The sequence below is a fragment of the Prionailurus bengalensis genome, chromosome B4 (assembly GCF_016509475.1).
Source record: "Prionailurus bengalensis isolate Pbe53 chromosome B4, Fcat_Pben_1.1_paternal_pri, whole genome shotgun sequence".
NCBI lineage: Eukaryota > Metazoa > Chordata > Mammalia > Carnivora > Felidae > Prionailurus > Prionailurus bengalensis.
Window position 1 is genome coordinate 26,372,477 of NC_057358.1, and position 71,919 is coordinate 26,444,395.

Genomic DNA, 71,919 nt, shown 5'->3' on the forward strand with positions numbered 1-71,919 from the left:
GGGAGGGGCAGAGAGAGAGGGAGACACAGAATCGGAAGCAGGCTTCAGGCTCTGAGCCATCAGCCCAGAGCCCGACGCGGGGCTGGAGCTCACGGACCTCGAGATCGTGACCTGGCTGAAGTCGGACGCTTAACCGACTGCGCCACCCAGGTGCCCCTCACCCCATGACATTTTAATACCACGGACATACAGGCACATCTTGTTTTCTTGTGTTTCGCAGCTACCGCAGCTGTTACACGTCGGAGGTTTGTGGCAGCCCTGTGTCGAGCTTCTACAGCATTTGCTCGCTTCGTGCCTCTGTGTCGCATTTTGGGAATTCTCACAATAGTGCGAACTTTTTCATTGCTACGATATTTGTTGTGACGATCTGTGATCAGTGATCACGGCTCGCTGAAAGTTCAGATGATGGCTAGCATTTTTTAGCAATGAAGTGATTTGTAATTAACCCGTACGCGTTGTTTTGTAGACGCAATGCTGTTGCACTCTTAACAGACGACACGATAGTGTAAACACAACTTTTATGTGCTCTGGGAAGCAAAAAATTTATTTGACTTGCTTTATTGAGATAAATATTCCCTTTATTGTGGTTGGTCTGGAACCAAACCCACAATCTCTCTGAGGTATGACTGTACTATATACATGTTTACTTACCGTCTCCGTTTCTGTGCTTGCCTGCCTGCCTGCCTTCTTTCCTTCCTTCCTATTTTCTTTTTCTCTTTTTCTCTTTTTCTCTTTTCCTTTCTTTCTTTTTTCTTTCTTTCTTTCTTTCTTTCTTTCTTTCTTTCTTTCTTTCTTTCTTTCAGATTTTGTTTTTTTAGTAATCTCTACACCCAACGTGGGACTCAAACTTACAACCCCAAGATCAAGAGTCGCATGCTCTATGGATGGCTGGCTGGAGCCAGCCAGGCACCCCTGTATCTGTGCTTTATACATTGAAAGAGTAAGATTTTCAGGGTGCCTGAGGGGCTCAGTCGGTTGGACGACTAACTTCGGCTCAGGTCACGACCTCACGGTTGGTGGGTTTAAGACCAGCGTCAGGCTCTGTGCTAACAGCTCAGAACCTGGAGCTTGCTTTGGATTCTGTGTCTTCCTTTCTCTAGGCCCCTCCCCCTCCCCCGCTTACATTTTGTCTCAAAAGTAAATAAACATTAAAAAAAATTTTTTTTTTAAAGAATTAGATTTTCATCATCCTCCCAAGAATGACTTTTCACCCCCTTAGGAGGATGTCTTCCCTGTTGGGAATGCATACTTTCACTATTTGCATATAATTCTACCTCAGGACCTTTGTACTTACTACCATCTGGCACCTTTATATGTTCCTTGGCTGTTTTTTGTTGTCTGTCTGCCTTCATGAGAATGTAAGTCCCAGGAGATATTTGTGCTCCTTGAGGCATCCCAGATGCCTGGCTCCCGGCACACAGCCCGTGACCATTCATATCTGTTGAGGGCCCACGCGCCAAGCTCACTTGTGCACACCTGCCTCGGTTTTTGTGTGACTTCGTCTGCCGCCATGTCATCTTTTCTCCCTTTTATCAACCAGGTCCTGTCCTTGCTTTAAAACTCGAATCAACGGGCGCCTGGGTGTTTCAGTAAGTTGAGTGAGCGTCCGACTTCAGCTCAGGTCATGATCTTACTGTTTGTGAGTTCGAGCCCCGTGTCGGGCTCTGTGCTGACAGCTTGGAGCCTGGAGCCTGCATCGGATTCTGTGTCTCCCTCTCTCTGTGCCCCTCCCCCGCTTGCACTCTCTCTCTCTCAAAATAAATAAACATTAAAAAAAATAAACAATCAAATAAATAAATGAAACTCAAATCAAGCAGCAACTCCTTCTTGGCTGCTTTTCTGGCTTGATGTCCTCAAGAGTATTATAAAGTTCTTTATACCCCACACTCCTGGCAGGAGATATAGAATTAGAATTAATTACTGAACTTTTTTCTCTTTGGTCTCATCTGCCTCAAAACGATTCGGGCACCTCCTTGGGCACTCACTATGAACAGTACCTTTTAGCCTCCAGAGGCGCTTGGTTATTCCTAAAATCACGTATGTTTGTGTGCCATCGGAGGACTGTGTGTGTGGACGTGGGGGGTGCTTCTGAGTTGGGCGTGTGGACACGAAGGAAGGAGAGAAAACCATTTAGTCTTTAGGCTGATTAACACTGTCTAAGTACGCTTTGGGTACATTCAATTGGCCTTGTGCTACTGGAAATAAAGAATATATTTTTTTGTTGTTGCTGGTTTTCATTGCATTAGATCATGTGGTTTTAAGCCAGGGGCCTCAGGAAGTGCATAGTAAATTCGAGCCCTCGATCAAATAAAACGAGTGCGCTTAAACTACGTTATGGTTGTGCCACAAATGCTAAAAGTTCAAGTTGACATTCCAGCCCGAGCTCCTAATGTTATTAGTGAGGAGCCTGGGGCGGGAAGGGGGGGGCGGGCGGGGGAGGGGGGGCGGGGAGCAGAGAGGGTATCGACTTCAACACACACACACACACGCGGTGACGTTTGTGGCTCCACAAGAAATTGAACTTGGTGATAACCTCACTCCTTTGTGTTTATCCATTTTCTCGTGTGTTCAGAGGTCAGGTCTGGGTAGGACAGTGAGTGTCCGTATGTTTTGCCAAGTAGATCTTTTGTTGGGTGGGCATCTGAGAGGAGGGACAGGCTTTAGGGAAGATCACTATCCAGCCCTCCAGCCCCCACCCCCCCCCCCCAGCTCGGCTCTCCAGTGCTGACGGACTGAGGGTGGGGAGGGGCTGTCCTGTAGTGGGAGTGGGGCCTGCAGCCCACTACCCCTGCTCCCACCCCCCCACCCCCCGCCACAGGCTGGCAGCGTTTGGCCTTGCCTGTGTTCTGTTTGTCAGCAACCCGGGGAACGTGAGCAGTGAGCGTGCAGCATCTCAATTCAAAGAGCAAGCACCATCAGGGACGCCTGGCTGGCTCAGTTCATGCAGGTGACTCTTGATCTTGGAGCCATGAGTGTGAGCCCCCCGTTGGGCCTGGAGGTTACTTGTATTTTTTAAAGTTTGTTCATTTTTTTAGAGAGAGCGAGAGAAAGCCGAGAAGGGGCAGAGAGAGGATCCAAAGCAGGCACCACGCTGTCAGTACAGAGCCTGACATGTGCCCTACTCACCAACCCCGAGATCATGACTCGAGCCGAAATCAAGAGTCAGACGCTCAACTGACTGAACCGCCCGGGTGCCCTGTGGAGATTACTTACAAAAAAAAAAAGGCAAATAGGGGCACCTGGGTGGCTCAGCCGGTTAAGCACCCAGCTTCGGCTCAGGTGATGATCTCACGGTTCGTGAGTTCAAGCCTGTCTGTGCTGACAGCTCAGAACCTGGAGCATGCTTCCGATTTTCTGTTTCCCTCTCTCTGCCCCTCCCCCACTCGTACTCTGTCTCTCCCTTTCAAAATAAACGTCAAAAACATTACAAAAAGAGTAAATAATATTAAAATGTTGCCTATGGAACATACCAAGCCCCAGCACACAAGCCCCAGACGGAACCACATCTGGAGAGCCAGACTTTTCGGGCAGCCGTGGCAGCCTTTGGGCGTAATTACGAGAAGAAGTCTGTGTTCAGGGTCTTCTCCGGTATCCTTCCTTCGATCTCATTCTCCCGTCCACGGTCTGTCCTCAGGTTTCAGTCCCTTAGCCTTCTGGGAATTAATCTTCACAGCTCACCAGAGTCTCCGGTGATGTTGTAGTTTTAATCCTTGCAACATTCCTAGGAGGTGGGAATTATCGTGACCTCCATTTCATCGGTGAGAAAGCGGGAGCGGAGGAGACGCTGAGTCAGGTGACATATTTTGGCATCAAAATCATAGGTCATGTAACTCCCTAGATCATATAACCCAGGCAACGTGTAGATTCTGGCCAAGAACCTCAAATCCTAAGATTTTCCCTTATCAGGTAACCAAAGTAGTAAGGATAGCCAAATGCATTGAGGGCTCACTCTGGATAGTCGTTTATGCCATGTGCCTTAATATAATGTCTCATTTTTTCCTCCCAATAACCTCGTGAAATGGTTATTTAATTGCCATCTTTATTTATTTTTATTTATTTTGAGAGAGAGAGAGAGAGAGTGAGCACAAGCAGGAGAGGAGCAGAGAGAGAATCCCAAGCAGGCTCCTCACTGGCCGCGCAGAGCCCGATGCAGGGCTCGAACTCACAAATTGCGAGATCATGACCTGCGCCGAAACCGAGAGTCGAATGCTTAGCCCCCTGAGCCACCCAGATGCCCCTTTATTCCCATCTATAAAATGAGAAAGTGGAGGCTTAGGAAGATTTAAAAGACTTCAACCAAGTGTCTTCTGAACAAATCGATCCATTAAATCTACTGTAATTTAAAAAGAAGTAGCAGGGTGAAAGGGCTCCTGGGTGGCTCGATCGGTTGAGCATCGGACTTCGGCTCAGGTCACGATCTTGTGGTTTGTGGGTTCGAGCCCCGCCTCGGGCTCGGTGCGGACAGCTCGGAGCCTGGAGCCTGTTTCGGATTCTGCGTCTCCTTCTCTCTCTGCCCCTCCCCCACTCATACTGTGTCTCTCTGTCTCTCAAAAATGAATAAACGTTAAAAAAACTTAAAGAGAAGTAGTGGGGAGAAGGAAGTGGGGGGAAAGGATAAAGGGGAGGGGGGGGCGGGAGAGGGAGGACGGTGAAAGAGACAGAGGAGGAGGGGTCTACAAGAGCCACAGACCCAGTCCTGGCTTGGCCAGCGTACCAGTGGGTGTTTGAGTCCAGAGCGTGCCCACGGCCACCCGCCGCCTCCCCAGGCCACGGCCTCCATCGGCCCCCGAGGGAAAAAGTGTTAGGTGGGTGTGGGGTCAGGAGGTTTGTGGGCAGAAAAGCATTACTGAGCCGTTATCTCAGAAGCCAGTAGTTTGTATCGAGGACCAATGTAATAGTGGAGGAAGGGGCATGACTCCCACCTAGTTTAGCTGGAAAGGTAGTCGCTTGCGTGGGGCAAGTCCAAGCCAGGAAGATCCCAAGGGAGAGACCAGCTGACCACTCTGGGTGGCTCTCAGTTTGCTAAAAACCCTTCTGCCAACTTAGGAAAGTTGGCAAAGCTCTCTTAAGTTTTTTTTTTTTTTTTTAAGGTTTATTTATTTCTGAGACAGAGAGAGACAGAGCATGAGCGGAGGAGGGGCAGAGAGAGAGGGAGACACAGAATCCGAAGCAGGCTCCAGGCTCTGAGCTGTCAGCGCAGAGCCCGACGCGGGGCTCAAGCTCACGGACCGCGAGATCATGACCTGAGCCGAAGTCGGTCACCTAACCGACTGAGCCACCCAGGCGCCCCAAGACTCTCAAGTTTTTATTAAAAACTTTGTAATGCATGTTTTGCCCCTCCCCCTATTGCCAGCACTGCTCACCTCCAAGTGCAGACAAATCCGGCCTTTGTCCTTGCTCTGCACAGCCATTGCCGCTCTCCCAGGCCCATCTCCTTCCAGCCGGTGCTGGGAGACTAATCATCCAACTTTCGTGAAGGCCAGCAGGCCAACAATATTTTTCCATGCCTCTGTCCTTAGACACCTGTCTCAAGGGATCCGGTTTTGGTGGACCAGGTTTTGGGTGTTAGGGCAGAAAGCCCAACTCGGTGCCCTGCGGCTTAGGAGCTCCCCACTGGGCAGCACCTACTCCCCATGTCCCCCCCCCCCCCCACCTCCCAGTATCACTGACGAGGGGTGCAGGCCCCTGCTCTGGGCTGAGGCTCTCGGGGTAGATGAGCAAGGTTTTTACTCTCTCTTGCAAAAGCTCTGTTCCAAGAGTCACTGTTCGACAAAACGATAAGCACAGTTGAATCGGTGTAAGAGTCCGTGTGTCCTCCAGGGGAAGCATTTAACAGGATATGCGGGGGTTTTCGTTCCTTTACCCTAAGAAGGAGGTCGGACTTCCCTAGAGCTGCACTGGGGTGTTCGGCAGGAAAGACTCTTCTCAGGCAGCGCTCCCAGGACGGGTGATGGAGAATGAGCCTGATGAACCACTTCAGTCACGTTGTTCGGGAAGCTCATCATTGTTGACGGTGAAGGGGTGCGGCCTCGTTCTGTCCGCTTGCAGCCATCACTGTATACTACCAGACTGCCAACTCTCTCCAAGGACTTGCTGTGAACTGCATTAACTGACGACAGAAAGGAATCCAGCAAGTGATCAGACATTCTAAAATCAAAACCGAGAGCTAAGTGCTGAAAGCGGCCTTGTGTCCGTCTTATCCGGGAGTCCTCGTCTAGGACGCTGGGTTGTGCAGAAAAATTATCTGGTACAACTAATGGCGGTGACTGAAATACGATGCAAATTCATTCACCGTTTCCCTAGACTGTTGGAAAGCCACACTGAGCGAGAGTCGGGGCCTTCGGCTCAGGTTTCTGCTGCGTTATGGCAACGGAGCAGGAGAAAACAGCTTTCTGAATCATCTGGCTTTGCGTGTGTTAAAGCGATACCTAATTAGCACTTCAAGGAAATGATTATTTGGGTAGAAACAGTGCCCCAATTACCCAAAAGAGTACACTCATGGGCAGCTTGGTGAAGCATGAAGAACAGAGAAGACTCGAAAGCTTTCGATGAACCGTCCTGAGTCCCCCTTCCGCTGCTCTTGGGCTGTGTGATACTGATCAAACACGTGACCACTTGGAACTGCGGGTTCAGCCTCTGAAACTGAGGATGGTAACATCTTCCTTATCCGGACCATGGGATTGCCAGGAGGAACAAAAGAAGTAAAGCCAAAGCTCTCCGCAGATTGTAGAGCACTATATTAGTATCGGTTACTGTTACATCCTTCTCCGTGAGGTTAACTCTAGGAAACAGGTTGTAGGCTATTTAGGGACCTGTCAACAGGGGTCGGTTTGGGTGTCTGTCTGAAAGAGCCTCCCTCTTGGCTGGCAGGGCAGGTCAAGCTCTCTGAGCCGTACGTCAGTCTGTCATTTGGAGCCTCGGTACTTTGGTGCTTCCGTTACAGTGCTCAGCCAGAGGTTCCCGAAGTGTGGTCTCCTATCAGCAGCCACCTAGGAACTTAGTAGCAATGCAAATTCTCAGGCCCAACCTCAGAGTTTCTGAATCGGGAACTCTGGGGGAGGAACCCACGAATCTGTTTTAACAAGCCTTCCAGATGATTCTTCTGCTTGCTCAAGTTTGAGAACCATTGAACTAGGTCTTGGAGCCTCTGCAGAAACCAAGAACAAGGGCCCCTTTAACAGCCTGTTACTCACTCATCCTTCACAATGTGAGCGGGCAGGACAAAGGAGGCTTAGAATTCCAGACCCAGGAGGGACATGAGAAGCCATTTGTCCGGTTGGCTCATTCCATAGCTGAGGATTCTGCAGCCCCGAGGGGTCAAGCGAGATCTGACCCCAAACCAGGCCGAGAGGTGATGTCAAGACGACTCAGTCCGGTGCTCTTCTCCTCCATCCCATTTCCCTCTTGCGTCCAGATCACAAATGCCATGCAGTTGCTACTCAAAGAAGGGGGTCCAGCACAGAGAAGCAAAGTCAGGTGGAGAAGCTCGGCTTGGTTAGACCCACTTACCTCCAGCCCAGAGGGCAGGACTCCAGGGGAAGTCATGGCTGCCTTCCTTGCTCCTGGTCTGGAAGATGAAGTTATCTGCAGGTTCTTCGTAATTGGTGGCTCTCCCGCCCATTGTCCTCAAAACACAAATGAGGTATGGACTTCGGAGGCCCTGAGGTGTCTCTTCCAATGGAAGCCACTTCCCTGATTGGTGTGAAAATTCTGGCTGGTAGGAAGGCTGGGATTCCTAGATGTTTCTGCTTATGCACTTAACAAGCACTGAGGGTGAGGGTCAGGGATCCCATAGAAGATTTCTGCAGAGGAAGGCCAAGTTCTGAGCAGAAGGGGCCTGCAGATACAATCAAGCCATCGGGGAAAGCAATCACTGACAGCTGCCTAGGCAGGTTGGTTCCTGCAGCAAAAACTGACGCCCAAGAATGACCCCAAAGCTCATTCCCAGAAATCCTCTCTTCAGGCTCACAGGACCTGAGAGAGGTTTGGGAGCGGCAGTGATTCAACCCACTTATAAACAGCCTTTGTTCTCAGCAGTCAAATGCCTCCCTTTCTCTCTCTCTTTCTCTCCTCCTTTTCTCAGTCTCCTTCAAATTACTCCATTTGGCAAGAGGTGATTTTACCTGATAATACGGCCGAAATGTTTCTATGGAATCTCAGCTCAGAACGCTAACAGATTTCCTTCTGTATCTTTGTTCAAGAAGAAACTGACCCCGATTTACCAGTGAATGCAATGGCCCCTCACACCTTCCCACCTTTTGGATGGGCCAGAAGGTCGTGCCCTGAGCCCTGAGTCTCAGTGCAGCTGGTGTGACCTTGGAGAGCCACGTAGCCTTCTCTTGGTTTCTTCCGCTGTAAAATCAGAGACGGAAGTGATCATTTTCATGATTTAACATAAACAGTGGCTGGCGTGGCCTCATGCAGCTCTTAGTACCCAGAGGAACTGTTTTGGTTAATTTCAGCAGTGGAGACTGGCAACTCGTGTAGAGTTGGAGACTGAATTATCCTGTTAGACCCTTGGCTTTGATCTTGACCCAAATGAGAGTCAGATTTTCATGCCCCATGGCGGGAAGAGTCGGGTAGCTCCAGACTTCGATACAATCCTGCCATGCTTGGTTCTGGGGGAAACGTCCATCACCCATCTTTTGGTGGAATGCAGATCAGGAGGGGGGGGGGGATTTTCGTTGAACTCATCTGCGTGGAGGCTTTCTGTCTGTTTGCTTTTTAAAGCTGGAGCTGGCCAAAAAAAGTCTGTGGATTTGTAGAAACAATGCACACATTTAGACTTTAGAGATTAGGAGTCATGCTCTGTGGTGGTTCTGTTCAGTTAACACAGTTGCACTGGAAAATGTTAGAAACCAAGGAATGAACCAAAGTCTTTGAGAGTATGGACTCCTCTGCGGGGAGAGTCCTGGCTTGCCGGTAGGTGACACAGGCAAGGGTGTTTTGTTTAGAACAATGGTCACTGTTGTTGTCCACGGCTTACCTGGAGTTGCAACCACCACCTTCTCCTGGCCTCACACACAGAGAGAGGCCTGTTCATTGTTGTCCAAAGCCCTAAGAAGGTTCTGGAAATAGGGCTCACAGCCCTCTTACTGAGGTCACCACATGACACTGAGACACGGTTATTAAAATACTGACTCGGAATCTTCCCCTCGGTGACCTCGCTACTTGCCCCGACAGCAAATCACAGCTCCTGTCTTCCCAGCTGGGCGCTCCTTCCCTCTCACCACAAGGGGGCGAGAAAGACATGCCACCGGCCAGCTCCCTATCGGCCCGAGGGGATGTCCACCCGACAGGGGAACCGACTCCGGGCTGCAAAGACCAGTGCAATACAGTCTCCGAAAAATAAAAGTGACCACAGATGTGCATAATCTAGTGCTGGCTTGGGAAAAAGGGTTACCCTGGTGGGAAGTTTTTGTGTTTTTTTTTAACCCATTTTTTTTCTCCAGAAAAGAACACATTAGTTTAGGTCACTTTAAGGGTACATGGGTAAGAATTCAAATGTGTGATAAAAGAGAGGGTCTGGTGATGGGGAACAGAGGCCCAGTTCCCAGAGCTGTTACTCTTGCTTCAGGACCATGTGATGTGCAGGACATCTGGGAAGGATACTGGGGAGGACAATGCTTTCAAGAGAAGCGAGCCACTAGGCTAAGTTATGGTGAATCTATTCCTGGTTTCGGAGTCCAGTTCCAAGCACTCCTCGAGGGGTACTTACCAAGGAACTTAAAATACTGTGCTAGCAGAAGCTGAGAAAATAAATCTACAATTACATCATGAAGAAAAACAGGAGACCTACGTGGGTTCTTTCTTCTTCCTCTTTTTTTTTTTTTTTTTTTTTTTTGGTCTGGAATGAGGATATGATATGAAATCACGAGGAAGGTTGCAAAGGCCTGGCGAGCACAATTTGTCTTTATTCCCGTTGAAAGTCAAATCTGTCCAGCAGTCAACTGAAAGAAGATGGGCAGAAGGCATTGTTTAGACACTTGTCAGGAAAGGGATATAGAATGCCTTTTGGTGACACAGGCAGTACAGGGTGGGGAGAATCTGAATCAGTTGAAAGTGGTTTTTGAGATTTTCTCCTTGGTCTTGCACGGATCCCAGCCTTGAATTAAGACCATCTATATTTACGTAGCTGTCTTCACGTGGGCCATCTGCCCTTTGGAGGCTATCATTTCCTGCCTGTGAACCAGTCTTGTTAATGTTAGTTAAGGGCTGGGTCTCAGGACTGTGACTAGCTCATACTAGGCTCATTTTGTACATTAGAAAGAGGCACCCCCTCAAGCAGGCACAGCCAGCTTCAGGGTACACAGCCAAGTCTGAGAGTCACAGCTGAGCCTCAGCCCTCCCTCCCCCCAATGCCCCCCCCCCCCCCAACAGGGGGACAGCCTCAGTCTTGAACAGCTCTGGGCAGCCCGAGTTCACTCTTAGTTCCTTACTCCTTTTTTTTTTTTTTTAATTTTTTTTTCAACGTTTATTTATTTTTGGGACAGAGAGAGACAGAGCATGAACGGGGGAGGGGCAGAGAGAGAGGGAGACACAGAATCGGAAACAGGCTCCAGGCTCTGAGCCATCAGCCCAGAGCCTGACGCGGGGCTCGGACTCACCGACCGTGAGATCATGACCCGAGCCGAAGTCGGACGCTTAACCGACTGCGCCACCCAGGCGCCCCAGTTCCTTACTCCTTAGATGAGTTCCAGCGCCCCGCATTTTGCCTACTTTTGGAAAATGACACAGCGTCGTCGTCTTTAATATTCGAGCTGTAGCTGTAATTAGAGCATCTCAGTGTTGCAAGGGACGTCAAAGTGTCACCTGCTCCAACAATTACTTCGCACCCCCATCCCGGGACTTCATCTCCGCACTTGGGGAACCACACGGTCTCTTCAGGATGCCTCATCTGCCTCCGGGTGGCATTATTGCTAGGAAGTTCTTCCTTATTTGAACTCTCCCTGGCGACTTCTGGCGGGTGTAGCTGGCACCCCCTGGTCCTTGTTATGCCCTCTGCGATTATACAAGCAGGTCTCTCTCTTTTCAATCCCTGAAAGTCTTCCCTTCACATTTATCGTTCGATGTGGTATTAAGTGCTATTACTTACCTGGTTGCTCTCCTTCATCAAAGGCCTTTTAAGGTGCTACACTGTGCCTTGAGCTCAGGCGTTTCGAAATGGTCGGATCAGTGCAGCCTCCAGTACAACAGTCATCCCTTGGAGCTGGACTTTTAAACACGTGTGGGCACCAAGTTGCCCTGCCGGAACCTGGTGTGATTATTCACATCTGTTTTGAAGAAACAACGCTTCTAAAGGACCGATGGGTCACCTGGCTGCCTTGTGAAGGCCTCCTCAAAGCATTTCTTGAAAAGCAGTAATTTTTATTTGACTTGCTGGAGGAGGTAATGGCACTTGCTGTGTTCCACCCTGATTTCATTTTTGAAGCTGTCTTTCACCGAACCTCGAAATGGTCTGCGAGACCATTCTCCTGGTCGGTGTCCGATCAGTGACAAAACAGCTCTAGCGAGATGTTAACGATGTTTGGCCCCAACCACACCCTATGTTCATGTGCTTTGTTTCCCACGTGGCTTATCTTCAAGACCCCACTTAAGTTCCGGGGTGATGCTGGTAGTAATGGTGGGATCAAAGCGAGATGATGAGGACAGAGTTGTTTCCGGCCCTACCGACCCTAGCCTGGGGGGAATCTGCCCACACCAGAAGGGTTTGCACCCCTCCCACACACACACACACACAGCCCCCCTTTTACTATTGGGACAAGTCCGTGTCGCTGGACTAGTCACAAGTGAGAGAGGCGGCGGGGCGAGGCCGAGGACCCGGCGGGTGAGTCAGGCAGGGGAGCGCGGCCGGGCGGCGCGCACCTGAACTTGAGCGCGGCCCCGGGCGGGGCAGAGGCAGAGCCACGAGGGCGGGCGGGCGGGGAAGGGCCCGGAGAGGCCCGCGGGCGTGGACTCGGCGCGGGAGGAGCCGAGCGCCGGTGCGGGTGCGTCCGGGTCGGGGCTGGGTGATGTAAAACAGAGCGGAGCTGCTTGGCGCCTCGGCCCCATTACCTCCAATTATAATAATTGGTGCCTCTCTGCCGCGTTTGCTTTCCCCCCAGGGAGCTCGGCTGCGTCTCCCGGTTTCTCCGCCTCGCTCTCCGGCTCCCGGCCCCGTCCGTCTGGCTTGGTCCGCCACCCCCAGCCTCGCCCTCCCCTCTATCCATCTGCCCCTCCTGGACAGTGTCCCCGCGGGGCCGGGGGTGGGGGTGCTCCCTGGAGCCGACACTGAGTCCCGTTGATTGGCCCGAAATGGAGCTGCTGCTGCTGTGCTCTTGCTTCTTTCTGCCGAAGCTTCAGAGGGCCTCGTAGGCCCAGGTACCTCTGCTTCCATCCCAAGAAACTGGGAACCAGGGCAAATGGGCGGAGCCTGGAGTTAACCGCCCCCGCCCCAACCTCCTGGATCTGTCAATGTGGAAGATTCCCCCTTGGCCACCGCCCATCCCCATCACCCTCTGCCTTTTATCTCCTGACTCTTGCCGGACTTGGGCTGAGTGTTGGAAACAAGATTTTAGACCTGACGGGGCTTTTGTTTGTACATTGCCTCTGACAAAATAAATAAATACATACATAAATAAGTAAATAAATAAAATAAAAACACGGATTCTTTTCTCTGCATGACCTACATCAATCAGGGGCCGGAACTCACCTATGTCCAGGAAAACTGTGCTGGTCTCCACGGGATGATTTCAAGGATTAGGACAAAAGGAATGTCAGCCGTACCCCTCCACCCCCCCCCCCCCCCCCATTTCCTCCCCTCTTTCTACAAAACTTTGTTAAAATTAGATAGTCACCTAAAAGAAGGATGGCAGGATTGGAAGCATTTGGAGGGCAGGAGCCTCTTCACAACCTTGCTGATGACCCATAAAAAAAGAGTATGGCTCATGGGACAGTTCATGGCAAATACATCCATAACCAATCGGGATTTTACTGGGAAATGCTTCTCTCTGACAGTGAGGAAGCAACACCAGAGTTTTTTGAAAAACGCAATTGACTTGGAGACGGATAATCTTTCAAAGGAGTCCAATTACAGGGTAGAAGATACTTTTGTGTTTGCCCGATGACGAGGGGCATGAATTAGGGCTCCTCCTTTAGTGAGCAGCTACGTTTCTCGTATAACGACAACTTAGCCGACCAATTTGTCTCTGCTGATTCTTAGACTAGCAGCCGTCGTGAGAGCTAACCTGTGTTGGCCAAGATCCATGCTGTGTTTACAGAGATATCACCACCCTGCCAAGACTGGACTGGCAGTGCCCTCATTTCTACTTCAGATTTCCAGCTCCGGGGAGAAGAGAATCCTGAAACCAGCTGAAAAGTCCCGACGCTACCGCAAACGTGTTCGAATGAGTGAAAAATAGATTTGGATAAACTCGTTGTTTCCAAGGAAAATCACTGAACGTTCCTGTAGGGTTTCATGGCTAACATAATGGGATCTCAAGTTACTCCCTCAGCAATCTTGAGACAGCCAGGCCACCTAGCACTCTGGTCCTCGTTTTCTAGGACAGGAAACAGGGGCACAGAGGGAGCAGTTGAGTTGCTGGTGATAACACCCTGAACGGTGGAGCATGGGTACCAATTCAGGTCTCCGTCTCCCAGGGGATTGTTGTTTCCTCGTCCACAACTTTCTATCATTTCCATTCAGAATTCACTCGTTGACATTAATTCAGTAAAAAATGAAATTTATTCTGGATGACACTGTGAAAGGCATCAAAGGGAATAGAAAGCAGAGTAGAGGTATTTTCTGGTCTTTATTTATAATCTCTTCGAGGAGCCAGAATGAAAAGAGAAGTATAGTAACTATTGTAACCATGCTGCTTCTTTAGAAAACTCTTATTATATTCCTGTGATTTTATAAGGAAAAGCTAAGCGGTATGATGTGGAGCGGGGAGAGGGGGAGGACTGTAAGGAAGCAAATGACTATTCTGGCTGTTTAGTTGAGAGTTGATACGTTTTGTTCACCTATTACATATAGACTGCAACACCATTTGCTCATAGACATGTCGGCACCTTGGCCTTGAATATCCAAACTACACATATGGGATAAGCCAGGTGATTATTCACCCCAACGACCCATCTTTCTCAGGAAACTGATTGAAAAGCTCTTTCAGTTGCCACAGTCAACTAAAAAGACGGGATATTCAAGATTGTTGTATATTAAACATAACCCAAGAGTTAAAGATGTCCTTCTGTCCTTGTTTGGAAAGGTGCTGAGTCTTAGGCTCTATAGATGGGCTGCCTTCATTTGGTAACATGGTTATTTTATCTATCTATCTATCATCTATCTATCTATCTATCATTTTTAAGCAGGCTTCATGTCCAGCATGGAGCCCAGTGCAGGGCTTGAACTCATGATGGTGAGATCAAGAACTGAGCGGAGATCAAGAGTTGGCCGCTTAACCCACCAAGCCACCCAGGTGCCCCATGAAGTTTATTTTTGATGACAGCAAAACACTCAAGTGGCAAATTCACACTAAATCATTTAAAGGAACTCACTCAAACTTTTTTATAGCAAGTTAAACTTTATATGTGTGTATCATATCTACAATATAAGCAGGTATATGTTATGCTTTATGTTGCCAGTCTGTCCACCCACCCTTCCTGCTCTTCCTGGCCCACAACCTTGATGAGGGGCAGCAGACACATTTTATATCAGCCAGGAGCGCTACCCTAGCTGAACAGACTGCAAAGTGCACATTTTGGTCTCTCCGTAAGCTGAATAGCAGCCTGTGTAACTTGCATGTCAGATTCACTTAGGAGCTGGAAATCCAGAAGCCAGAGGGTAGAGGTCGTGTGCCACAGGGACAGAAGGAGCATTGCATCTGTGTAAGGGATGCTTATGACTGGGGCGGGGGAAACCACGCAAGCAGAGGTTACGAGAGAGTAAAAACTAGAGCTAACGAAAGGATGCTGGCTCGCCATTAGAGAGGTGGGAAGAGACAACCCTGAGAAAATGAGACCCAAATCTTCTCATTTCCCATTCCATGGACACTGGCTTCCCAGCAAGATAAGTAATGCTTATCAATTACCAATTAGCTGTATCCCTACAATAAGCCTATTGTATCTGCACAAGAAACCCCTCCTGAATCAACTAATCTTAAGTAGGTCTCTCTTTCTTTTCATTAAACAAGTCTGACTGAACAGTGTACTCTAAATGTGCATATTTCAAATGATGTCTTTGAGATGCCTGGCTAAATATATAGGTAGGCGACTTGAAACTAGGAATGGGACAGTGGAGAGTTATTTGCATTTAAACAAATTCACAGCAGAATCGGAACTTGTTTGTTAGGTGGCCAGGTGGAACAAAGGAAGATTATTGGATATGGGGGTGAATGCATTATAAGTTCTTCCCTGAATATCAGGGAGGACAAGAATTCTGTTCAAGCAAAAGTCTAAATGGTTGGCTGTCTAATGAAAATATCAAAGCTGAATTCAGGTTTGAATGTGAATGTTTAAAAAAATTGTTTTTAATGTTTATTTAGTTTTGAGAGAGAGAGAGAGAGAGAGAGAGAGAGAGAGAGAGAGAATGCGAGCAGGGGAGGGGCAGAGAGAGAGGGAGACGCAGAATTTGAAGCAGGCTCCAGGCTCTGAGATCAGCATAGAGCCTGATGCAGGGCTTGAACTCACCAACGGCAAGATCATGACCTGAGCCGAAGTCAGACACTTAACCGACTGAGCCACCCAGGTGCCCCTGAATGTGAACATTAAAAAAAAAAAAAATCCAGGGGCGCCTGGGTGGCGCAGTTGGTTAAGCGTCCGACTTCAGCCAGGTCACGATCTCGCGGTCCGTGAGTTCGAGCCCCGCGTCAGGCTCTGGGCTGATGGCTCAGAGCCTGGAGCCTGTTTCCGATTCTGTGTCTCCCTCTCTCTCTGCCCCTCCCCCGTTCATGCTCTGTCTCTCTCTGTCCCAAAAATAAATAAACGTTGAAAAAAAAATTTTAAAAAAAAAATCCAAAAGAACGTAAGCAAAGTACTGTCAGTTAAGGAGATAGAACTCAACAATACTGTTCACTGCATTACTGAACAGCATTCAGGGTCAAGAATGTTCCTCCAATTAAGTAGCAATTTGTTTAAGGTAATTTCTGTTTAAAAAAATTTTTTTTAACATTTATTCATTTTTGAGAGACAGAGAGAGACAGAGCACAAACAGGGGTGGGGCAGAGAGAGAGGGAGACAGAATCCAAAGCAGGCTCCAGGCCCTGAGCTATCAGGGTAGAGCCTGATACAGGGCTCAAACTCATGAACCCTGAGATCATGAACTGAGCTGAAGTCAGATGCTTAACCAACTGAGCCACCCAGGTGCCCTGGTAATTTCTCTGTTTTAAAGGACTGACTTACCATTTTAGTTATAAGAACCAAAGTGGGGGAAAAACCTGGTTATTTGACATCAGGTAGCCAAAACTGGCAGGCTATTGAATAATTTCTAAAAGTTTTACTGGCTTAATTACATTAACATAAATGAATAGAACAAAGGCTATGGCTTATGGTCAAGGATCATACAGAATGTATTTGATGCTATTGGATTATAAATGATACTCATGGTTAACTTCATAAGGTAATGTTCTTTAACCAGGGATATTTCTTACTGTATTCTAAACATTGTTGCTTTCACAATTCTTAAGAAAACTGGGGCACCTGGGGGACTCAGTCGGTTGAGGATCTGACTCTTGATTTTGGCTCAGGTCATGATCCCGGGGTCGTGGGATCAAGCTTTGCCTAGGGCTCTGCACTGCTTATGATTCTCTCGCTCTTGGGGTGCCTGGGTGGCTCAGTGGGTTAAGCATCTGACTTCAGCTCAGGTCATGATCTTGCAGTTGGTGGGTTTGAGCCCAGTGTCAGACGCTGTGTTTGAGCCTGCTTCAGATTCTGTGTCTCCCTCTCTCTCTGTCCTTCCACTGCTCACACTGTCTCTCTCTCTCTCTCTCAAAGATAAACATTAAAAAATAAATAAAAAAAAAAAGATTGTCTTTCCCTTTGCCCCTCTCCCCTGCTCACACAGTCTCTCTAAAATATAAATAAATAAATAAATAAATAAATAAATAAATAAATAAATAAAAAAAATTCTTAAGAAAACCTTAACTCCACAGACACTACAAGGTTTATTTGTAAGACCCCATAGTGTTTTTGCTAGCTTGCAGGAAGATGGGCATTTCAGAATGTGGCCTTAAGTCTTTTTTTTTTTTTTTTTTAATATTTTTTTTTCAACGTTTTTATTTTAGGAACAGAGAGAGACAGAGCATGAACGGGGGAGGGGCAGAGAGAGAGGGAGACACAGAATTGGAAACAGGCTCCAGGATCCGAGCCATCAGCCCAGAGCCTGACGCGGGGCTCGAACTCACGGACCGCAAGATCGTGACCTGGCTGAAGTCGGACGCTTAACCGACTGCGCCACCCAGGCGCCCCTAGTCTTTTTTCTATCACACTACTTCCTGGACTCTGCAGTCAGTTCATTTCGGAAAAAAGGGGGAAAAAAAGCAAAAAAACGAAAACAAAAACACTTCACTAGACCGCCATTCCTGTAGGCTGGGCTAATCACTCACCTTTGACTCCATTCCAATGAAAGTAAACTTGAGTTCTGAACTCCTAACTTCTACTGAGAACAAATGACTTTTTTAAAAAGCTGCTACTGGGAATTCGAAGTGTTATCTAACCTCTGTGGATTGTTAGTTGGTAGAAGAAATGTTAGAGTCTATCCCTAGACTGTAAGAGTTGTTTGTATGCTAGCCAGGGACATGAACACAACGGTTTCTCTCCGAACAAAATGTACCAAGAGTTATTTTTCATCTGCATTGTGAAGAGAGAGTCATTACTGAAAATGGGGATCACATATAACCTTGGAAAACAATGGCGTTATTTGAGTAAGCAGAGACTAGTATTTATAGCTGTGTTAACAAAACGGGTTGAACATACACCACCCCTTTTTTTTCTTTTTACTCTTTATAGAAAAAATGAAATTTAGAAAGTTATTCTGTGGTGTAGAACTACCATACAAATGTGCCATAGCGGCACGTTGTGATTATATACTTATATATAATATATATAATGTACCTAATACATATCCATATGTCTGTGGATAAAACGTATCGAGAACACTCTTTGAAGGTAATAATAGTAAGCTATTATGACTTTTAATATTGTTGTTAGGTCTAGAATCAGCTTTCTGTTCTTAGGCATGCATAGCTGATTCCAGCTTATATTTTCGTAATTCCCTTCAAAAGACTGAAAAGAATTTTGGTCACTGAGTTCATTTCTTAATTTAAATTTCCAAAAGACATTAGCTTTGACTATTTTCTCTTCTCCTTACCGACCTATGTGTAGGAAAGTAATAACTGAATTATTCATAAGACGCAAGTAAAATTCTATAAAGAAGCAATTGGCTTGAGTCTTCAACTGAATTAAAATTGTTACCTATTCTCTCAACTATGAATATGGCCTTATAATTGACATATTATCCATAAAATAATTTTTACTTTCCACGTTGATTCAAACACTCTTGTTCACTTCGTTGAAAAGCCCATGTCTGCTCCAAAACCATTAGATAAAGCGCAGACTTGTTTTTCTTAAAACTAATTTCTGGCCATTTAAAAAGCCTGCCCATGAAACTAATAATAAAAACAAAAGAGCTGAAATCATTGTCTGAAGAATGGATCATACATTCTTACTCTGTGTTTGAAACAAAAAAAGTAGATATCCTGGCATGATGAAAGTCACAATGAATTCAATAAAATACAAGTACCATAGTTCACACCCTTTGGGTTGAAAGTAAAAGAACCTTAAGTAAAAAGGGGAACTTACAGGGGCACCTGGGTGGCTCAGTCAGTTAGGCATCTGACTTCAGCTCCGGTGATGATCTCACTGCTTGTGGGTTTAAGCCCCTTGTCGAGCTCTGTGCTGATAGTTTAGAGCCTGGAGCCTGCTTCGGATTCTGTGTCTCCCTCTCTCTCTGCCCCTCCCCCACCTCACTCTGTCTCTCTCTCTCCCTCAAAAATAAATAATATTTTTTAAAAAGGGGGGGAAGGGGACTTACCAAAGTGCCTGAGTTAACCTTAATATGGAACCTAAGGACCCGAAGTGACACCGTGTGACTGTGAATCCATTTGGACTTACATCTTTGTCATTTTTCTCTTTCTTTGCACACAGGTGGATTCGGAATTTGTATGTCTCCTGTGAATTGGCCTCTACAGATTGACCAGCATCTCTGGCCAAAGATGGAGGAGAGAAAACTTAATTGGCCCAACTGGGATCATGTGACTACCTATGGCTAGAGGGACAGAGGCCCCTGGTCTGGCTGCCAATGCCCACTACAGAGAAATCGGATATTCTTTGAAAGGCACTCAGAATGTGTTCACTACAATAGAACTTTCATCAACACATCCCCCAGACTGCCTTCCATTAAACGAGTATTTATTTGCATTACAGGTAAATCTAGTTATTTCCTGGTGCATCTCTGCCCACTCCTTGCTTCACATTTTATGCTCCAACAACAAAGAATTGCTCGCAGTCCCAACTCCCTATCCCCTACTTACCACCTATATCCCCCAATGCAATCAATAAATTTCATGCCTAAGTTCCCATGGTCCTCTATGCTTGTAATGGTCTCCTTGCAACTCTCTTTGTTCTTTAGGAGTCATGCCTGATGTCACTGCTTACAACAGACCTCGTGGACTTCTTTACCTTCCTGTCTAGTTATCTCTTCTTTCTTTATGCAGCATAACATTGTGCACATAAATCTCTATCATCGCCCCACTCCATTGTTAGTGATTTACTGTTTAGGTTCTGACATCTTTATAACCCCAAACACTGTGCCTGGCCTATAGTGGGCGCTTCAAGATAGTTGGATGAATATACTCTAAAAGCTTCCTTTTAGCTAATGATGGACTCTTCTAGAGTTAAAAAAGAGTGTGTCCTTACATGAAAGTACTGTCTCTTGAACCCCTTAGAACTGTTAACTTGTCAAAGAAGCAGATGTCAGGAAGTTCTAATCAGACTCCTCCTCAGGAGCAAGGGTCAACCCACCATTTGAGAAATGCCTGCAGGTTACCTGGTGCTCCAGCCAGGGTAATTTCCCCTAAAACTTCTCCCATCTTTTTAGATGCAATTTTGATCTAGTGAAGTAATGGACAGTGCATCAACTTATGAAATTATTTTATTTTTTCTGCATATAAACATTTTTTAATGGCAATTTCATTAACTGTATCCTGTATCCTCTGTGAACTTTCAATAAGTTTAATTTACAAGGTTCACCTTGATTTTCGGTCCTCCAGACATGTACATTTTTTTCTTAGTCTTAAAGGTCATTTCTGTACAATAGTCCTAAAGGGTTTGACTTTACACTTCCCACCTTAGAATTAAATGCTTTTTTCCTTCTCCCCCTCCCCCCCCTGCCTTGACATTTTTATCAGGTAGGGAAATGTTGGCTGATCCTAAAAGGAAATTTCGCAAATGGTTGACTTGTTAATCTCAGGTTATGGGAGGAAGGGATACAAGAGCATTCCCTCGGATCAAGAGTTTTAAGTTGAATTTCACCTCCTAAAAACCAAACCAAAACAAAACAAACCAACAAAAACAAACCAAACAAACAAAAAAACAGCACAACCTCCAGGAACGCCTTTGGGTACGTTGGAGCCGACAGCCCTGCAAGTCCTAATAAATGAATTAGTATCTCAGAAAGGAGATCACTGCGGGACTGATATTGATCAGAGTCAGCCGGTGTGTTTGCCTGCGATTGTTTGGGGGGTGGTTAATTGAGTGTCAGTCTCGGCCAGTGTCGTCTCGCTGGCGCCGGGTGCTTTTGGATTTGCTAATTTTCGTTAAGTGTCTCTAGCCGGCTACTCGTCCCCTGTCTACCCAGGAGAACTTAGCGGCTCCCACTGATCAACAGTCTGTCTGTCTGGGCTTTATTGATCACAGGGCAGGCGGCTCGAGGCGGATGCGCTGAGAGGGAGGGCGGCTGGGGGAAGGCAGAAAGCAGACCCTAGCGCCCGCCGCCCCCCTTCCGGGCTCCCGACGGAACCCCCTCCTTGGCCACACGCAAGCCAGGAGGGTTGGGCAGGGGCGCCTTGGCCGTCGGCGCACGCCGGGGGACCGCCACTTGTCCTTGGGGTTCCTAAAGCGCGCAGCGTGGCCCGGGAGGGCTTTCGCAGGCGGCCGCGCGGTCTCTCGCGCGTTTCGAGGGCAACAAAAAAGAAGCCGGACCAAGGCTGAGTTGTGAGGGTCTCGGTGTCGAGTGCCAGAGACAGACCCGGAGGCCGGGATCGACCCCGCGCCTCCAGAAGGTCACGGACGCGCAGGCATCCGCGAGAGGGAGCGCGGGAGACGGCAGCCTCCCAGCCCGCGGCCCCAGACGCCGGCGCCGCCAGGAGCCGCGGGGCAGGTCCCTCCTGGCCCCCCTCTGGGCCCGCCTCCTGGCCGCAGGGATGATTGACTGGAGCCTGGCGGCCAATCGGACGGCGCTGGCGCTGCCGGGGCGGGGCCGGGGGCGGGGCCGGGGGCGGGGCGGTGTCTGCCCGGCTCCCGGCGCGGGGCGCTATTTACGGCGCGGATCCGGGCCGGCTGAGGCGGGCGCAGGCTGGAGCTCGCGGCTGGCTGTCTCTGCGTGCGCTCGGGGAGCTTCTCCCCTCGCGGAGTGCCCCGCCAACGCGGATCGAGGCCGGTAGCTCACGCGGGACTGCAGCGCCGAGCGGAGCGGAGGAGCCGCTGGCTGCGGGGTCGGGTCGCGAAAGTCGTCTGGGCTCCTCCGCGCCCCCTCCAGCCGCGCTCCATGCTCCGGCCGCGGCCGGGCCCCTCGCCCTGTCGCTGACGGCGCCCGCCGCCCCGGGCAGCACCCATGCACTGCGCGCTCCGGGAGTCGTAGGCTGCAGTTGCGCCGCGGCTCCGGGAGCCGGCGGGGGCGCCGCGGCCGTGGGGGGCGTCAATGGATCGCCATTCCAGCTACATCTTCATCTGGCTGCAGCTCGAACTCTGCGCCATGGCCGTGCTGCTCACCAAAGGTGGGTGCCCGCCGGCCGGCCCGGGGCGCGGGCTCCCCTGGGAGGGGCGCGCGGGGGTCCCGGGCGGCCGCCGCCGCGGGCCTTTGAAGGCGGCTGCCAAGGCTTTGTTAGCGGCGGGCGAGGTTTCCTCCCGCGCTGGAGCCCGCAGGTCGCGACAAGTTGCCTGTTCTTAGAAGTCGCGGCGGTGGCTTCGCGGCCGCCCCCTCGGGTGTCCCGGGCGCGGCGCGTGGAGGTGGAGTCAGACCTCAGGGCAAGTGCTTGTCACAATGTTTTTGGAAGTCCGTCCGTAGCGAACTTCTGAACGTCTGCAGCCGGGGAACGGGGCGGTGGAGTGCGCTGGGCCGCCGCCTCCCTGCGCACCCCGCGGGCGGGGGTGGCCGGGCGGCACCGCGCTGGAGTGTGGGGGTGTCCCCGCACGTCTCCACGTGCGGCCCTGTCCGCCACTGTGGCTTTGTGTGTGTGTCTTTGTGAGCCAGCGAGTGTGCGTGACTCCCCGTGCGAGAGTAGGTGCTCGAAGTGTGTGTCTCTGTGCAGGAGTGTGTGCCGTGTGGCTTCGCGGTGGCTGGGACGAGTAGGCTCTGTCAGCGGTCCCACTTACCGCTCACCTCGTATTTTACACACTACCAAAAAAAGAAAGAAAGAAAAAGGAAAAGAAAAGAAAGAAAAAGAGGCACAGGTCAGGGTCTTTATTTCCCCCTGCAGGCTTTCGCCTTTCAGGTCGAAATAACCAGAACTCCTAGATTTCAACGTTACCCTCCCCTCACCGCCCCCCCCCCCCCCCAACTCCATGAACTCTACCTACTGTTGTGTGAACAGATAATTTTTTTTTTAACTGGGAAGCGTTATTTCGCTTTTGCACCACCCCCTTTCTCTAATTGCCATGTAGCAGGCATGAGGTTAAAGGATAAGCTAGCCCAGCAAGGATGATGTGCTACAGTATTTATTTATTTTGGAAGGAAGGGTGTAATTAACCCTAAATAACAGCCCTGGTAGCCTGCAGAGGGGAGCCTCCTGGCCCTATCAAAGGCCGGCAGAACAGGGAGGGACTGAGGCTGACATGAAGTCACAGATACCGAAACTATGTGCCTGATAATGATATAATTAGGGGATCAGAGATTTCTGACTGCTGCGGACTTCAAAAGCTTTAAAAGAAGCCAGCAGTCTCTCCTGTAGCCATCTTGACTAAAGCAGACATTTTTGTGTAATCACTACATACAGTAACAAGAAAGGGGGGGGGGAAACAGAAGAGCATTGTTCACTGTTTTCAAATACCAGTCCCCTTTTTGGGCCTTTCGCATGCCACAGGAAGAAACTTTATGAAACGACAGAAATATAGTTTTAATACAGTAATACAAAAGTCCATTCAACTTGTTCAAATGTGGCTCCAATTAAAAAAAAAAAGTTGTTAGAACTTTCGTAGTTACCTGTCAAAATTTTATTAGACTGTTTTAGGTCATGGCAAATATAGCATTTTAAATAGGCTCTCATAAACATTTAACTTTTTTTTTTTCTTTTTCTGTGCTAGGAGTGAGGTGACTAGGATCAGAATGGACTTTTCATCTGTTTTATTTCTACTTTAAATCTATACATGGAATTTGTTAGACGAGGGATATGTAGTCCTCCCCACCTAGGAGTGGTGACCTTTATGCAAAACATCAGGATTAGAAAGAGGAGACAAAAACCCAGCCAAAGCAAGGTTCCAGCCCCAAGGTCTTCCCCGGGTAAGGGACTTGGGCCCAGACCCGGGACAGGGAGCGCAGATTTAGGATAGGAGAAAGACCTCCAGCTTTGGACGGTTAAAAACTCCCCATTGCCAAAGATCTGTGTTTAGCTGGCAGGTTTTGTTTTTTTGTTGTTTTGTTTTTTTTTAAGAACCGAAGCATTAGCAGCCTCTGGTGAAAACTGAGCACACCATACGGTGGCCTGGAATCTGGACAGATAATTAAATGAGACACCTTACTCAGGCATTCACATTCAGGGAGAGGAGGAGGAAGAAAGGAGAGGGTAGGAAGAGGTCTATAAAGCCACAGTCCCTGGTGTTTAATTTCAGAGCACAGGTTTCAGTAACTAGACAGAACTTCAGATTGGGAAGCCGGGAAGGGGTAGTGTGCCTAAGTTCCGTTCTAGAGCTTTAGTTGTGGCATACGACAGTGACCTGAGTCCACTGTCAGATATGGTAGTAGGGATAGCTCGGAGACCCAGATTATTTCAACTAGAAATTGATGCTAAAAGCCTCAGGGCGCGCATGCAGCAAAATGTTACTAGTGACTTGCAACTCCCCAAATAAGTTTTATAAAGGAAACTTTTAATCACTTCCTGGAGAAAAATTTGAGGTTTCCTTAAGGATTTTTCATTCAACCAGGGGAGGATTTTCAGTTTCAACGTTTCCCCTTTTAGATCCCATGTTGAATTACATGTAAAACTGGGGAGTTAAGGGGCGGAGAAGTTAGCTTTGCCTTTTTTTTTTTTTTTAATACCCGCCACCCCTCCTCCCGCTCTCCCCCCCCTCCGCCCCCAGTTTTATGACTTTCCATTTGGGCTGAAAGAAATTGACTTTGGCAAGCAAACCACTAATTGTAAACTGCCTAGTTCCTGTTTTACAATATACTGACTAAAAGCTCCTCTGCATGAAAAGATCTTTATAGGCAAAGTTTGCCTTTTCTAGAGAGGTTGCAAATAGCTGCCCAGTTTCATAGTTTTAAAACCTCCTGACCGGAGCAATTTCTAGATTGTTGTGTTTCTAGTTAATAACTTTATAAGGTGTTAGCTAAAGCTCTTAAATCTTGGCACAGCCCTTTAAGGTAGTAAACAATTCAGTAGTTCCGATCAAATATTTATACTGACAAAATCAAAAAGCCTAGCATTTTTATGTTGTATGGTCACGTAGGATTAAGATGAATAAACAGTGTAATTTACCTTACGGTAGAAATTATCGTGATGATTGTTTGCCTTCAAAACCAACAGTAGTATTTTTAATTCCTTGCTAACGCATCAGACGTGGCTGAACTCTGATACTCTGCGATTGGGATTAATACATTTCTAAAATTACATTGAACTGGATTGAAACTTAAGCACCTAGGGCTTTTCCAGTCTACCGGGGACTGCCATTGTAGGCGCTCAGCTGAATATTCTAAAAGTTAGTGCCTTTGATCTTGGCGATTTAGCAGTTGCTTAGGGGGATGCATTATCTGCCCCCTGGAGGAGTGTGACGTAATTTCTCGTTGTTTTCAGGTGAAATCAGATGCTATTGTGATGCTGCCCACTGCGTGGCCACTGGCTATATGTGTAAATCTGAGCTGAGCGCCTGCTTCTCGAGACTTCTCAATCCCCAGAACACAAATTCCCCGCTCACCCATGGCTGCCTGGACTCTCTTGCGAGCACAGCGGACGTCTGCCAAGCCAAACAGGCACGGAACCACTCTGGCACCACCATGCCCACGCTGGGATGCTGTCATGAAGATATGTGCAATTACAGAGGGCTGCAGGATGTCCTGGCTCCTCCCAAGGGGGAGGCCTCAGGTAGGTGGAAGCCCTTTCTAACCAGAACGCTTGCCTGATCTACTGGCTTGTGGCAGCCGCGACTTGGTGTGCCTGCTGTTGATTTTGCTGTGAATGTAATTAGAGACACCGGAGGGAGAGGCATGGCTGGGTGCAAAGATGCATCTCTGTTGAGTCGCTTTTATGTCTGCCTGAGCATTAGATGTCTGTCTACATGATAGGCTTTGCCTGGTTTTGCTACACGTTCAAGACCTCAGAAGACCATTGCTCTTCAGTAACGACAGTCTCTAAACACCTGTTTTTTGTAAGCCTCTGGGCATCGTGTTTGCAACATTCATTTTCTGAAAGTTGCCGAGGTCACTGTAAGCTTCTTTTAGATGGGGTGCGTCGTGCCAGACGGATAGATGATCGTAAGTGTCCAGTCCACAGGAGGGGTTAACACAGTCTCCTCGTTCCTTGTACTCCCTCAGGACCAGGAAAACCGGTATCGGCACGACGGGAGCAGGAACCTCATCACCAAAGTGCAGGAGCTGACCTCTTCCAAAGAGTTGTGGTTCCGGGCAGCGGTGATCGCTGTTCCCATCGCCGGCGGCCTGATTTTAGTGTTGCTTATCATGTTAGCCTTGAGGATGCTTCGAAGCGAGAACAAGAGACTGCAGGACCAGCGGCAGCAGATGCTGTCGCGTTTGCATTACAGCTTTCACGGACACCATTCCAAAAAGGGGCAGGTGGCAAAGTTGGACTTGGAATGCATGGTGCCCGTGAGCGGGCACGAGAATTGCTGCCTGACCTGTGACAAACTGAGGCAGGCGGACCTCAGCAATGACAAGGTCCTCTCGCTCGTTCACTGGGGCATGTACAGCGGGCACGGGAAGCTGGAGTTCGTATGACAGGGCCTCATCCGCACCCAAGTTCTCGGACGCTTTGAAGGCCTTGAGTTCTGCTGGACAGGAGCACTTTATCTGAAGAAAAACAAACTCACGTCATCATCTGGGAGAGACCAAACGACCTCTGCGGACAGAATCTTGGATATTTCTTCTGAAGGATTATTTGCACAGACTTGAAGGCAGTCAGATGTATTCTTTGCTTTAAAATTAGAAAAAGCAAAGAGAGGACTGTGCACTCACTGTTACCAGGGTTATTTGCATCTGCGCGAGCTGGAATCGAGCACCTAAATAAACTGACATGTGCTCTGTGTCAGCTCCGACGTCCTGATTTATTGTAAAGATTTAAAAAATATATCTATATTTTTTGTCTGAAATTTAGCCGCGTCTTGTCATAAATTAAAAACAAACTAAGTGGGAAGTGTAAGAAACGACACGTTCATTCCACAAACGAAGATCTGTTGTTGATTCTACTGTTGTTGATTCTGATAAGGTCTCCACTCTAGGATTGGGCTTGACTTTTGTTTTTTGTTTTGAAACAAGACCAAGATCTTGTTCATTCTTACTTGTGTATTTGTACTTTTCTCACAGCGTGGAAAATTTCCAAATGTCTACTGCCCATCGTTCAGTGTCTCACCCCCCCCCCCCCCCCCCGTTTTTTGTTAGGACAGTTCTGGTTTTTAGCTTTCATCTGTGAGAAATCTTAGACTTATTTATACCAGGTCAGATATGATGGATCAGTATCTGGAGTTGCCTTAGCAAAGGTAATATTTCTCAGCTTACTCCAGATGCTCTGGAATGCTTCTTTTTAAAATGTGTCTACCTCCAACCGCAAAAGGAAAGCCAGACCAAACCCACTAAAGGAAACTTCTTCTCTAGTTCAAGTTAGTCATTGGCTCCTTTTGCTGTTGATTAATTTATCGGTTAACTTTGTGTCAAATCACGTTAAATATTGTGGACCCCAAATTAGCCAAACTTGATTGTATCATGCTCCTAGTTTGCAAACCTTCCTTCAACACAGTGTTATGCTAACTTGTTTTTTTTTTTTTTTTTTTTTTAACCTCTCAATGTTTAGAAAGGGTTTCAGCAGTGAAGTATCAATTGAGATTTAAAGAACACACAGTACCACTGGGACCCCCTGCCCCTGACATTGACTTCAGCCACTGATAGACTGTGTTTCCATTCCTGTAGGACTTTTCTGTCTGGCAACACTTCTCAGGCTGAATTTAAACCCATGCTCCATTTGCATATTTTTCCCCCAAATAGGTCTTGGTTATCTTACACGTGAGAAGAATTTGCCACGTAGGATTTTTTTTTTCCTCGATTCTTTTGTATATTTGAAACTTCTGCTAAAAATTAACCTATAGTCTGCATATTTGAGTATGGGGTTGTCTTTGATACATGTTAAGGGATTCTTTGTGTGTGTGAGTATTTGGGGGAATATTTTATGATCAGCATAATTTGGATCCCTGAAGACAGATGCAGTAGCCACGTTCATGGAAGAATCTGAGTTGCAATGACTAGTCTAAAAACAATAACCTAGATTATTTAATAATTGGTAGACCACAGCCCCATACAAAGTAGGCTATGGAATAAATACACATTTTAATAAATGACAGCATTCGTATTGTGCTTTTTGAGAATTACGGTTCTTGCATGCGTGGTTTACAGTTTATAAAATGGGTTAAGTTTTAGGAGTGGCACTTCTTGAGGGAGCCGCAGAATTGTGGGGCCTAACTATGCACACCTGTCTAGGGAAGAGACTTCACTGAAGTTGCCGGTCGTTGGGGTTTCTACCCTCACCTGCACTTGTAGCTCCAGATCAAATTACAGGAGCTTCGCAGCTTGAAAATGAAGACTTCCCGCTCCTTTGCCATTCTCCTTTCATGCACAGCATCCTACGAGCTCGGTGATTCTTCCGGGTAGGCAGTGTTTGTATTAGCTCTGTGTAGTTAGTTTTCCCCTGCTGGCCCTGCTGTTATTCTCTATTCACCTCATTTCTTCCAAGTACCAGTTAACCAGGAACTCGGCAATTCCTTAAATAAGGCAACGAAGGATTTCAAGTCCTGTGTTGGGGGTGCCTGGCTGGCTTAGTTGGTAGGGCATACGATTCCGGATCTCGGGGTTGCGGGCATCGGGTGTAGAGATTACTTAGAAAGAAATCTTTAAAAAAAAAGAATAAAAAATAGTCTTGTATTTTGAAACGCTTGGAAACCAGGAAACTCCATCCTCCAGGAAGGGCCTGGGTCTCGGCTGGTGCTGTGATCACATTTTGTGGAAGGTGAACGTCGAATGTCTCCACTTCCGTGTTCTGTGTTCGCTGACCTGCCTCTTGTTCCTTCTGTAAACTCACGAGGCGGTTGACACCTCCCCGTTCAGTGGGGTGGTGGCCCTGTGCCCCCCCCCCGCCCCCCACCCCCCGCCCTCGTGGGCAGACTGGATGTCCCGGGTGCTAAGGTGCTAGCCGCATAAGAGACTGGCCCTGTGTCTCTTCCTCATTACAAGCCCTTTCCCCTTCATGGTTAGTATTCATAAATACTAAATGAGATATTTATTCACTTGTATTTGCACATGCCCTCGCCGCCAGTCTTAAAAGTCAGATCTGGGCAGAACTTGGCCTTTCGACGAAAATATTACAGGCTTCTCAACTTTGATTTTTACCAAGAACTAAATATAGGTGCCCCTTTTGCTTTCCTCTGAGAGGGTGGAAGTTGCCAGGCGCGGAGATAAAGGGCCCTTCATGAAATAACTACCTACCTGATTCGGTGATGTAAGAAAGGTGATGACTGGTGTGTTGGTTTTTCCCTCATAGAGATGTTTACTGTTACTCTGAGGTGACAGTACAAGGCCGGGCTGACCAGGAACAGCCCTTGTTTAATATTGACACAGAACTCCCCCCAAAAGTAATATTTTTTCCAAGTGGAAATTTGCCCAAACCGGAGACAAATGGGACCAAATTTGCCACGATGTTTATATACCTACACCCCTTACGTTCTACCCCTTTGGAAAAAATGGATCCGTACAAGGTTCTGTCTTTTATGTTCTTCCCCCCCTCCCCCTTATTTTGAATGGTTCAGAGGCTTCCTAGAAATTGACTGGGGTGTCTCTAATTTCTGCTGAACTGATTTTATTAAAAACACTGCACCATAGGGGGTTTGACCTTCTAAAATACCAAACATGTCTGCTTTAGAAAATCACAAAGCTCTCCTCTGAAGAGCTCGTAAATCTGGTTTCAATATGGGTTGATTATAGGCTAAAAGCTTGAAAGCAGTGACATCTAGTATCATGAGTCTGGAACTAGCCTTTTTGGGGCCAGGACAGATTTTTTTCCTTATAACCTCTAATTGGTCCTCTTCTCTGTCTCGGCCCGAATAACGTTAAGCCTCTGAAAGTTACACGGAACGATGAGGCCCAACTCATACAGGACAGTAGTGGTCAAGTGCACTTTGGAGTCTCACAGCCTGGGTTCCAGTGCTGCCATTGCCTCTACCAGCTGTGTGAACTTGGGCAAATTACTTAAGCTCTCTGAGTACTCAGTTTTGTTACCCATAAAATGGGGGCGATAATCTCTATAAGATTATTGTATGGAGGTATAGTAATTTCTATTAATACACATGAGGGTCTTGGGTGAACCAGAGTGGCCCAACAGAATATTCCTCAACATTTAAGAGCTATTGCCTTTCCAGTGGCTATTTACCTGACTGTAGTATTTTGGATCGTGCATACTCGAGATGAACTGCAGAATGCATATAGCATTTTTAGTATTTGTTTTTAATTTATTGCTTTTAGCCTCATCTACTAATGAGATATATAATTGTTTCCTTTTGGGTTAATCTGGTGGCTACTGATAACATTTTGGTTTTATGTACCTATTTGGGGTTGTTTTGGTTTGTTGTTTTTGGTAGTTGACAGAATGAAGTGCTGGAATTTCAGCTGCTCCTGGTGGTTAATCCAGTGAGAAAGTCAAGGGAGTCAGTCACGTGGACAACAGATACTGTTCCAGAATCACTTGACCAGATTGTGTCTGATTGATACACGCTAAACAAGTACCGCCATCAATTATAATTTGCCTCATAAAGGCTCCAAACAAAATACAAATAGTTCCACAACAGGTTTTTAGAACTGTGTGAACGTCTATTTTGGGGGGGTGGGGTGGGGAAGGGTGTCCTAGTTAGTGAAAAATGCAGTTCATTTCCCTAGATGAAATTAATTTAGTCAGTGACTCTGTGGGTCACAAGTGTAATGGAAAAAAGGACTGTTTTAGACACCAACTCACTCTTCTTCCCTCTCTTCATTCTGTCAATGTTGTCCTCACTCGGCTGATTTAAGAAGGCAGGCCATTGATCTCAGAATTTGAGATCCAGTGAAGTAACAAAATTAAACGCGCTTTCAAAATTTGACAACTCTTTCTTTGGAGTACAGTTTTTGACCCTGAACATGTCCTGGCTAGTCGGCTAATGCTGTAGCCCATTTTGGGGTGTGATGGCGTAATTCACCTGTCTGCCATTCTGGAAATTTGGAGATAGACCTGGGGAGGTGTCGGAGACGGGGGTAGCCAGCTAGGGGCATACTGCTTGCAGGATAGTGGCGATTTTCCAATGGATCTGCTTTGGAGAGTTTCAAAGTATGTATTTTGGGGGAGGCCTGCCAGCCATATTTCTACAAACTTTCGCCATTCTATGAATATTAAAAGGGATTCCAGGAAAGGCATTGATGAGCTATCCTGGGAGACACTTTGGATAAGCAATTACACAATATCTCAAGGCATCCATCCATCATTCCTCAAGACTTCTAGGAGATTCCTTCCATCTAGTGTAGCTAGTAGCCAGCTGGCCTGTTGGAGGCTATTTCAGATTGCGTTTAGCAGCCTGTATCTTGCAGATCAGACTGATGTTGGATTAACCTGAGCAGAGTCCTGAAGAGCGGAGTTGATAACTGTTTATATGTATATAAATACACGTACGTATATAGCATGTATACATATGTGCCATGCTAGCTGAACAGTCTTTGAAATCCTGGACTCATTTTCCATTGAACGAGTTTTCAAGGCACTGTGTAAGCAGATGTTGGAATTTGTGGGAAGTCAGCAATTTGTTTTAGACACGTGAAGACTAAGTTCGTTGTGATGAATTAATAAAGTCAGAGGCTGTTGTGTAAATTCACTGTGAAAGCTCTCATATTACAAACCTAATGGAACAAAAATTGTTTTAGCAGTTAAAACCAAGAGAAATACAGAAAGCTCTTTATCCCTGGTCTCTTCCCCTTGGAATTTCCCTGGGGAACTGATGAGGACAGTGGAAAAACACCACACTTCTAAAAGCAGTCTCTTACTTTTCCAGTGTCGGGAGTCCACGCCGAGGCATTTCTTTTCTTTCTTTCTTTTTTTTTTTTACTACATTTCGTGGATGTGATTTTGATACCCAAGACTTTCACTCACAGTTGCCTCGCTAAATGGGGTATTTCTCACCCGGATTTGGGGATTAAACTGTGAACTCCCAATGGGGAGGGGCTGGAGACCAATAGCCTTTGTAAATTGCTGTGATCCAAGGAGAGAATGAAGTGAAGGGAGAATGAGATGTCTTGCAGTGAGCATCTGAATCCAGGCTGTCAGTAAATAAACAAATGTCTTTCTCTTTGGTTTCCCCACTCTTTCAACTATCGTTTAATTTTTAAAAATATTTTAAAAATGTTTATTTTGAGAGAGACAGAGGGGGAGAGAGAGCATGAGCGCATGAGCACATGAGCAGGGGAGGGGTAGAGAAAGAGGGAGAGAAGACAATCCCAAACCAGCTCCATGTTGTCAGTGATGAGTCCGATGTGGGGCTTGAACTCACGAATGGTGAGCTCATGACCTGAGCCATGACCTGTGCAGAAATCGAGAGTCAGATGCTTAACCCATTGAGCCACCCAGGCACTCCTCAACTATTGTGTTAAAGAGTTACAATGTTGTATGGGAAGTCCAAAGGAAAACAAGTTGCTCATGAAGGGAGTTAAGGAGAAGCAATTGAAATGGATCTGAAAATTAATGAAGCATTGCTAAGGTCAAATGCATCCCCACCTTTTAAACTTGGTGCCCATCTCCAAGCTGATTTAAGGATACTACTTTTCACCTAGAAGCATATCCTTATTCTCCATTAAGCTAAGAATTGTACTTTCATTCTTGGTATTCCGAAGTACCCAAAGTTGTCATCACACGGTGTTTCTCCAAGGAATTAAAAAAAATAAGCCGCTGATGGGGCGCCTGGGTGGCGCAGTCGGTTAAGCGTCCGACTTCAGCCAGGTCACGATCTCGCGGTCCGTGAGTTTGAGCCCCGCGTCGGGCTCTGGGCTGATGGCTCGGAGCCTGGAGCCTGTTTCCGACTCTGTGTCTCCCTCTCTCTCTGCCCCTCCCCCGTTCATGCTCTGTCTCTCTCTGTCCCAAAAATAAATAAACGTTGAAAAAAAAAAATTTAAAAAAAAAAAAAAGCCGCTGAGAGTTTTGTTGGGCCAATAGGTGAAGAACCTGAAATCCGCAAGCTATTTCATCTTCAACCTGCTTGTCCCAGCCACACAGGGGTAACTTGGGTGGATCCTTTTTTCTCCTCTGGAACTGAACCTCTCACCAGAGGCTATAATAAAAGCAACAAATAGCTTGCTGCGTCCTGCATTCAAGGTCACACCAAAGGTTAGTTACACATTACCCACCCCTCTCCACACACCTAGCATCTTCATTAAAGGATTACCTTTTACTTCAAAATCCAAATGGCTCTTATGCATCCATTTGTACTTTTATAGTTGAGCCTTTATATATGTTTCTTTGATTATCAGTGTTCTCTCAGGAAAATTACTTATTGCGTAGGTAACTTTAAATAATGAAATGCAAGTTAAAGAACGTGTTTATGTGTGCGTGGGGGGGGGGGGGATGATCATGACTTCCTAACTATTGTTTCTAGTTTCCCATAAGCCTTTTATTTATTAAAAGTATTTTATATTTATATTTATATAATAATGTATAAACATACATTTATATTTTCTACGAGCGCTGGATCAAACCGTCAACAGGCTTCCGGTAGCGTGTGTTAAAAATACCAGTATGGGGTGCCTGGGTGGCTCAGTCCGCTGAGAGGCCGACTTCAGCTCAGGTCATGATCTCACAGTTCTTGAGTTCAGGCCCTGCATTGGGCTTGGGACTGTCAGCAACGTGGAGCCGGCTTTGGATCCTTTGTTGCCCGCCCCCCCGCCCCTCCCCCTTGCATGCTCGCGTGCGCTCTCTCTTTCAAAAATAAATACAAAACATCTAAAAAATGTATTCTTACTTACCAACCTTAAAAAAATATGAATAAAGTGTGGAAAAGAGCAGCCCCATTTCTTTAAAGGCAGCAATGTTGTCAACATTCAAAGGCAAACTGGCAGGAAAGAGGAAACGTACTTATTCTCTGTGCAAAATCCGGGGCAGCACTGATCGCGCTGGAGCTCGGTTTCCCCTGGGATTCTTCGCTTCTGGCTACCGAATTCACAGGCTGACAAAGCCTGGAGGTGGTGCTGCTTGGAGGCTGTCTAAAGGGGGGGAGGGGGGGAGGGGGGATTGTCTGTCCATCCGGGATTGCTAAATGTCAAGGGTCATTTCCCAGCCTGACACTTGATTGTGAAGCAGGTTAGGAGGTAAATCTTGCAAGGCCCCGGATTGTGACAAACGCTATTGGTGGGCAATAAAGTCCGACTGCCTTAAGCGGCTTGTTTTAACAATGGGAGGTTGTTTGTTGGCATTTGTATGCAAATTGTGGTGAGTAACTAACAGGTTGCTTTGAAATGCTGAATTTGTTTATCCCAATGTGGGAAGCCCGACCTTTTCTTCTTGGGCAGAAGATTTATGGAGCTCTTTTTTTCACGGCTCTCAGCATTGAATTAGGTCCAGCAGGGCCCCAGCATTGTCATTAACTCAGGTTGGGCTTCAGGGGCGGAAGTGCACTGCTGGTCCCCAGACTGACCCAGACGGGGGTAACCTGCTGGGAAGCCATGGGCTCACAACGTTCTGGAGTTTCTCTAGGTCCCCTGGCTAGGGCTGAGCCACCAAAACAGCAAACAACTGAAAGGAAAAATACTCCTGTCTTCAGAATATCCATCACATAAATACCTCGTCTGGAAAAAAATAAATCGGCCATTTCCTTTGGCTTCGTCTTCATACCTATTCCGGGAAAAAGCACCTCCCTCCTAGGCCAAAGACCTGCCATTGAGTCTCTCACTGGCTTGTGTCTTCGTATGAACTTTTTAAGTCAAAAGCGTTTGTTCAAAGTGCTCATCCTAACATTTTTAGAGTCTTTATAGCCGCCGTGGGTGTGTACGGTTTTCTCAGAGGGACCTGGGTTCAGGTTCAGTTTCTTCATTTACATAATGGGGATAATAATATTATCAGCACTTTGGGTTGTTGGGGGGATTAAATGAGGTGATGCAAATAAAGGTTTAGCTCGATTCTTTGCAAAGCTGTAAACGTTAGCCGTTCCTACGAGATACTGTTCCTTTAAGGGCCCTTGAACTGTCTAGAAAAGACACACAGGTGGTCAGCGGTCATCACTCTTACTTTACGGACTGAATAGATTCAAAGATTTAGCACTGCTTAATCTCTTTTATTTGTGAGTGTCTTTCATTTGCTCAATTTCACCTTTCCATGCTTATATTTTGCTCTAGACAGCAGGAAAGTACTTAACGTTGAGGCGAAAATATTGAAACAACATCCCTTGTAGGAAAATGCTGCTTCTTAGGAACAATTATAGTGCTGAACATCAGCACAGGACAGTTTGTGCTAACACTGTCCCAAATCAGGAAGGGCACGTTATCTGCTCCCTGTTCCAGCAAATACCTGTTTTTGCACATCCTGTTAATGAATACACACCTGTCGAGCGTGTTAGTTTGCTCTGCTGACTTAGTTGACAGAGGGCCAAGCCACAGTTCACTGCATTGAGTACAGGCGGCAGGAGCACTGCTGGCTGTCTTGCTGCTTGGTGGTCCGGGTGAAGGGCCGGCAAAGGTCACCGGCACAGGAGTGCGAGAGGCGAAATAGAATTTTGTGTCAGACTGCATTCATAAAGAAGGTTCTTTCAATAATCTGTGCTTCCAAGAAATGTGTTAGACTAAAAACACAATTCAGCTTTTTTTTTAAAGTGCATTTATTTATTTTGAGAGAGAGAGACAGACAGACCGAGGGAGGGGCAGAGAGAATCCCAAACAGGCCCAATGCTAACAGCATGGAGCCCCATGTGGGGCTCGATCCCACGGACCGTGAGCTCATGACCTGAGCCGAAACCAAGGGTTGGATGCTCAACGGACTGAAGCACCCAGGCGACCTTCCGCTTTGGTAATAAAGCTGATTTGTCACTTCCTGTTCCTTACTAAGAATGTTGTGACTCGTGTGGTTCTGCGCCTTTTTGTGTTCCTGTATGTTAGCCTCTCGTGTGTGTTCCCTGAGACAGTGACAGATCAGCGGGACTTCTGCAAGCCCAGGAATTTGTCTGTGTGCCTCACGTGTGCGCACCGCATCTGAAAGCAGCCACCTGACACTTGCTGAGGATGTTCGCTGAGTGAGACACGGAAGCCGGTTGCAGACACATTTCTCAGCTGACCAGCTCTAATCTTAAGCCTTTCCACTCATTTTGGGTCCTTCCCTTTCCCCTGTTTCTTCTGACCGCCTTGGTCATGGGCTTTCTGGCTGAGGATAGCGTCCTATCTCCACTGCTCCCTTTAGACTTGAGGTTTCTTGTCTGTCTATGGCTCCCCACAGCTCACGCCGTCTCTCTGGGTCCTGCCTCAAGCTGGTTCTGACCCCTTTTGCCCTGGCTTCATGTCCTTTCTCTCTTGATCACGTTTTTGGCTTTTGCTTTTCTGCCCAGCCGGTTTGTTTTCCAGTGACTTGATTGGACCGTCGGCTCTTGACTCAGGCTTTGATTGGAAAGCTCTCTTGTGTTAACCTTTGCGGTGACGTCAAGCTGGCAGGCCGGTCCTGGACCAGACCTGGGTGATCCTGCCTGCCTGGGCCTGGAGCACTGGTTGTCTAGATACAGCCTTGACTACACATTCAACAATCACGTTGTACCTCACCTCGCCAACCCCCCAGACTCACACAGCCTTACCTTTCCTGGTGGCCATTCTTTATCTGCTAAGAACGTGGGGTTGGAACTTAGGGACTTAGGGGGTATGAGTGCTCAGGCCCAGGAAGGTGATGCAGAGAAGGGGCCACTACACTTGGGACTGAGAATATACTGGCAATTTCTCTGGGGCCCTTTGACCCCACAAGTCACTGTCCATCCCTCCAAGGCCCTTGCCTGATAGCTCTCATTGAAATCTGAACTTCCCCTATTATAACTCCTCTAATTCTTGCCGCAGGCAGAACAATTGAGGAGCATCCACTCTTTGGTTAGACTAAAAACACGATACAGCTCTGATGAAACTGAGTGGGTGCCTTTGACTAGGAAAACGGAAGAGGGAGCTTCTCCCAGAGCCACCGGGGTGTCTCCTCTGGGCAGTCACGGTGGGGCTCCTGGGAGAGCTGCGAGGTGGGGGTGCGCACACGCGCCCTGGCCCACGCTGCCCGCCGCTAGGGAGGGGGCTTGTCAGTCTCCTCGGAGAGCGCACGCTCCAACTTGGCACTTGCCCCCCTCCCCCCACTACCCCCCTCGGGGCCGGGGTGGGGCCCGAGCAGCAGAAGCTGCACAGCCTCCCTGCGCGTTCTGGCGGGTTCCTCGAGGAGCCCCGTCGCCCGACGCCTGGCGCAAGGCAGGTGAGTAATAAAATCTGCGGCAGCTGCCGCTGCAGCTCTACTGACCCCATTCTTCTGGCTTCCACCGCCCCGCCGCCCAACGGGGATGAACAGTCGGCAGTTTTTGCCAAAGGAGCCCTTGGTTCAAAGATTCGGTACCGACGAGTGAGATTTAGTAAGTCGCGCCCTCTTCCAGCTTCATCCTTGTCATTCTTAAAATGACGGTCGCAACACCACTTTTCTAGAGTGCTAGTAAGCCCCTTTGCTGCTCTTGGGAAAAAGCCCTCGAAAATAGGAATTACTGTGAACATGCTACTTTGAAATAAAGATAATTTTTTTTCTCCTGTGTTCCCATAGGTTTCTTTTTTTTTTTTTTTTTTTTGTTTTCCTTGTAAGGTTTATTTATTTTGGGGCGGGGGGGGGGCGTGCGCAGAGAGAGAGGGGGACAGAGGATCCAAAACGAGCTCTGGGCTGACAGCAGAGAGCGGATGCGGGGCTGGAACCTATGAACTGAGATCATGACCTGAGCCGAAGTCAGGCCCTTAACTGACTGAGCCACCCAGGCGCCCCTCCATGTTTTTCGTTTATATTTTTAATTCTACTACTGTTTAATTTTTTTTTTAATGTTTATTTATTTTTGAGAGAGAGAGAGAGACAGAGCTCGAGAGGGGAAGGGCCAGAAAGAGAGGGGACACAGAATCCAAAGCAGGCTCCAGGCTGTGAGCTGTCAACACAGAGCCTCAGTGGGGGCTCAAACCCACAAACAGGGAGATCATGACCTGAGCCAAAGTCGGATGCCTAACCGACTGAGCCACGCAGGCGCCCCTACTTTTTAAGTTTTTAATTACATTTGTTTTTAATTGTTTTTGAGAGAGAGACAGGGCGTGAGTGGGGGAGGCTGAAACAGGCTCCAGGCTCTGAGCTGTCAGCACAGAGCCTGACTTGGGGTTTGAACTCAGGAACCATGACATCATGACCTGGGCTGAAGTCAGACGTTCAACCGACTGAGCCACCCTGGCGCCCCTCTATTACTTTTTAAAATATAGGTTTTAATCATGTCTCCTCTAAAATTTATAAGTAGCCAGCCATAGAGTTTGCTTTAAGAAGACAGAAAGTGGTGGATACAGCAGTTATATGCTTAAGACCATCTGTCCTTTTCTTCAACCAATAAAAAGCACTACCCATTTGGATTATTGTTTGTAATTGAATTTACGTTTACAATAAACCTCAGGCTTAGAATTTGAGCTGGGTGGGTAGGGAGAGAAGACAGAAAAGTCCAAACAGTGTAATTAACAAAAGTGGGAGAAGCTTTGTTGGGTACAGCTTGAAACAAACACCAGGATTGCCCTTCGTGTCTTGAATAAAATGAAACAATATAAAAAAGTATAACCTCCCTCCTCCCCAAACCCTCCCCCCCCCCCCCAAAAAAAAACCCTGGTGAAAGTTCTGCTTAAAAATAACCTTCATCTTTGTACTTTTCCCCTACTTAAGACAAATATTATGTGACAATAAATTTGTCTTTTGTTTTTGAAAATTTTCTACAATTAGCTGAAATGTTAAGATAGGTAGACTTTGTCGGTTAGGAATAGCAAGAAGGAATATTCATATTGCTTATTGATCTGTGCCCAGATGTTTGATATTTAAGTGGTACTTAATGATTGCAAATTTAGGGGGTCTGCTGCCTGCTTCACGGTTGGAAGAGTGGCTAAGTGACTTGCCCAAGGCAATGGGCAAGGATTTCTGCCCAGGATCATCTTTCTTCCAACAGATACTGAAAACTTGTGGCAAAAATAAAACCAGATTCACACGATTTTACTTCTGAATGGAAACTTTACAGTGGCACGTTGGCTCTGCCTTTCAGGAGGGCAAAGCCATGCTCAACCCTAACCACATTCTCTCTGCCAAGTCCTGCCTTATCCGTCCCAGGGAGACCAGGAGAGAATTCTCTGCCCTGCTTGTTTCTGGGGCTTGGGGGATGAGAAGAAATTCGTTCTCTTCATTGCAGTTTTTTAATTCCTTGAGGGATGATTCCACATTTATTTTTATTTATTTATTTTTAAAGTAATTTCTATGCCTAACATGGGGCTTGAACTCAAAACCTCGAGATCAAGAGTTGCATGCTCTACTAACTGAGCCAGCTAGATGCCCCAAGATTCCACATTTTATATCTTATCTTATCTTACTCTTCAACGTTCCGCATTTTATTCGTTTTGTGTTATTTTATTCTTTTTCAAGATTCCATATTTTATATGTTGTTCTGACAGCTATGGGGAGAGGATTTTTATTCTCCTCTCCGATGACCCCCTTATTGTGGGGATTCAAAAAAGGGCTCTGTCAACTTTCCTCTTTCCGACTCTTGGAAAGGACGTAGAAATGGAGTAAATACTCAGTCTTAACCTTTCTCCTACTTTCACTTGCTTCTTACCTTCCTATAAACCACCTTCCTGACCAAAAGAAGCAGAAATTAGTTGGTTTTGGTAAACTTTTTAACAATAAGTTTTATTTTATTTTTTTTTTCAACTTTTTTTTTTTTATTTTTTATTTTTGGGACAGAGAGAGACAGAGCATGAACGGGAGAGGGGCAGAGAGAGAGGGAGACACAGAATCAGAAACAGGCTCCAGGCTCCGAGCCATCAGCCCAGAGCCCGACGCGGGGCTCGAACTCACGGACCGCGAGATCGTGACCTGGCTGAAGTCGGACGCCTAACCGACTGCGCCACCCAGGCGCCCCTTAACAATAAGTTTTAAATTTTAATTCTAGTATATATAACATACTGTGTTATATTAGCTTCAGGTGTATGAAATAGTGATTCAACAATTCCTTGTATCACCTGATGCTCATCCTGGTAAGTGTACTCTTTAATCCCCATCACCTATTTCACTCATCCGTGGTAACCTCTTCCATGGTTACCCCCTCTTCCGTGGTAACCATCAGTTTGTTCAGTGTAGTCAAGAGTCTGTTTCTTGGTTTGTTTCTCTTTTTTCCCTTTGCTTGTTTGTTTTGTTTCTTAAATTTCACATATGAGTGAGATCATATGGTATTTGTCTTCTGACTTATTTCACATAGCATTATACTCTCTAGTTCCGTCCATTTTGTTGCAAATGGCAAGATTTCATTCTTTTCTATGGCTGAATAATATTCCATTGTGTATATATGTGTGTGTAGACCACATCTTCTTTATCCATTCATTAATCGATGGACACTTGGGCTGCTTCCATAATTTGCCTAGTGTAAATAATGCCGTTATAAACATAGGGGTGCATGTATCCTTTTGAAATAGTTTGTATTTTTGGGGCAAATACCCAGTAGTGTAATTACTGTATGGTAGGATAGTTCTCTTTTTATTGAGGATCTGGTGAACTTTTGTGGTCTATATTGATGAAACTTTCTGGAAGATATTTTATTTTATTTTATTTTATTTTATTATTTTATTTTAGAGTTATTTTCCCCTTAGAAACATAGAAGTACTTGTAGAAAAAAAAATGATGTGTCAAATTCTCTCTTTTAATAGTCTTACTTTTTAATTTTTAGTAAGAACAGAGAGATCCTGGTGGAATTTCAGTGAATAGTATCAGGATATATTTTGGAAAGCCAGGAAATGTCAAACTTTGTGTAAATTGGTATTTCTAAGGCTTCGATAACACTCAGAAACTGTAATTATATCAGGACAAGGTCTTTTTCAGCAAAAGAGGCTCAAACAACTTTCTTCATGATTATGCTTTGACCACTCCATTTGCTTTATTCATAATACTGTCCTAAAAGAATTTCCTTGCAGAAAACAGTCAATGAACCTAGCATAATGGGAATTTTCTACACGATTAAGTTCATGGAAGCGTACATTCTATTTCCAGAATAATCAACCAGTCCAGAGACACTCAGCTTCTCACTGTACAATGAATAGTTGATATTTCTGAACTAAAGTAAGCAGTATTATGGGAATTTTCAGCCACTGATAAAATGCTAGAATCAGAAAGTTAAGACATCAAGTTACATGGAATGCTCAACTTAAATCTAGCGTACAAAGGGGCACCAGAATGACTAGCTGTGAAAGGTCAATGTTTAACTTTTCCAAGTATTGCTTAAAAGAAATGTATGAGGCAGGAAGGGGAAGGAAAGAGAGAGAGAGAGAGAGAGAGAAGCTTGGTTGGTTATATCAATGCATTAAAAGCTGCATTGGAACAAACTTGCAAAGAACAAGAAGAAAGTTTTTAATAATTTTCAAGAAGTCTTCATGTGCTATGCAGACCTAATTTGTCTTGTTTTTCTGTATTCTACGGATACATATATGCTGAAAGAGAGAGGGAGATGAAAATAAGCAAACAAAAAGAATGGGGGGAGGAGAAAGAAAACATCAAAAATTATTAGAAGAGTAGGTGGATATTAATTGTTTTTCTTGGGTTTGGAAAAGGGAGCCAAATAGGACAGTTTAATATTTACTAAAACAAGCCCCAGGATCACACGTGAGCCTCCAAGTGGCAGTTAATCAGGTACCCAGAGTCTTGAGAGCTCAGACTGGGGTGTGAAGAAATGCAGGGTCTCCAGCAAGAGCCCTTTTCCCAGCATCTGTACTGATTCACAGCAAAGGTAGACCCTGCCCCCTCCTCCCCTGTCAATTACTCATCATTGTTGTTTATTGCTCCTTCCCTTTACCTAGTCTCTGCTGGCAAAACTCTCAGGCATCCATGCTTGGGGCTGGTCCACAAACTGTTCTGTACTGGTTTGAGATGAGCATAAAAATTGAGAGTAAGCATCGAGAAACTTTCAAGCAACTCAATGGAGTCATTTAATGTCTGTAGAATCTAATGAAAAACGGGGCTTCGTTTTATGTATCTTTGTTCTGAATTTCATTTCAGCTAGCAGTTTATTTTTATGGTATTTTACAAAATATCGTCTGTGATAGATTGGGAAAAAATGGTCTTATGTTACAGTTCGTCTGAAGCAGTGCTCTGGAGAACCAGGAGGTAGTGCTTCGAAGGTAAGGGTAACACACTTTTCTAAATGTGGATGGAGTTTATGCTATAAATTAGGGGAGGGCCAAACATTTCTCCCCCTGAAGAGCCCAGTCAGAAGCAAGAGTGTCTAGTTGGTGACATTTTTTACAGCAGTGATTCTACAACATATTTGTCTTAGGACTCTATTTAAACTTAGAAAAATTCAGTTTCCAGGTGCTCATTGCTAGTATATAGAAATACAACTGGCTTTTAAAATACTTTCTTTGTATTCTGTGACCTTGTTAACCTCACATGTTTGCCCTAGCATTTTGTTTTGTTTTGATTTGGTGGAAGCCTACATAATTGATTTCAGGCTTTTCCCTTTTTCTTAATACTGTCAATTTTCCTCTAAGCCCTGCTTTAGCTGCATCCTATACATTTTTTTTATATTGCATTTTTATTTCCTTTTAATCCAAACTCTTTTCGAATTTTCCTTGTGCTTTTTTTTTTTTTCGCTGATTCATGGACTATTTAGTAGTGTGTTGTATTTCCAAATTTTTGGTGATTTTACAGATATTTATTGATCCTTGTTGAATTCCATTATGGTCCAAGAACATCCTTTGTATAATTTCAATTGTTAACATTTGTTTAAAGGGATGTGTATCGCTCAGGATATGTTCTATCATGGTGAATGTTGGGTGTTAGGACTTGAAAATAACGTGTGTTAGACCAAAGTAGGGGTTCTGGCCCAAGACGGTGAGGCTCCTAAATTCATTTCTTCCCAAAGACACACTGAATGTACTGTTTATGTAGAGCAGTTCCCTCTGAAAGAAATCCAGAAAAGAGGTGAGCGATTCCTACACGTCAGGTTAATGAGAAAATAACCACATAGAAACAGGTCTTCACAGACCATCAGCTACCAGAGGCCACTAAGAACAAAGAAATAAGCTTGGACAATCAAAAAATTTGTTTGAGAGACACCCAAGAACTTGGGCTGGGCTGAATGATAAGGTTCACCACACAAGACCACACCAGCAAGAGAGGTAAGTGTTTTATCTCATGAGCAGAAAAGGAAAATGAACAAATAGAGGAATATATTCCAAACAAAAGAACAAGATGAAACTCTGGAAACAGGTCTTAACGAAACAGAGATAAGTGATTTACCTGATAAAGAGTTCAAAATAATGGCTGTAAAATAATGAATGGACAAAGTGGAAATTTCAACAAGGAGAAATAAAGTACCACATAGGAGTCACAGAGCTAAAGAATACAATAGCTGAAGTAAAATTTTTAAAAAATATTTATTTATTTATTTTGAGAGAGACCAAGCAAGAGAGAATCCCAAGCAGGCTCTGCATTGTCAGCACAGAGCCTGATACAGGGCTTGAAATTAGGACTGTAAGATCATGACCTGAGCTGACATGAAGAGTTGGGAGCTTAACCAACTGAGCCACACAGTCACCTTGAACTAAAAAATTTAATAAAGAAATTCACATAAGACTAGATGAAGAGGAGGAAAAAGTCAGCAAACACAAAAATGGCACCAGAACTCATCCAATCAAAGGAGCAAAAGAAAAAAAAGGCTAAAAAAGAATGAAGATCATTTTAAGGATTTATGAAACACTATCAAGCAGACCTATATGGATAATAGAGGTTCCAGAAGATAAAAGAGAAAAGGAAGGAAGCCTATCTAAGGAAATAATGCCTGAAAACTTCTCTAATCTGAGAAAAGAAACAGATACCCAGATCCAGAAAGCCCAGAGAATTTCAAAGAATATGGATCCAAAGAGACCCAATTCAAGGAATATCACAATTAAATTGTCAGAAGATAAAGACAAAGAGAATCTTAAAAGCAGCAAGAGAAAAACAACTTGTTGCATAAAGGGAAATCCCATAAGACTATCAACAGACTTTTTCAGCATAAACTGTGCAGGCCAGAAGGGAGTGGCACAATATATTTAAAGTGCTGAAAGAAAAAAAAAACTGCCAATTAAGAATATTCTACCTGGTAAAGTTGTCCTTCAGAATTGAAGGAGAGATAAAGTGTTTTTCAGACCAACAAATGCTGAAGCACTTCATTGGTACTAGACTGGCCATGTAAAAAATGTTAAAGGGACTTCTTCAAATTGAAACAGAAGGATGCTTATCAGTAACAGGAAAATATGAAAGTATAAATCTCACTGGTAAAGGTAAATATATAGATAAATTCAGAATACCATAATGTTGTAATGGTGGTGAGTAAAGCACTTATAAATCTAGTATGAAGGTTAAAAGATGAGTAATAAAATGGAACACAATTGTTCGTTAATGAATATAAATGACATGAAAAACAGTGTTGGGGGAGGAGAATAAAAATGCGGAGCAGAGCTTTAGTATATGTTGAAATTTAAATTGTTTTCAGGTTAAAATAGACTGTTATAAATATGTTTTATATAATCCTCATGGTAACCACAAAGCAAAACTTATAATGGATGCATAAAACATAAAAATAAAGAAATCTAAACATATCAGTACATAAAGTCATCAAATCACAAAGGAAGAGAACAAGAGAAAAAGACAGGAACAAAGGAACTACAAAACAGCCAGAAAACAATGAAAACAATGACAACATTAAGTTCATACTTAACATTACTTTAAATGTAAATGGGCTAAATTCTCCAATCAAAAGACACAGAGTAGCCAAATGGATAAAAAACAAGACCTAACTACATGTTACCCATAAGAGACTCACTTCAGATGTAAGGACACATATAGACTGAAAGTGAAGGGATAGAAAAAGATATTCCATGCAAATTGAAACAAAAAGAAAGCTGGTGTAGATATCCTTATATCATACAAAATAGACTTTAAGACAAGCACTATAATAACAGACACAGAAGGTTTTTCTGGCTTCTTTCTATACTTTGTAGGTTTTTTTTGTTTGTTTTTGAAAGCCAGATATCTTGTTTCAGACAGTGGAGGCCGAAGTAAATGGATTTTATGCCTGGAAATGAGCACTTTTTTGTGGCCTAGGCATTTAGTGTGTTTTTTGGGCGCTGTGTATCTGGGTCTTGGGGGGTGGGTCCTGACCTATACCAGTAATGGAAACTCTCTAGTAGTCTGGATCCAAGGTACTTTCTGCCAGGGTTAGAGAGTTTTTTCTCTTCCCTTCCCCTCACTTTCCTGGGTCTTCACCAGTGCCCTAAGATGACAGTTTCCTGTCTTTTCTGCAACAGTTTAAACCTCCATGAAAGTGAAGAAGGGTCTTGTGCCTTTCTTTCTGCTCCTACTGTCCCCTCCCCAGGTCTACACCACTCTTGCCCCCAGGGTTTCTTGTGAGTGAGTATCCAGTGATGTCTGGAGAAGACCCTGTGAGTGCGTGTAAAGTCGTCTTGTGTCTGAGGCTTCTGGGAATTCCCTATCCTCGCAGTAACCCATATTCAGCATTTAGCAATTCATTTGCCATTTTAGCTGAGTTCTTCCTACCAGCTTGTATGACGTGTGGTGGCACCGGCCCCAGGCAATCAAGCACTCAACTTTTTTCTCCTTGTAGGTTCTTTCCTTTCCTTAGATTTCAGGTTAGTTAATTGCCCTGAAACCTCAGGTTTCTGATAGGCTCAAGAAAAGTTGTGAATTTGCAGATCACCTGACATTTGTTGTTGTTGTTGTTGTCGTCGTTGTTGTGAAATAGCAATGCTCTTTCCAGCTTTCTAGAGCTTAAGCAAAAGCATGAACTTTCCCAATTGTTAAAGACCAAAAAGAGTTTTAGTTATTGTAGGTTAATCTATAGATACTTGTCATATTACGAATTTAAATGAGAAATTTAGAAAATATTTATTAACTTATTAAAAAATAACAATAATATATCCATTACACGTTGCTATGAATAACCCCTTTTAAATTTTAAATGAAAAGTAGCTACATTTTCCAAAAACAAAAAATTAGTGAGAAGAGTGATTGTGTAAATTTTTGAAAATCTCTTTAATGTGTGGGTTAATAGAAGATGGCTATATTCTCATATCTGCCTCTGCATTTCAGTCTGTTGCAGTATCACTCATTGTGAAGTCTCTGGAATACTCCATTATACCTTAGTGAGAAAATGAGAGTAAAAAAGACAAACAACATCTTATTAGGAGAATAGTTTTGAACTTGTAGAACCCCCCAAAGGTCCTCAAACCTTTGAGAACTTCTGGCTTACAGCATTTGCTCAGGCAGTAATAGAAAGTAATAGGAAATGGAAGTAATTTGCTCAGAAAGTAATAGAAAGTTTGCTCAATCAGCAAACAAAACTTGAATATCCTCCAGTATATGTGTATTTGTTCACAAAGCATATATACGCCTAACATCCATCTGTTTATTATGTATAGTAGTGAAGCAATTTCTTATTGTTAAGCTAAAAATAAGATGAAACAGAAAATATAGTATTTCCTTCCTCACTCCTTTCCTGCCATCTTATGTACCCTTGACCCTAATTTGGAGGACATTGTTTAAGAGGAGCAGCAGGGACACTGAAGTCCTGCTCTCTGGGACCTTTGCTCCCAGAGTGTGGTGAGGCTTGTTCCTAATGTTGTGGGCAGTGAAGAGTAAGATCAAGAGATGAACTCAATGGTCTGCCAGGAGGCGGAGACTAGGAGTCAGCCGTGGAACCGGTGGTGGATGTAGGAAGCCACAGGAAAGCAGCATGCCCTTGAGATGAACGACACCGTGGGATCCTATACTTGGCAGTGTCGAGAAGTCACAGACTATAAAATACCTCGAAACATCCCTCCAAGGAGTTCAATTCTGTGATGGAATTCTGTATTTGGATCTGGATTGGAACCAGCATTCAGATTCCTTCAATAAGAGGGTATTGGCGGATGGGCTTGCTTCGTTCCTTCCTGGTCCTGGAGCAGAGCATTGGGTTCTAGATTTATGCGAGGATTAGACTGTTCCTTGACTACTTTCATACAGTTTGAATCCTTTTCTAGCTGGATGTAGGAAGATAGTTTTTTTTTTTAAACTTAGTTTTCAAGGAAGATACCAGAGGCCTATAGCTTATGAGTATGAGGAATGTATTAGGTTATCTTTTGCCTTAGTGACAAGTAATCCAAACGTGCAGCTTAAGACAACAAACATTTATTCACAGTTTCTATAGGTCAGGAATAATAACAAGTGCCTGTGGTTCAGAGATGCTCACAAGTCTGCAGTCCGGGAGTTGGCCGGGCTGTGGTCAACTCAAGGCTCAACTTAAAGAGGACCTACTTCCAAGCTGACTTGCTTGGCTATTGGCCACAGACATCAAGTTCCTTGCCAAGTGGGCCTCTCCCTCAGGTAACACACAACAGGCAGCTGGCTTCCCTCAGAGCGCTCCAACGAGAGAACAGAGGATGCCATGGTCTTTTTGTATCTAATCTCAGAAATAATATCCCCTCATTTTGCTGTATTCTGTTTGTTAGAAGCAAATCACTAGGTCCAGTCCACCCTCAAGGGGAGGGGACTCCAGAAGAGATGGATTTCAGAGGGGAGGGACCTCTGGGGCTATCTTGAAGGCAACATACCACAGGAAGGGAAACCACTACCTAATTTCCCACTCTTGGTCACTGAAATGTTGTTCTTTATCTTTATTGCTTATTTACTAGAACAGGAGGACAGGGGGACAGAACTTTATCTGACTTGCTCACCCGATGCACCTCCAGGATCTAAAATGGACCTGGCATGAGGGCATGTTGTGCTCAGTAAATCAGTATTTGTAGAATGAATGCATATATCTCATTAAGTGATGGCAATAGAAGACTCACTATAGAGTCTCTCAGTCCTTTTTGTATCTTGTTTTGCTTCTTAATGATTATTATTTAGAGAATGCAGGCCCAAGGAGAACGGCATTGGCAATCAGTCCCCACTCCAGACTTTAAAATAAAATTTCTCAGAGTAAATTCAGAACCCTGGTGCCCGAACACCTCAGATGAGCGAGAAATCAAAAGCGTTTGCCGAATGCCTAATACGCACATGAAAAGATGCTCAACGGTACTCTAGCCAAGAGGGAGATGCAAGTCAAAAGCATAATGAGATAGACACACCCCTTGGGACGCCTGGTCTTACAAACAACAATAACAATAGCAGCAATGACAACAATAAGAAAGTGGAAAACAAATGTTGGTGAAGACGTGGAGAAATTGGCGTCCTAGTGCGTTGCTGGTGGGAAGGTAAAATGGTGCAGCCAGCGTGGAAAACATTTTGGTGGTTCTTCCAAAAGTGAAACACAGGATTAGCATATGATCCAGGATTTCCACTTCCTAGGTATATACCCAAAAGAACTGAATGCAAGGACTCAAATAGATACGGGTACACTAGTGTTCAGAGGGGCATTATTCACAATAGCCCAACGCTGGAAACAATCCAAGTGTCTACCAATGGATAAATAAAATGTAGCATATACATACAATAGCATGTTATTCATCTATGGAAGGAATGAAGTTCTGACACAGGCTATAACATGGATCAACCTTGAAACTATTATGCTAAATGAAATAAGCTAGACTCAAATGGAGAAATACCGCACGATTCAAGAAGGCGCATCGGGGAGGGCAAGCTGCTTTACTCAAGTCTACCGATTCAAATGCTAATCTCATCCAGAAACACCTTCACAGACATACCCGGAAATAATATTTAACCAAGCGTCTAGGCACCCCGTGAACCAGTCAAGCTGCCACATGAAATTAACCATCACAAGGGCAAAATATCTTCCAGATTCTAACTGCTGCTGGACGGGCCTCCCAAGAGGAACCTCGCTCTGGTCAGGCCTGGTGTGGAAATGGTGAGAGGCCAGCAGAGAGACCCCGGCTGATCTGGACAAATCAAAGACTGACAGAATGGGACACAATTATGCTTCAGATTCAGTTCAGTTTCATGCAGAATTATCTGTACTAGAGAGAGGTTAAAAATGCCCAACATATTTAAACAACTTCTTCTTCTTCTTCTTCTTCTTCTTCTTCTTCTCTTCTTCTCCTTTTAGAACTGGTTTGCTGAATAATGAGCCATCTATAAGATTCCTGGTGATGTCCAGTGAGGATCTGTGGTAACTTTTCTTCCACCTTCTGGTCCAAGCTTCAAATTAGCAGCTTTGATTTGCGTAGTTTCAGACATCAGTGATTTTAGTGTTCTGACCTTTGGTCTTGTTCTCTTCCAGAGGAGCCACGTTTATGTATCCACTTTTAGAATTCTGTGAGCATGAAGATGGCTCAAGAGACTGAGTTTGCCATTACTTCTTCTGACTTACCTTCTTCAATCTCTGGAAGATTGCCAACTGACTCTGTCAAACCTGTTCCCAAAAAAGTGGAGTTTGGTAAAGGCAGTCTCTTACTCAATACTTCAAATTTGAGGATTTCGCTAATTATTGTCCAATTCTCTTATTTACTAATTACATCCTCTGCAAATCTGGATGTTCCTTATGATGCACTTCGAGAGGTCGACCCCCTGCGTGAGAAGATAGTCTCTATTTGCTGCCATAGATCACTTCTTGCTCTGTGAATTGCTCCAGAAGTTTCCTTTTGCTGGGAGCAGGGTGCCATTTTGAGTGGCAATCCGGTTCACGAATGCCTTCTCCTTTTCCATTTGTTGTCACCTTTAAACGCCTTTGGGCAAAGCTTCACCACAAAGGACGAAACCAGATGTGTCTTTCTGTGAGTGTGGACATTACGGTAGCTGTACCTCTACAGTAATCAGCTGGGGGTGCCAAACAGTGCGGATGCTTCCCTCACTCACTGGGAGAGGGGTTTCAGATGGACTCCACTGCATTTGCTTCGTGTGGGACATCCTAGACCCTCCCACTTGGCCACTTGGGTACTTACTTCAGGCGAAAAGACAAAAACAAATCAAAGCAAAACAAACAATAAAAAAACAAACAAAAGCCCCCCCCCCCCCCCGCAACCTGCAAACCATTAAAATAATGCCCAATCTACTCCAGACTTTTGGTACCAAAATCAGAAATGAAAGACGATTGGGTGTGGGAGCCTCACAGATGGCCAAAGGCCTTATGGCAACTTTAAGGGTAAAACTCTTCAAGCAGAAATGCTGCCTCAAAAAGAGAAGGGAAGCTTGCAGATGAGAAAATGAATCAGACAAGTCACCATGAGTTTGAAGAAAATGTAGCTATCTTCCTCCTTTTTATAAGCTTGGGATGGAAAAGGCAGTCATTGTGGGGATAAATAATCCATCACTGGGAGGGGTGGGGGAAGGGGAGAGGTAGTTTGGGGAGTAGGGAGAGAGCCCAAAGCCAGATGCCTGCACACAAATAATAAAATGTTTTCCCTTGCTGTCATCTAAATGGGGAATGAGAAAGGATCCAGGGATAAGACCAACCCCCGAAGCGGCTTGGGGAAATGCGTGCTGATGTTTCCCATTAAAGCAGCAGTAATCATGGTAGCACTTCACAGAATGCATTTCATGCCTGGGATTCCACTGGGCTTTAACGGAAGAGGATCTGATTCACACCTCCTACCAAGAGAATGAATTCATTTTCAGTTCTCAGGGGTGGCAAGAGGGACTTCTCACCCGAGCTTAGATTCATCAAATCATAGAGCCAAGTATAGCCAGAGGTAAACTAGTCCTATACCCTCTTGTGATGGGCCCAGAGAGGTTGAGTGACTGGCCCAAGGTCACAGAGCTACTCAGTAGAATTGCTAGGACTAGAATACTTCAGTTAGGTTTCCTCTGGATCCAAGTGGTCACTTTCTAACTATGTGCCATTGGGAAAGCCACCTAACCTCACTGAGGAAAGTGTGGATAATCATAGTACCTACATCAAAGGCCTGTTGCAAGGATTAACTTAGTTAATACGTGTTTCAAACAGTGCTTGGCACATAGTAAATATTAAATGTATGCTGCTAGCTATTATTAGCGGTTGTTTTAAGGGTAAAATTCATTAAGAAAAAAAAAAAAAAGGCTGATGTGACCTCTTCCCATTTGCCACACTTTTAACACCACCAGTTGGGATGGAAATGGGAGATAGCACTGGTGGCCGAGTCCCTTTTTGCCCCAAATCTTTGCCCCAAACCTTGAGCAACTTGGCTGCTAGATTACTGGGAGTTTGAAGCGGTTCTAGCTTTGTGAGCCCCCTCGCTTCGGGGGCAGTTAGAGACTTTGACAAAACACCCATCCTGGCTCCTGGTTAGGTCTTTGGTGGAGGCTCTATGTGGCAGCCAGGTTGAATCTGGGAGGGAGGGGAAGCATACAGCCTCTGGTTTTGTTCTGGTCAGGACCGCCTCACTTGATTAGAGGTAAATAAATCACTGGACTCTACTAGAAAGCACAGTCAGGGGCTGTATGTTCTGTAATTCCAGAAGATCTGCCACTCTCTCCCCTTCGGTTTCTCCTTACTGTTGGCGAATGTGTGATCTGTGGAAACAATTCCTTTACATAAGATGCCAAATCCCTATCAATAAAAATCCTGAGGGAAGAGCTAATGTTTGGTTCATTATCAGTTATAGTTAACGCAAACAGGTTCTATTCTTTCTTGCAAATGCATTTTAATGGGGGTGGAGGATAGAGGAAGGAGCTGGGGTGAGACGGGTACTGGAGATACTGCAATGGGGAGAAAAAGATTCAGAATTCAAGGGCAGATATGTTGGAAGATGGTACCTTTTTTACAGTTCAGTCTAATACGGGAGGTACCGGAAGCCAAGATAATCTACAATCAAGTGACAGTAACCTGTCGCCATTTTGAATTCCATAACAACCATAGGTGAACCATTTCCATGCCTTGTGGGTCTGGATACTCTCCATAAATGCTGCTCTCCCAAACCAAATCTCTAATGATTTATTTCCCTCCCTCCATTTGAGGTAATTTGCCAAATGAAATAACTTATGGGAAAGGGTTCTTTGACATGTAAGGGGCTATAAAAATGTTTTGGTAATACTATGGTGATAATGAATTTTATTTTATTTTTTTATTTTAGAGGGAGTGGGGCAGAGGGGCAGAGGGGCAGAGGGAGACGGGGAGAGAGAGCCTCTGACTGTGCTTTCTAGAGAGAGCATGGAGCCCAATGCGAGGCTGGAACCCATGACCTTGGGACCATGAGCCAAAATCAAGAGTTGGCTGCTCGGTCGACTGAGCCAACCAGGTGCCCCAAGGATGTCTTTAAACCACTGCACAAGGGCAGGTAAGCTAAGCCGACCACCTACCGAGGTAGATGGAGGCTGCACAGAGAGGAGGAGCAGCATGGCCTCATGAGTCAAGCAAGCCTAGGTCTACTCCTTGGACAGGTTGCTTACCCTCTTTGGGACTCATATCCGCCCCATCGGAGGGCTAAATAAGGAAAAAATATGCTCAGCACTTGGTACAATATTTTGTTCCTTACTACATGCTTATTACTATTACTATTGAGGCAGAGTTACTCTGTCTTTTGAATGTAACTCAGATTCCAGCAGTGACAAATAGACGCCATTAGCCAACATCCTCCCCTAGCCTCTTGTGCAGAAATCCCAACTTCCGATTTATTTCACGTTTTCTCCCCCTTATGGATTAAAGCACCGGCTGGTAGGAATTTTGGTGAGTAAATAGATTTGGGTCCATCTGGCACAAGAAAGTTCTGACGATGGCTTTGAACCGTGTTCTGTATGAATCCGCGGTGGCAGTGATGTGCTGTCATGATAAAAGCCAAGAAGCATGAGGCATTCCATTAAAGGAAGCAAGCATTAACTTTCCTTCCCAGCCTGGTTACTCGGGACATTAATCAGCCCATAAAAATGGGATTAAGTCAACTCTCAATTTAGTTTTGTAGTTCACCTTTAAAATGTAACCGCTCGTTTGTGTTTTAATATCGGGTGATCACATTTTAGATGTAATGAGAGAGCAGGGATATTTTCCCACAAATTTTCATGGGGATTCGTGACTGCAGATGGAACCCTCCCTGAAGACGTAATGAACAATTATTCAATCTGGGGAACAGCTTTGGAGGGGCCATTCCAGCTGGGGGTATAGAAAGTGAGTTTCCTAAAAGCTGTATACATGAGAGACCTGAGCAAGCCTCAAACATATACTCAACTGTTTTCTCCTTTGTTGCCTAATGAAGACGGTATAATAGGATGAGCCGATCAGTTTGAAACTCCGCTCTCGCTCCGAATCCCCCAAGGCAAACAGATGGATTTGTAAATCCTTTTCTTAAAGTCTTACTGGATGGCAAAGCCTTTGCTGACGTGTGGAGCCTGAAATTGTCCTGAGTTCTAAAACATCCTCCTCAGCTTTAAAGGAACTTCCCCGACTCTGTGCTAAAGGCTTGCTTTTCATTTTTCCTTCCCCAGGACACCCTGCTGGAAGGTATCTCCGGGTTCACTCCAGGCCAGAACGCCTTACTACTCCCATCTCCAGAGGAAAGATTAAGGCTGTAGTGAGTTTTCCCATCAAACTACATTTTTCATTTTAAATTACTAGTCTGTTAAAACTTTTTGTTCTTTTTATGTCTTTTTTTTAAAGTTTATTTATTTTGAGAGAGAGAGAGAGAGAGAGAGAGAGAGACAGCATGAGTGGGGGAGGGGCAGGGAGAGGGGGGGAGAAAGAGAATCCCAAGCAGGCTCCTCGATGCCAGCAAAGAGCCTGACACGGGGCTCGAACTCACGGAACTGTGAGATCATAACCTGAGCCCAAACCGAGTCAGATGCTTAACTGACTGAGCCACCCAGGCACCCCTAAAGTACTAGTCTTTCCTCTAAGATTTTGTTCTTTCTCTCCTTTTTGTGTAAATTATGTTCTGTAAGGGGATGATTTCTTTAAATGTTTATTTATTTATTAAAAAACTTTTTTTTTTTAACATTTATTCATTTTTGAGAGTGAGAGAGACAGAGCATGAGCAGGGGAGGGGCAGAGAGAGAGGGAGACATAGAATCTGAAGCAGGCCCCAGGCTCCGAGCTGTCAGCACAGAGCCCCATGGAGGGCTCAAACCCACAAACTGCGAGATCATGACCTGAGCCGAAGTAGGATGCTCAACCGGCTGAGCCGCCCAGGTGCCCCTGGGAGATGATTTTTTTAAGGTGTCTTTTTGAGATAAAATAAAATGTTTTTCTGAAAGCTCTCTTTCAGAAATTTTGCTGTAAAATCCAAGAGTCTGGGAAACACTGGTTTAGTGTAATCCCTCCATTGTGCAGTTAGGAATCTAAGGGCAAGGCCATCGCACTTCCCCACGGCTGCTGAGTTGGTGGCCGAGCTGGGACAGCACCAGGCCTGGTTGCTTTTCTTCCATCAGGCTGTCACCTGGAAGTTGACAGAGGAGGTCTTGCTAAGTTGACAGAGGAGGCCAAGGGAAACCGGATATCGTGCCTGGCGGCGAGAAGCGTCATTAGACCACTCCACGGGGTCCCGCTTTAGCACGATTCTGAAAGTGGGTCATGTCAAGGGCAGAGAAAGCCTCACATGTAGATGAGACCACGGCCGTGGTGAAATTCATCATGGCTGACTTCACCTATTCACACTGCCCGACAGGTATCTGCAGGTAGCCGAGTACGTGATCTGGTTCTGCAAGAATGATGCCTGTGTGTGCATGTGTGTGCACCTTCACAGAGAGCAGACGGTGGGGAGGGTGCTGTGGGGCATTCTGGCCACCTTTCGTAAAGCACTGTAAGGCTTGAGCTTGAACCGCACCAAAACGCTGCTGAGTTGGTCCACAGCCCAAGATAAATTCATCCCACCTCGGACCAAACAGGACAGTCCTCTTAGGTCAAAGCAGGATTTCTAAGAAGGCCGTAGGCTCCTAAAGGATCTTTTGGTTCCCACTTATATCCCCAGGGTGTAAGGAAAGGATCCCAGATGCAACCTCTTCCTATTGCTGTGCGAACATGAATTAAGTGATGTGACGTCCCAGGGCTCAGGCTGCTGAGTGCAATGAAGAGACACCGGTCCCCCTCATTCCCTCCCGTCCCCGTCCCTGTGCTGCAGAGCACATCTTTATTCTGGATTGATTCAGAGCAGGCAGTATGTGGGTGAAGCGGACCCAGAGAAGTCTGGCGCCCCACGCGAGCAAGGAGTTGGGACTTCCTGCCAAGTGGGGAGATAGATGTCCAGGGCCAGCAACAACCCCAAAGGGTAAAAGCGCTGCCCGGATTTCGTGTTGGCTGAGCTGTGTGCTACGTGAACGGGAGAGGCATCTGACCGCGAAGTTCAGACACATTCCGAGTGGCTTTTCGGTCAGCCCCTCCTTAGAAAGGCTCATGTGCTTCCATCTGTTGTCTGAGATTTTTAACGTAAAACTGTTACGTACCTTGGGATAGCTCCCTACGGCCTGATGTCCGTCCAGGTGAGGTGTTTGCAAAACATGTGATACTTAATAATCTTCAGCCTGCCTAGTGCTTTTCCCTAGAGCAACTACTGCTCTTATCATCCGGACTGCTAGACCAGTCACCTCTCACGAGTTTATTCTAGATAGAAGGCTTTTTTTTTTTTTTTTTATTCACCACCTTGACCTGAAAAACGCCAAACCCAAGGATGCCGATTCACATTGGATGTATTTTGTACAGAGCACACCCAAATTCTCCTCGATCATTCCTTTTCATTGAAGACGGGGACTTCAGCACGCCGGAGAAACCGGAAGACCATCGGGTTCCTCCGGGCCTGTAGTCCGGACTCGGCAGCCAAGATAGTGTTTCACGAAGCCCACTTATCTGAGCAGGGTGCATCTAATTGAAGCATTTAGCCTTCGGTACGGGCTTGTCCTTAACAGCATCCAAATGGTGGTTCTTTCTAGTTTTATTAAAGGAGCCGGATCCTTCTCATAAGTTTTCCATTAATGGGATTATAAATTGATATAATTTTAAGTCCAAGAATGCAGAACTGGTATGTGGTAAACATAAACATGTGTTTGGTGTTAGATGCAAACTAGTGTAGCCAAAGTGGGCAAGTGTTGTAAACTTCAAACATAAAACAGATGTCAGGTAATTAGAGGCATGTAAGTGATGGCAACAGCAGTGAGCTGTAGCAGCGAAATGAATTGTTAGTTTAGGCAGGAATCGCCGGGGCCCTGGTGGATTTATCACGTTTCTAGCTGCTGTATGAACTTGATGTTACCCTTGTCTAGGAGAATACAAGAACGGCTTTTTTAACTCGAAGGCAGGAAGTCCAACTTGGGAGCGTGCGAACCACAGTCCTCGTTTTCTGAGTCTGAGGAAACGGACTGGCATTGCCTGTTGCAAAAAGGCTTACCTAGTTGGTGAGCAATTAAGAGATTTTATGTCGGCGCATTCTCTAGTGTTCGTAGGAGAGGCTTAGAGCACTTTGGGAGGAGTCTGGTCGGATGGCTGGTAGTCTGTGCCATAGGTCTCCTCCCAGCAGTGGGGCAGGGGCTGCTCACATGTGTGCAGGTGACAGTGGTGTATTTTAGGGAGTCCTTTCAGCTGTAGAGCAAGTTTCACAGTTGAGTCAAACTGAAGGGGAAGAAACCCTTGCTGTAATTTTCTGATGCCCAGAAAGTTAAATTTTAAGCAAAAGTCTTGGATTTGGGGTTGGGGGGGGGGAGGTGGAGGGTTATGGGATTTTCTTCTGGGGTACCAAACTGAGAACACCACCTCTGACTAGTTTTTTTGGAGTGGGAAATCACTATTAGCCAAAGGTTCATTTTAACAAATTATTTCCCTTCTTCCTTCCTCCCTCCCTCCCCTCCTCCCAATTAGAGAGAGAGAGAGAGAGCTCAGTTGGGGGAGAGGGGCAGAGGGACGGGTAGAGAGAATTCCAAGCAGTCTCCACACTCAGTGCGAGGCTCCACCCATGACCCTGGGACCCTGATTGGAGCTGAAATCAAGAGTCAGATGCTCGGGGTGCCTGGGTGGTTAGTCAGTTAAGCATCCAATTCTTGATTTTGGCTCGGGTTGTGATCTCACAGTTTGTGGGATTGAGCCTGGCATGGGGCTCTACACAGTGTGGGGTCTGCTTGAGATTCTCTCTTTCCTTCTCTCCTGCCCCTCCCCCCACTTGTGCCCTCTTTCCCTCTCTCTCTCAAAATAAATGAAGAAACATTGACAAAAAAAATAAATAAAGAAAACAGAGTCAGGGGCATGGGGTTGCCAAAGTCGGTTAAGCATCTGACTCTTGGTTTTGGCTCAGGTTGTGATCTCACAGTTGTTGAGTTCAGGCCCCGTGTTCGGCTCTGTGCTGACAGCATGGAGCCTGCTTGGGACTTTATCCCTCCCCCTCTCTCTGCCCCTCCCTTGCTTGCTCTCTCTCTCTAAAATATAAATAAATACAGCTCAGAGCCTGGAGCCTGTTTCAGATTCTGTGTCTCCCTCTCTCTCTGACCCTCCCCCGTTCGTGCTGTGTCTCTCCCTGTCTCAAAAATAAATAAACGTTAAAAAAATTTTTTTTTAATATAAATAAATAAACATCCTTAAAAAAAAAAAAAAGGAGTCAGGTGCTCAACCGACTGAGCCACCCAGGTGCCCCTTAACGAGTTGTGTCTGATTTAGTGGCCTCAAAATCCAACCACTCTGATGTCATCAGCGCGTAACCGAATTCAGGTTTTAATAGTCCTACTTCCGGAGAGCTGATAAAGAGCGTGCCTCACTTTTGCATTAATGGATATAAACATGTGTCCTTTGTCTAGATGTCCGGATCTTGCAAGCATTGAAGGAAGATGGCTTTTCAAGGATGAATTTGAAGAAGAGCCCGCAAGCGCTGGGGAGGGTGCAAGTGATAGATAACATCGACTTATTTGTTATGCGCTGGCCCGAGGCCAAACCCAAGCAAGTCCTGGAGTTCAAACCACCTTTTATGTCAGAGTGCAGCCCCTTCTGGGGCTAGTGAAAGCACTGTTGATGAAGTGGTCCTCCTTTCCTTTATGACGCGCGGATTTAGAGGTGAGGCGGCTGGCACATCCAACCAGAGACCCTTCACCCTCTACCTGTGGCCCCGTGAAATCATGAGCGTCCCCCGCCCCGGACCCCGTTCACATGTCCCCTTCTCTGCTCAGCTTCTTGGCTCCTCAGTGCAGAGTGGTGGCCTCCCCTGTTCTGCCTGTCAGCCAACCACATTGTACAGCCACTGTTTACACGTTCATCTCTACCACTGGACTCTGAGCTCCTTGAGCAGAGGGACAGCGTCTTAGTCCCTTTGTGTGCCCGTCTTCCAACATCATAGCCAGCCGGCTCTAGCGGATGCTCAAGAAAAGCGTGTCTAACTGATGCGTGGAGGACACTGGATGGATCACGCGCTTGGGTGGAAGATTCTAGGCCTCCGAACTCTTGTAATAACACACGGCCTTCTGTTTTGCCTTCTGGGTCAGAAGATGGCCAAGGAACAGAGCCTCACTCGGTCATGGTCGGATCCAGGCTGCGCAGGGCAAAATCTTCCTCAAGGCTTCCCTGGAATTGAAGGAAGGTAAGGCCCCATAAGCCATCATAGTCACGCTACCCGCGAAGAGACTCAGCTTTCACTGTTGTGCTTCAGTTGGATAATATACGTGAAAGGGCTTTGTAAAGTGCGAGAAGCATCAGACAGCTGCAAGGTATTGTTCTCTGTGTGTTTTCCCCCAGTTTGATGGTGAGCTTTTGAAAGGCTAGCATCGCGTCTTAAACTTCTTTGTCTTCCCTTCGATGATAATCCCAAAGATTCCCTTCAACTGATAATGAGCACTTAGGCATTGAATACACAGGTCCTGACTTTCACCTTTATAATTTCCCTTCATCTTTAGCCACCATAACATATGAGGGCAACACCGACCACACGTCGCTCCCCTCTCGCGTCCCTTTCCGCACTTTTCCCCACACATGTCAATGGATTATTAGAACTGCACTTAATGGAGTGTGGCTGTGCATGCCAGGTTGGGTGTTTGCATATGTTCCTCCTCCATATCAGTCTAAAAAATTATCACTGAATTAAAAAATAAGGATATTTAGTTGAGAGACTCTCATTGGTTCTGATTACCAAAAATGTTGGCAGTTATCTTTATTCTTTCTTTCTGGGTATGTCACATTTCCCTGGATGAAGAGGAAATGGTGAAAAGTGCCTTCCATTGTTACTTGATGTGTATTTGATTTGTTTGGAATTTAATTAACGTTCACTATATATTACATTTCCACTGCACAGAAATGCAACCTATGGGGGTGTGTACAGGAGAAAAGTACGGTGCTGTTATAAAGGAGTTTAAAGTATGATTTGGGGGATGGCAGATATAAATAAAACATATCTTGTAATAAAAAGGTATGTGTAATTTAATGATATATAAATCTAACTCTATGTATATACAAATACATACAAATATATCATGTGAAATAAATGCTCTGCAATTTAAGAAAAGGGAATCTCTTTGAGGAAAATAACCCTTAGGTTCTAACAGCAGGGTTGTTTGTATGAAGTTTCTTATTTAAACGTGTTCTACGTTACACAGTCTTTATACATAGAAGATAAGAAAGTGGTGGGGACCCGGAAGGAGAGAAAGAAAGTGATGTTTTGATTTAATAATAGGCTGCTGAGTCAAATTTCCTGAGTTTAAATCCTCCTCCTAAGTGGACCTTGGCACATTTTAAAATCTGAATCTCAGTTTGCTTTTCTGTGAAATGTCAACAAGAACAGAGTCTTCTTCATAATGTTGTTGTAAATATTAAATAAGATAACAAATGGGACACACTGGACACAGAACTCGCAGTCACTGAATCCGAAGCATTGGTCGATAGTATTTAGCCGGAGCGTTCAGGGTTTTACCTGCATTACCGCATCGGGTCCCCAGCTGTCCTTGATGAGAGGTACTCTGCTCTGTTTCCCCGGGTGAGCTAACATAGATGACTGCTTCGCACAGTGTTGTCCATGTGAGTCGGTGCTCAATAAATTATTCGTTTGCTCATTAATTGAATCGTCCCAAGCAAACGAGTTATGTATCTGAAGTACTCAGACCAAGCACTCAGCACAGGTGGGTGCTGCGTACCTGTATGCCGCCCTTGTCCATTCTTCCCTCCCTGCTGCCTTCTCCACTTGGGAAATGGGGCAGAGAACGGGGGTTGGGGGGGAGCATTTGGTGGAGGAAGGCTCTGGGTCTGGGGACAGGGCTGCCATTACTGTCTAATGACGGTTTCCTGAGTTGGGCGGCAGATGCTGGGAAGCAGCACCTCCCTTGTAATTAACCGTTTGGCTGCTGAGCTGAGGGTGGCTTTGAAAGACACCCAGGTGACAGTGGGGTGCCTGTGGTCTCAGACTGCAAAATTACACCGAGTCAAGAGCTAAATGGCCTCTCGCATCTACTCATTTTCTCTTAAATTACATATGATTAGGAATGTAATTACCACTCCTTACTCTTTCCCCCCCAAACACTATTTTTCTTTGCCGTGCAGTGCTTTGATAGGGACAGGACATGCGGAGGTTGTGCTCTGGGCTGGGGAAGGCCCAGGATGAGAGCAAGAAGAGAAGCCCGGGCGGTGGCAGGGGTGGGGGTGGGGGTGGGGGTGGAGCCCACCCTTTGTGGCACTGGGAGCTCGGGAGTTCAAAACAAAAATCCAGGGGCAAGAGTGGTAATTAGAAAATGTATGCAAAACGCTTTGATTATTGAAATCGTACCTGCCCAGGGTTCCTGGGAGAGTCTGAAATGATATGTGTGCTTACATTAGAATTATAAAGCTCAGCTGTTGATCTTTTTATTTTTGGAATGTCTATCCCTCTAATTACTTTACAGTCCAAATGATTAAAAAAAGGAGCAGAGAGCAACAGATGAGCCCAAATTGCTGTGTTTAAAGGAAGCGGGGTTGTCTGTTTGCGTGGGGCTCTCCCTGTAATGAAAGCCACTGCTGGGAGCTGTTTAGACAAATTCCCAAGCCGGGCTCCGCGCTCCGAAGCCATCCAGGCTCCCAAATGCGAGGGTTCGTTCCGCTGGGGCAGCGTCTGTCGGGACAGGGGCGGCGGGAGGAAGCTCCGAGCTGTGTTTTGAATTAATGGGTTCAGCTTCATTTTGAGTACAAGCGGGAGGCTATTTTAGAAAAACCTTCCCAGGCCGGCCGTCACTGATGTGGCAAACTCGGCCTCTGCGCAGACAGTCTCGAAATAGACACGTCTCAGCGTCTGGAAGGCACACGCCGGGGCCTCCCCTTCCGAGAGCGCGGCCCCGCGCGACCCCTTCGTCCTCCGAGGCCCCGCAGCCCTGTCGCCGCGGCGCGCCTCGCCCCCTCTCCAGGCTGGACGGAGGCGCCCCAGCCGCAGTAGTTGAAAGGGGCGGGGGGGGGGGGGGAGGCGGCTGCCGCGAGATCCCTCTGACGCGTGGCAAACGGAGCGATGCCGGAGCCGCTCCGGCCAACATCACGGTCAAGGACGTCCCTCCCCAGGTGCGCTTCTGCAAGCGCCAGGTGGGCGCCGCCCATTCCAGCGCCAGGTGCAAGGGACTCTGCACACGTGGCTTCAGACGCCACCCGCGGTGGCTTCCCTCCGCTGCAGGCCACGCCTCTCGGCCGCAGCCACGTGGGGTCAACGTTCATTTCCGCACAGGAGCCGCTCTTGGGGCGAGGGAGCTGTGGACAAGCCCACCTAGGAGGGGCTCGCTAAAGAATTTGTGTTATTAAAGATAGCTTAGCCCTCACGGCGTTTCCCCGCGTCTCTTAGCGACTGGAGGGGAAGTTAGACCAAAGGCATTTCGCTTTTGCATTGATTTCTTAATTAAAAAATATCTTTCTTTTCATTTGGCCCAGGCCAAGTGACCTTTGGATTTCTTGTGAAAATATGGGGGGATTTTTCAGAGTGTTGAAATCGGTCATTTCACCTAACCTGAAAGAGACCCCCCCCGCCCCCCCCCCCCCTTCTTGATCAGTTAAAAAGTAGGCGAGTTCTTTGTTTGCAAAATCTTCAGTGTTTCTAACTTGTTCTGGAGAAGAAATAGCAGATGAAGTCAATACAATCTGGCCACTGAATTTTCCAAGTTGATGAACTTGGGCCACATTTCTACAATTACAGGTTTCCCTTTGATGTTGAAGAATTAACTCCTGCCCCCCCCCCCCAGAGTATCTCCATATGTTTGTTTGTTTAGGAGAATATTTTGACCTAGGAAATTTACAATCTAAATGAATGATATGCTCTCCACATTAAGGTGCAATGGATTTTCTATGGACTATTCATCCATATTCTCAACGTTGATGAGGCAATACATAAATCACCGTCCATCTTTCCCCCTGTGAGGTGATGCTTTTGGTAGTGATATGGTGTCATGCTTTGCAAAGGGCAGTCTTATCTAATATTTTAGCCTCCTACCTTCCTCTTTAATCTTCTTGAAAAGAGTTTGTGCTTTTAATTCCAATTCCTGGATGGGCAAGAGAAGGCCGAGATTGTTTAGGCGCTGGGCTTACCTTTGCTTATGCCAATGGAAATGAGGTTTGAAACTACCCGTGGATGGAGTCTAGCTTGGTTATTTCCACTGACCTGTGTTGCCAACCCGGACACAGGCCAGGACGTGAACTGGTTATACCTGAGCTCAGTAGAGCTCTTCATGTAGTGGGTGTTCTCTCATCGGATTAACAATCTGTCAGCGACATACAGTGGCAGGCTACGGGTGCTAGCCAAGAAAGCATTTTGCAGCGCTGTATGTGAGGTCATTAAATAGCGAGCATAAAAGAAAGTTAAGCTTATAAGATTCGTAGCATTATCTCCTGTGACTAGGCGGACATTTAATTAGCGAAGTTTTGTAGACTACGGGCAGTGGAAAAAGCTGAATCTAATGTACGCATTTAATGTTAAAACAGAGTGTAGCGCTTTCTCTGCTCCCAATCCTTCCCCCAAACCAAATTAATAACAACAGTGCTTTTAAATGATGGTAAGAAGAAAACACATTGAAGGCATTAAGTTGGGAGCTTTGGAGTTTGGACATTTGAGAGCCCTACGAAATGGACCAAAAGGGCTCCTATCATCTGATGTACTTAAGGAATGGCCCCGTGTGGAGAAGCAGGTGCCTTCTGGTTTATGGTAGATTTTGAATGAAAAAAAGAGAACAATCTCGGTAGGCGAACTCTTCCCCCATTTTCCGGGAACAGCTTGTATCCACATTTGCATATTTTAAAGGGGCTAACAGTGACCCCTTTCCGAATCCTCCCCTCCTCACCCCTGCACACATAAAGATCCCTTAAACACGGCCACCACCAGCCTTCCCTCAGGGATTTGGCATCTTTTCTTCAGAAGAGAGCAGAATGTATTGTGGTAGAAATGGGCTCAGGTAAACCCGTGATCAAAAGAATTCGGAAGAAATGACTGTAACTGTTTGCAGGAATTTGGCAATCCGGCGAAGAAAATGCCAGCGAGGACGATTAAGATGGTCTACAGGCTCCGCGGTCAAAAGCAGGCATCAGCGGACAATTGTTACAGGGGCTAATTGTGTAGGAAATGATTTTTCTTGTGCCACATATTGTAGTTTTAGGACAATTTCAGTTTTGTTACTTTTTCTCCCCCCAGGGTGGCACATTAATATTAAGATATTTGGAAACCTTCACTACAGAACATGATTTCAGAAATAATGAAACAATAAACGAGAATCTGGTATTAATATTCTGTGGGTTTTAAATTTTATGCCATTAAAAGATGTAAGGATTAGTAATTTCATGTATCCTCCAAAGTAGAACATGCCTTAGGACACACGGGTAAATGATTCATGTGGAGCTCAAACATCTGACATCAAACACTCGGGCGCACAGATCGAGTCCCTGGTGCTTATTGGCTCGGTCACGATAATACCTCATTAATTCAAACCCCAGAAAGCCAGGTTTGGGGATGAATCAGGTTGAAAAGACGCCAGGCTGAAGCTTACGTCTGCATATTTGACACACTTTGCTGAGAAAACTAAGGATTGCCCATAGTTAGGCCAGGATGATGAAAGGGAACACACACGTCTTGAGAAGCACCAGATACAGATAAACCCTCGAGAGGATACATACGATTTATGTAACCTCGATGTCAGAACAGGTTCCCTACAGGCCTCCACAGAGCCACGTTTTATTAACCTGCAGTATGCTCTACACAGAGCCGCCTTTTCTTGTCAGGTACCTTCTTTCCAGAGTGTCGGAATCAGCAAAGATTCTTCTCCACTCATTCATCTTTTATAGACGGCACGAGCGGAATAAAACTCTGTGAAGACACATTTTATTGTATCAAAAGAATTTTTTTTAATGTTTATTTATTTTTGAGAGAGAGGGAGGGAGAGAGGCAGACTGCAAGCTGGGGAGGGGCGGAGAGAGAGGGAGACACAGAATCCGAGGCAGGCTCCAGGCTCTGAGCTGTCAGCACAGAGCTCCACGCCGGGCTCGAACTCGTGAACCGTGAGATCATGCCCTGAGCCGAAGTTGGACGCTTAACCGACTGAGCCCCCCAGACGCCCCCCACGTGAAGACAGATTTCAATAAAGGCAATCAAGGAAATGTGCTCCATTTTCTTGGTTCAGGAGAGGAGAAGGTTATCCTTGCATTGGTAGACCAACCGCTTCCCCTGGAGACCCCCAGGCTATAGCTCTCAGCCTTGCAAGCCCTTCTTTCAGAGGGCATTTGCCTTTGCAAGTGCGTCTGTGATCGAGGAGGGGTATGAATGCAGCTGGGACTCTCTGGATCTTGTACTTTGACAAATTTACCCTCAAGTCAGCCAGAACATTCTCTCATCCAACCGGAGGGAGGAGGGGAGGAGAGCCTGCGCCCTGACATCCCAGGACACATCACCTGGTGGCCTGGGAGGCCTGGAGTTCGCCTGGCCTCCTCCCCAGAGGTACTTTGTCATTGCACCTGTTCTTGTTCTCAAGCAGTGTTAAGTGCCTTGGCGAAAAGCTGCGGTAAAAAGGCACACGGATCTGAGTGCTCTAGGTTTGAGGCTGGGGACACACCAAAGCCACTGAGCGTCCCGTGGACTAGATGACTAGTCGGTGGAGTGCAGAGAAGCCAGGAACTCCGATTCTAGCAGCGCTTCGGAAATCCGGAACAAATTTCTCCTCCCTCACGTTGCCTAAATGGGACTCCAAAACGCTTCTCAATTCGTAAGGATCAATGTTACTGCTTTGCTTTGCCATGGCAGTATTTCACGGAGAAGAGTCTTATCATATCATACATCCCTCGGAATCTTTGCAGTGAATTCATTGTGCAAATTCCTGCTCTGCTAGAGAGAGAAATACTTCTGCAAAACATTCACCTTGCCTAACAGTCTAATCTTACGCCAACATGGCAGTAACACCTGCCAAACAGAAAACCCCTGGTAATCCTGGATTAAATAACATTAATATTATTTTTGGTAGGCCAGTAGGATTGTCCAGAGGACCAGTGATAACAAGAATTTGTGCGGCTGGGGAGACTCTGAAGAAGATAACCCTAGAATAACATGCTGTGTTTATATCAACCCAAGGGGACAGCACGCGATCCAAACAAGGGCAAGGTTCAAAGTGGGAAATACGAATGGCTTATATTTGTAGAGTGCAGGTAGCTTGTGAGATGCCGTCATACGCAAAGTCATATGCTTGTCCTCCCCATCTGTGAGGATTCCTGGGTAGGTATGATTAGCCCCCTCTTAGGGATGAGAAAACCGAGGTTTGGAAATAGTAAGTAATTCAGCTGGTAGGTAGGAGAACAGGGTTTAAAGCCTAGGTATTTTTTTTTTAATTTTTTTTTTATTTAAAAAAAATTTTTTTTTCAACGTTTTTATTTATTTTTTTGGGACAGAGAGAGACAGAACGGGGGAGGGGCAGAGAGAGAGGGAGACACAGAATCGGAAACAGGCTCCAGGCTCCGAGCCATCAGCCCAGAGCCCGACGTGGGGCTCGAACTCACGGACCGCGAGATCGTGACCTGGCTGAAGTCGGACGCTTAACCGACTGCGCCACCCAGGCGCCCCTAAAGCCTAGGTATTTTAATTCTGACTTCCATATTTTTATTACAGTGCCACGAATAGGAAATACATTAGAATGAGTTGGTGTTGCTTTAGTGAGTTTCTGGTTAAGACTTTCAAAATAAAATCGGTATCAAGGGGGCACCTGGGTGGCTCAGTCGGTTGAGCATCCAACTCTTGATTTTGGCTTGGGTCATGATCTCACAGTTCGTGAGTTCGAACCCCGCATCGGGCTTTGTGTTGAGCATGAGGAACCTGCTTGGGATCATCTCTCTTTCCCTTTCTCTCTGCTGCTTCCCTGTTCAAGTTCTCTATCTCTCTCACTTTCTCTCTCTCTCAAAATAAATAAATAAACATAAACAACAACAACAAAAAATAAGGATCATAGAATGAAGCTGTGAGTTCTCCCACTGGACACTACTCCATGGAGCCTTTTTCTTTAAAGGCCTCGGGAATGTTATCTGCCTCAAGGAGAAGCATCCCTGATGTGCATACGTTTAGAAAGAAAGAAAGAAAGAAAGAAAGAAAGAAGAAAAGAAAAAGAAAAAAGGAAGGAAAGAAAGAAAGGAAAGAAGAAAGAAAGAAAGAAAGAAAAAGAAAAGAAAGAGAAAGAAAAGAAAGAAGAAAGAAAGAGAAAGGAAGAAAAGAAAGAAAGGAAGAAAAGAAAGAAAGGAAGAAAAGAAAGAAAGGAAGAAAAGAAAGAAACAGAAAGAAAGAAAGAAAAAGGAAAAAGTCAAGGCCTAAGGCAAGGTCAAGTAGTAGGTACAGAGCAAAACCAGGACTGAGGGAGAAGGTGCCTTTGCAAATACTGCCCCGGCCTTCAGCTGGGGGGTCGGTGTGTGTGGGGTTGCCCTAAAGCGTGCAAGGGCGTGGGGACTTCTAAGAATGTAGGTTTTGAGTCAAAATAGAAACTTTTCCTTAACATTCTGACTCAGGGGGAGATTAGAAAGTAGTGGATGGATTAGACGAAAATGCTTCAGTTAAGAATTTAATCCTGTTAGGCAACAGTAAGTCACTTTTCTTAAAGGCTCCTGCTTGCCAAAAAGTAGAAAGAAATTAAAAAGAAGGGCGCATCCACAGTTGGTGAGATAATTGTTTCTGAAGAGCTGCCTGCCTAAGGCCTCTTGAATGCTAGTTTTCTTTCAGTTTGCAAGACTTTCTCTTTTGAGGAGAACAATGGATTTTACACTGGAGTGTGAGCCATTAGCATGGGGCTGTTTCAGCCTGGTGTCTGTGTCTGTGGGGGCGGCGGGAGGTGGGGGGGAGAGCTGGCAAAGACTGAGGGTGTGGGGGGAGCGGTATGTGAGGGACTCTGGCTCTATCCCTGTTGCCAGAGTTCAGTGATGCAGGGGGAGTAAGACAGAAACCGAAACCAAATGGTTAAGCTGAGTTTTACTTTGCAGACTGGGAAGCTGATTCAACCTCTTCCAGTCCCCTTGCTTCCCAAAACTCCCCTTAAAGGGTGAGGACTTTGCTTAAGATCTGTTTTTTGTTTCTACTGTTTCTGTTGTTGTATTTAAAATGTCCCTTAGTGGAGGAGTTGTGGGGGGGGGGGGGCGGGTGGGGAGGGATAACTGGCATGAAGGAACCAGGGGAACACATATTACTTGAGTGACTTTCGACAGCAGAAAAACCCATAAATGTACATAAAAATGATCACTACGTGCCTAGAACCCTTGCATTGTGGGTAAGGCCTTCTACGGTTAAAGAGTCCAAGGACAGATTTCAGAGAAAAACCAGCCCAATATACAGACCCAAGGAAATGCTGGAGACCAATGGCTGAAGCTCCTGTTATCTCCTGAGCCCAACGTCAAATCCTAGAGAGTCGCACAAAGTCTTCGGAATGATGCCTCTTTCCAAGCTGTTCAGAATCAAGTTGCAGAGACAAGAGAGAAATGATTCTATCATCTATTGGCCATAGAGGCCATATTTAACATCAGGTTATGAGGACAGTTCAGAGTTGATAACTAAATGTACCAGGCCAAAAGACATTTGTCTTTCTGTTGTCTTGTCCCATTATATTGGGCAAGAGATTATGAGAGGCTCTCCCTTGGATCTACTACTATGGGAAAAAATATATTATGATTACTATTCATTTGGTATGGTGGTTAATTTTATATGTCAGTTGACTGGGCTAAGGTCTGCCCAGACCGTTGGTGAAACATTATCTCAGGGTGTGTGTGTTTAAGGGTGTTTACAGAAGAGATTAACAACATTTCAATGAATACACTGAGCTAAGAAGATTGCCTTCACTCAAATGAGCGAGACTCATCCCAATCCTTTGAGGGCCTGAATAGAACAAAAAGGCAGAGAAAGGTTGAATTTGCTCTTTTTGCTAGAGCTGAGGTCTTCTGCCCGCAAACAAAGGTGCTCTGTGGGTTTGGACCACTGGCTTTCCTGGGCCCCCAACTTGCAGATGGCAGGTCACAGGACTTCTCAGCCTCCATAATCTCGTGACTCAGTTCCTCATAATAATCTTTTTCTATATATCTCGATATATCCTATCGGTCCTGGTTCTCTGGAGAACCTTAATGTACTCAGTTAATAAGAGGTGTGTGTCCATACTGGGTGAGGAGTGGTGCACATAATCCACGATGGTGCTAGACATTTTGGGGGCTACAAAAAGAAGGTACCAATATTTACAGAGGGAGTGTTACCTCAGGGACACTAAAAAGATATATAAAAAATATTTACACGTTAGGGTCAAAATAGTATTTCCCTTTTATTGGCAACCTACATGCGACTCTAGATTTTTATCTGCTCAAATTAGCAGGAAATTCAGTGTTTCCTTCAGCATTTATTCAGCAAATGCTTACGCATGTCTACTGAGTCAGGCTTGTTGGGGCTCCCAACAGAATATGCTCAAGAATTCCCAGAGAAGCTCACTCACAGTGGACTTGGTTATATTGGCCTTGGTTATATTGGCCTCTTGCTAGGAGAGCAAACACTTAATGCATCCCTTGAGGCTGGTGACTCCATGAGTGTGGATCTGGGTTGGTCTGGAGGTACCAAGCTGGTACCAGGGCTGCTGCTGTTGCCTTGGACACTGTGTGCCAATATCTGGAAAGTTCCTACATCGTCATCTGTTGAATCCTCCCACAAAGTGAGTAGAACATGGCTCCTTGTGACTAGACTGTGATTAAATCAGGAAGGAAATAGAAAGCCCAGGGAGTCAGATGTCCAAAGTGTCCAGACACTTATCATAGTGGTACTCTTGATTTCACAACAGGCATATTCACTCATTCATTCATTCATTCATTCATTCCTTCCTCATCCACACAGTTTCTTATATTTGCTAATCGTCTCCTCCAATGTGCCATAAATGGTTCCAGCCACTGGGGACACAATGAACAAGACATTGGCCTGGGCTCTTTGGAAATTACATTCTAATAGAAGGAGGTAGGAAACAAATAAGCAAATGCAGTAAATGGTATGTCTAAGACCTGAGGAAGAAAATAGTCGGGGAAGAATGCACTGGCTACTCTCAGACGGGCTAAGATTGCCTGCGAGTGTGGAGGGGTGAAACTGCTGTTAGGAATAGGTAGACAGGAGAGGTCTCACTGGTAAATTGACGTTTGATCCAAGAGCTAAAGGATGTGAGGGAGTCACAAAGGCAAAGGCACCTGATGGGAGTGTGCAAGTGGCCAGTGTTCAGACTTAGTGAGTACAGAGGAGAAGGGTAGGGGTTACAACCCTCCTTCCCTCCCTCCCTCCCTTCCTCTCTCCCTTCCTTCCTTTCTTCCTTCCTCCCTTCCTTCCTCCCTTCCTTCCTTCCTTCCTTCCTTGTCTTCTTCCTGTCTTCCTCTCTCCCTCTGTCTCTATCATATCTATCTATCATCTATGTATCTATCTAGTGATAGATTGATAATTTAATTTTTGATTATGTAATACATTCACAACCAACAGGTATAGAAAAAAGAGCATTTCATTCTATGATGGGCTCTTGGACATATTTACTAGTTCTATGACTTTTTAAGTTTACATTTATTCCTGCTTTTATATCTTTATAATTCTTTTTCTCTGGTTTTACCTGAGTTAAATGCTTCATTTGTTTCAATTTTTCTCGTAAGTATTTAAGGCTATACATTTCCCCCTGAGCACTGCTTTGGATGTGCTTTGTGGGTATTATCTGGCTTCATTAGCGCTCTTCATATTGACTCATATGGCCTCTTTCCTAGGCATAAGCATGTCATCAGGGTGGCTGGGTCAGGACAGTGTTTGAGCCACACAGACTCAGGATGAATGCTCACCATTGTTTCTCAGCCCTTAATGAGGGTTTGCATTTCATCTCCAACCCTCATGAAGAATTCTCAGGGACCTTACAAATCTGTGCTCCGTGTAATCAGGATTTGGTTGGTGTTTCCAAGCCCATCAGACATATTTTAATGGTTTTGAATAGAAAAGGGAAGATGTCCTTTTTTTCCTCCAAGGGCTCTTCCTGTTTCAATGGGGCCAATAAGTTGATGGGCGGAAGAATTCTATCCGACTCTACTCAACAGCATTCATGGGTCAAACACCAGTGGATTGGGGATGTTACTGTGAAGAACCCTCCCTTGCCCAGAGTCAGGGCCCACACATCTACTCACACCTACATTATTTCATTTAAGCTTCATGATGATTTTGCAAGGTAGTAATTTTTATGCCCACTTTCACATACAGACACAGGTGCTTCAGAAGGTCAAATACCTTACATGAATTTGAGGGCAGACAGGGGATTCAAACTCAGGTCTGCTTTTGAATTCAGACCTCTTCCACTGTCCTTTTTTGCCTCCCCGGAAGTTTCACTATTTTTCTTCAATTACATAGCTATGTCAGGAAGTGACACGTCCTTTCTAAGTTGTTTTTCAAGATAATCAAATCTTAGCCCTTCAAGCACCAACAATCTGAAAACCATTGTAGATCTAAGTATTTCTAGAATGTGTGATATGTTTTTCTATCTTCTTAAACAGGACATTCAGCAGATTTTGAATTTTGGCTTGATGATTCACATCATCTTTATGAACATCAATTATTATGTAATGCTATATAATATAGGGAGTTTAAGTATCTTGCCCCAGGCTAGACAGCTGTTAAGTGGGGAGACCATTTAAAGGCAAAGCAGTCTGGCTCCAGAGCCCATGTTCTTAGCAACCTTGTTAAGATGCCTCACTGAGAGCTCAAAAGAGTCAGAATCACGGTGGGGTGAAAATGACTTGTTCCCATGGGGTGGGTCATAAAAAGCAAGGAGGCGGGAACTGATGGGGAGTTGAGGTTCTATTTTGCTGACATTTCAAGCCAGAGAAATGCTAGGTCAGAGCCAAAGTCCAGAAAGGATCAAGTCGGAGTTAGGCAGGGGTGTATTGCATTCAAAAACAAAGAATTAGATACCAAGGAATCTATAAATGGGAGGCTGAGATAAAAGACATATGTTAGAGTTTCTTAGGGGGGACTGATAAATAGCACCCTCTGTCCTGCTCAGGTTTTGAAAAAACCGAGAGACCCAGAGCATCAGATGAAACTGCAACATTTCTTTATTTTAAAATATAATTTACTGTCAACACCCAGCGGCTCATCCCATCGAGTGCCCTCCTCGATGCCCATCACCCATTTTCCCCTCTCCCCGACCCTCTTTATTTTTGTTAAAGGCTAAGATAGAAGCCACAGCGTCTTGTGAGAACCAGATGGGCCTGCAAAGTAATTTCAGAAGTTCACATACTTACCCCCCATGCATGTGGGCATGGAACAGGTGAGAGCATGAAGGACCCCCGGTGCCTGCAGGTAACTTTGCTCCCAAGAGACAAAACGATAGAGCAGAACCCAGAATACCTCTAAGTCTTCTCAGAAGTCTTCCCGCCTCTCGAACCGAGGGGGTAAGAGGTGGAGAGGGGCCAGAAGTTACATTCACGGAAGCCCTCTCACGTGGAAGTAAACACAAGAAGTCCCTCTAATATTACTGTGGACAGATTTTAATTGTGCCTCCTGCCACTTTTCAGCCACCCCAGGTTCAGCCGTTGTTGCTACTCCTTGTCTGCCCCATCGTGATGGTAGTGGTCTGGAAATGCTAGGGAAAGAGACAGGAATTAAGGTGGGATTTCAAAGATGGGATGGATTTAAATAAGTAG

The 71,919-nt window shown here is 45.6% G+C and overlaps 1 protein-coding gene across 1 annotated transcript; it reads left to right on the top strand.

The window, feature by feature from the left end:
• The first annotated feature begins 21,589 nt into the window (after window positions 1–21,589).
• On the top strand, window positions 21,590–28,026 carry BAMBI (BMP and activin membrane bound inhibitor). The gene is given in 4 exon segments (XM_043561677.1): window positions 21,590–22,028; window positions 25,260–25,547; window positions 25,997–26,004; window positions 26,006–28,026. Coding segments are annotated over 4 exon segments (783 nt in total). The 5' UTR covers window positions 21,590–21,952; the 3' UTR covers window positions 26,417–28,026.
• The last annotated feature ends 43,893 nt before the right edge of the window (window positions 28,027–71,919 follow it).